Source organism: Caloenas nicobarica, chromosome 1 (genome assembly GCF_036013445.1).
Source record: "Caloenas nicobarica isolate bCalNic1 chromosome 1, bCalNic1.hap1, whole genome shotgun sequence".
In the NCBI taxonomy this organism is placed as follows: domain Eukaryota; kingdom Metazoa; phylum Chordata; class Aves; order Columbiformes; family Columbidae; genus Caloenas; species Caloenas nicobarica.
The window spans coordinates 148147765-148219137 of NC_088245.1; the positions used below are offsets into that span (position 1 = coordinate 148147765).

General features: G+C 40.5%; 2 protein-coding genes across 3 annotated transcripts; both read left to right on the forward strand.

Moving 5' to 3' along the window:
* The first annotated feature begins 4414 nt into the window (after nt 1-4414).
* LOC135991521 (interleukin-1 receptor type 1-like) lies at nt 4415-29616 on the forward strand. 2 transcript variants are annotated; one of them, XM_065640217.1, is made up of 13 exons: nt 4415-4480; nt 5934-6015; nt 8646-8729; nt 9966-10109; nt 10768-10999; nt 13056-13245; nt 14278-14452; nt 15621-15686; nt 20152-20272; nt 23230-23375; nt 24962-25105; nt 26152-26316; nt 27140-29616. In XM_065640217.1, exons 4-13 carry the CDS (start codon nt 10019-10021, stop codon nt 27514-27516), a joined length of 1707 nt encoding a protein of 568 aa, XP_065496289.1. In that variant the 5' UTR covers nt 4415-4480; nt 5934-6015; nt 8646-8729; nt 9966-10018; the 3' UTR covers nt 27517-29616. The 2 variants fall into 2 exon arrangements, with proteins under 2 accessions (XP_065496289.1, XP_065496297.1); XM_065640225.1 differs by lacking the exons at nt 5934-6015; nt 8646-8729 and having other exon boundaries at nt 4436-4480.
* An 11909-nt stretch (nt 29617-41525) lies between these two features.
* Nucleotides 41526-57644, forward strand: LOC136000140 (interleukin-1 receptor type 1-like). Its single transcript, XM_065653858.1, has 11 exons — nt 41526-41573; nt 44292-44361; nt 47976-48219; nt 48540-48726; nt 49540-49702; nt 51668-51733; nt 52294-52399; nt 54516-54664; nt 54960-55103; nt 56593-56754; nt 57253-57644. Exons 1-11 carry the CDS (start codon nt 41526-41528, stop codon nt 57642-57644), a joined length of 1731 nt encoding a protein of 576 aa, XP_065509930.1.
* The last annotated feature ends 13729 nt before the right edge of the window (nt 57645-71373 follow it).

Genomic DNA, 71373 nt, shown 5'->3' on the forward strand with positions numbered 1-71373 from the left:
TCCTAAGGAGACCAACAATAGCCTTGAAGCCATTCCGGGATCTGCCTTGAAAACTGCTTCAGTTCAAACCAGAACTATTCAGGAATGTCAGTAATAGAAGCATGGCTGATTTACTTAAAAAATAATGTGGTAAAGCCAAAAAAAGCTGGGTTTTGGACCTGCTTAGTCACACTGGAAATGAACAAGGCTATAGAGCTTCTGTGTGCTGAAGACAAAAAGGAAAAACCCCCAACAGCAATTCTCTCAGGAGGCATGGAAAAGAGTCACAGAAATGATAGAAGAGGAGCATCCTGTAAAGAAATCCATAGCGATTCTGGATGGACAGGAGGTGGAAGGCGCTCCCAGAATGCATTCCTGGTTAAGTGCTGCAGTGGCAGTCATGTAACTGCAGAGACCTCCTCCACCTAAGCAGCAGTTGCACATGGAAACATGTAGAACTAGTGAAAGGTCTTCTAGCTTTTTTAAAAAGAAAAATTGGATAGGTATTTTTATTTTAAATGAGATTCCAATTATGAAAGCTGTCTTTTGAGATAACTGATATGTTCAGGTTTTTCACTTACTTAAAGTATCAATTTAAGATCAGTTGCCCTATCCAGCATAAATTTGCTTTAAGTGCAGATGGATATACCTGATCAAATATGAACTCACTCTCTCTTGTGGGGAAACGTCAGACTGTGTGACTGAATGAGCTTATTTTATACATTAAAGCATGTTTCAGGTTACTGCCATGTGTACAAAAATTTTGAAGGAGTGCCACTAAAACCACTATTATGAGTGCAATGTGATATCTGTGGCTTTGTGTTTCAGTTGCATTAAGGGAAAGGATCTAGTAGGATATATAGCTACTCATTTTTGGTTTGGACTTTGGACTTGGCTGACCAGAAAATCGACCACCCCCAGATTTAAGGTATTTTGGAATGAGGATCTTGGTGGGCACAAGCTCTCTTTTTGTGCTAAAACAGGTGTGTTCAGGCTGTAGGAGACTCAGAACTGGCTTGTGTTTTCAAAGATCTACAGCTTCTGGTGCTGCAGCAAGCTGTAGCAAGATTTAACTCAGTATAAATAGGCTCTCTGGCATAAATTTGTGTTTCTTTCCACATTAATCTGTATTAAACTACAAGTCCAATGAGCCCTGTGGAGAGCTCCAGTGAAATTACCAGACTGCCTTTGAATGAACTAGTGTGACATAGTCATCACTTCCAATATCAGTGATAGACGTGCCAAGAGCCGCTGGTACCTTTCAGGGCCAACTAGAACAACTTACCGTGTTGCTCTGAAGTTCACCCTGGCCAGTTACTCCAGGCTACTGAAGGACACAAACCTCTGTCTGACTTGTCAGTGCTGACTGATTTCTGAACAATGCAGTCTCGCTAGCAGCAGCCTGGCATCGGCCCAGAGGTCTGAGCCCTGAAACATGCCCCAGAGCCCTTCAGTCGGAAGCAATGACAGGTTTTTCCCAATTACGTGTGAACTCAGTGGCTAGGTACACTCACACAGTTGACTGTGTGATTGAGGTAACAGGTTGGGTTGCAAATCTCACTTGGGAAAACAGCTCTTCAGTGGAACAAGAACCAAACTTCACAAAATTACTCTTCTCTAACTGGAGTCTTACTAGATGTTTCACGGTCAATTCATTCACAACAGTCTTAGGAAACTCTAGGAAACATCCTCTGCTCTGAGAAAAGTGCATACTTTGCTCCTGAATCACAATTTGGCAGTGCTGACACTTGCGTGCGTTCTGTTGGAAGTGTACTTTTGGTTTGGAGTGATTAGTTTCTCTAAAATGAGTGCCAGAGAGTACTTTGGGTTTTTACTTTAAAAGTGTGGTCACGACGGATATGGGATATCAGAATTGTGGAAATAGTGATGTGTGCCAGATTCTATGAATGACCAGTTTATCTTCAACAGCTACCAAGTTTTATATACATCCAATATGTAAGTGTTACTCTTCCATGAAAGTGCTGGGTTTCTGGCATGCTCCCTGTTCTCTTGCTAGTTGGTGGAGAGCTTCCTGGTCACTGCTAGTGGGAGACACTTGTCTTTCTCTGAACCCCCTGTATCACCAATTTTCAAACTTTGTGCAGCTTAATTGGAAGCATTGCTTTTATCCTTTGGATATTGTGCAACAAATATTGGGCAGATAAACACTTAGAGCACTCTGATATCTTTCTTCTTAAGATTGCTACAGCAAATGTAGCTCCCCCAATTTAGCCAGTCACCTTAACACCACCCTTGACTCAAAAACAGTGAAGGCAAAAGCAGATAAAAGTAGTTAGCACAGCTAAAATAGATGTGAGAGCTTGCAAAGGCTTAGAAGCACACACAGCAACAGGAATAGAAATGCACCCATCCAGCTCATAAATGGGCTTCTCCCCCTCTATATGATTGGATAAGCTGGTAAACATTTCACAGCTTTCCTCTCGAGAGCTCCATGGCTCAGTCCAGCTCTCCATCCTGACATTGTCAACATGGAAGAAGCCCAGTATGAGAATCCCTCCTTTCTTCTAATTAGTGTTAATGAAACCAAGAGGGAAGAAAACTAGCCCTTCTACCCCAAAATCCCAAGCTTCCTACTTGGGAAGCAGTAATTGTTCTGAGTCAGGAACAGAGGATCTCCTCTACTGTTCAATAAGTTTCAACACATCTTCCCTCATTTTTCCAAACCCTTAACAAGTTGACAGTCTCTTCACATTGGTTTGGGAATTGTTCAACCCCCAAGGCAAAGCTCCTTCTTACATTACATTTGTATAATTCATATGTACATGGATATTTACCTCAACTGGAACACAGGTAAAGTTAATTCATGTGGATCTTGAATAAAAACAGAGGTGGGGATAAGCAATCACTCTGAGTACCCTACAGTCATATCTCTGAGGAGTGACTAAAAGTAAGCTTATGGGAACGAAAACGAAGGAGGTGAAGGCAAACTCAAGAGGGAGAAGACACTGAATTGAAAACTATGGACAAGGAAACAATTCCAGAGAAACTTCTCCCTGTCTGGAAAAATTTGCATTTTTATGTTTAAACATGTTTAATTTCAGTATTAAACTAAAGAATGCGAACTATATAGAGATACTAACCAAACCCTGAAGGAATAAACTATTGTTTGAACTGAAAAAGTGATACCCTGGCACAGTGGAAGGGACAGCTGACCAAACCAGATCAAAGGTAAACACTTACATGATGGAAAGCAAACAAAACTCTGCTCCAAATAGAGAGGTTGAGCAACTCCAGGTGATGGAATATGGGAATGGTGGTGCTGGGCACTCACATGTCTGTCCTGGAAAATGCCAGACAGAAGTGAGGGTCTCTATACTCATTTCACAAGTGGGGTGGTGGATTCGCCAAGGACTGGTTTCACCTCCACTACACAGGTCCCCAGGCCATGTGCAGTTATGTCCAGCATGTCCGGGATGCACCATGGTGCATGGACAGGATCTGGTTATTTGGAGACTTGAAATGTCTCCATCAAGCTGTCAAATGGGCTTTATTCCTCACCATGGCAATGCTGGCACACTGAGCTGGCCACAGGGCTCTTGTGCCTTCCAAGACCAGCCTGGTCAGGGCTTGCCGTGAGTGCTGAGGACAGCCCGAGGGAAAACTGCTGTCCACACTGCACTGAAGTCATAGTATCATTTTGTTTAGAAAAGACCTTTAAGATCACAGAGTCTAGCACTGTTAAGGCCATCTCTACACCATGTCCCTGAGCACTGCATCTACGTATCTTTTAAACACCCCAGGGATGGTGACTCAACCACTTCACTAAGCAGCCTGTTTCCAATGCCTGATAGCCCTTTCTGTGAAGAAATTTTCCTAATATCCAATCTGGACCTCCCCTGGCACAACTTGAGACCGTTTCCTCTTGTCCTATCATTTGTTACTTGGAAGAGACCAACCTCCTCCATGCTACAACCTCCTTTCAGGTGGTGGCAGACAGCGATCAGGTCTCCCCTCAGCCTCCTTTTCTCCAGGCTGAACAGCCCCAGCTCCCTCAGCCGCTCCTCATCAGACTTGTGCTCCAGACCCCTCACCAGCTTCACTGCCCTTCTCTGAACTCGCTCCAGCACCTCAGTGTCTTTCAAAGTCAACTCGCCGCCCCGGGATCACAGCCCGAAGGGGAACTAAGCCCAGGCGTGGTGGCTAAAGCAAGTGGGTGGATGCCAGAGAAAGCAGGGTTAGCTCAAACTTCGGGGAGGTGCCGCACAGGAGGCCGCCACGAGGGCCAGCTCGGCTGCGCAGGGCGCACAGGCGCCCTCGGGGGTCGGTGAGCGCCGGCCGGTTCTCCAGGCTCCCCGCAGCCTTTCGTGCTGTCCCGAAACAGGCGGCCGAGCCGCGCCGGGCCGGCCCCCGGGCGGGGCGGGCGTTGGGAGGGGAGAGGCGGTGGCTGCGGACGCGGTTCCCCGGGCGAGGCGGGGCCTCCTGCCCGCCCGCTATGTGGCACGGGCCGGGGCGGCCGGCGGGGCATGGAGAGCGGACGGAGGTGAGGCCGGGCGGCGGGCGGTGCGCGGGCAGCCGCCCCGCTCCCTCCCGGGGCGCGGCTCGGCTTGGCTTCCAGCGCCGCCGGCGCGGCGGGGAGGGCAGCGGCGGCAGCAGCGGGGTGTCCGGGGCCGGCTGGGCTTTTCCTCCCCCGCCGCTCCGTGATCCGTTTGCCCGCGTTTGGCGGCGTGGGGAGCGGACAGTGGCGGGGGAGCTCCCCCGGCCCGGCGTCCCCTGGCCGGTCGGGATGTTCCGCGGGTTGCGGCAGGGCTGGGGTCAACTGGCAGGCAGACTGCAGTGCTGATGGTTTCCAAAAAAAAAACCAACCCCCCCCCCCCCCCCCCAACTCGGTTTCTGATAACGTTAGCTGTGTTTTGAGGCTGTTTTGATGCGCGCTGTGTTTGCGCAGTCCTGCTACCTCTTCGTGCGGCTGCCGGTTTTCCTGCTCTTGGGGCACCAAACGGCTTCTTTGGAATTAGTTTTTAATTTTGCGATTGTGTCTGCTTCCTCATTCTGTATGGTGTTATACAAACCCAGGTGGGAAATACGGTATAGAAGTGAAAACTGTCGGAGTCCTGAACGCTGTCACATTTTTTACAGTACTTGCAACAGGAAGCAGGATAAAGGTTGGCATAAATCTTCTTGACTCAGTAAAACACTGCAGAAAGTATTTACTGCATAACTCTGATCAAACCAGGGATCCTTTTTAACCGTTTCTATGATGACAAGAGCAAGGCTTTGGGTGAAAGAGGTGCCTGCAGAAGTATCGGTATCAAACTTAGTGAGGAGCTGCTCTGACAGTGCAGGACTCAGCTAGTCACAACCCAGACGGTTGGCAGCAGCCTATGGAGCCACAGCTTGGTAGGAGTCGTGAAGAACTACTGAGCTGAATCAGGTTCAGGTTTGTTTCCAGCAGCAGCTCTTAAGTTTGGAGAGTTTTCATCAGGGACTCAAGCAAAATGCTGGATGTGTTTTTTCTTCCTTGTAAATTCAGCAGCTGGATGCTTGTTTGACTTGGGCCACTCGCATATGCTTAGATTCTCAGAAAAAAATTTGGAGTTGCTAAATGAACATGCTTGCCTGTCAGATAGATTGCAAAATTGGATTGCTGGAAAAGCTGAGAAATTGACATGAAACTCTTGCACAAAAATGGTTTTATAACACAGAATACTTAATTCAGATATTTTTGATTCATCCTTATATGAGAAATACCTGTTACTTTTTTAAAATAAAACAATATTACTTATTTCTCCTCCCGCCCTGAGTAATACATTAATTTTTTAATACTTTGCATCACTGTATTTTTGATACATATAGTTTTATCCTCATGAGCCCTTCTGGTCCTTTTAAATGCCTCTTAACTGTACTTTGAAAATATTAGTAGAAAAATGGTAGCTTACTTTGGACTTAAATGAGAAATATTCCCCATTAAAGTCTGCATTACTTTATATTGACAGGCATCAGGAGTTGAAATGACATAGAAAAGTCCTCCAAGCACTGACTGCAAAATGAACTCCCTCTGCTTGATGCTGAAAGGAGGTACTGTTTTCAATTGATCTGAATACTGATAAGACCACTCCTTTCAAGGTTGTTCGGATGCTCTCTTTGCCTCCAGTTTGATGTGAGGTGGAAGTGGCTGTATAGGTAACTCTTCACCTTGCTGGAATCAACCAGTGACAAGTTATGAAGAGCTACAGAAATACTTTTATTTTTTCCTTGCCTCTTGTGCTTTGGCAAAGGATGATGGAGTACCTGTAACAAATATTTTCTTCAGATTCTAGATTTAGAGCAGCTAATACTTTGTCTCAAAGTTGAACTGGAATTGAGCTTATAAAGATTTAACCATTGCAGTCCTCTCGATGGGTATTACTCTTTTATTTCTGTGAGTTCATTTTGATGTAGCTTCAACAGAATGTCTTGGATAACAGGTTTTCCTTACAGGTATGAGTTTTCTGTAGTGCTGGATCTTGCAGGATTGTCTGGAAAGGAGTCATTTAAAAACCAAAGTTTGTGGTTATCACTTCAGCGTCAGAATACCACTGTGGATAATGAGATCCACTTCTGGAAGGTGCTTGTGCAGAATTTTGTGTGAGTCAGTGTTCATGCATGCCCCTGTAAAATGATCAGCTGCATTTTGTTGATATATTGAGCACATTAGACAGGGAAGTTGGGACCTCAGGAAAGTGGTAAGCTGGAAACAAGGCTCAGCCTGTTAGAAATATTATCTTGCTTTGCTATCGTGGTTTAACCCTGGTAGGCAGTTTAAAGAAGCCTATTGATAGGAGTAAGCACAGCAAGGAACAAGGTGTGAGCTTCATGAATTGTTGTGGTGGGTTGAATCTCGTCTTGGTGGTTGTACTTTGGAGCAAGTCGCCATACATGGTTTTGATTCTCCACCCTTGCCCCCCATTTCAATTAAACTGTATTAAAGTTTTACTTAAATTGATGCAGTTCTTTCATACAGGTATGCCACTAAGTTGGGACACTTTACACCTCTATCTATTATGTTGTTTGCAGAGATGATAACTAATTGCCCTGAGTCACAATTTCTGTGTTGTTCTTTGTGGCTTAAAGGCTAAGGATCTGTTGGTCACTTTTGATGGGCCCCTGTAGATAGTGATCAATATTGAAAGCCACATAAATTAACAGCGATGTGCTGAGGTACAGTTGAGGGGCTTAGATGCTTTCTATGCTGCTGTCTTGAGCATTTTTTTATTGTGTTGGGCTTTGAAGGGATCTGTCATGTCCATGTATTTATAAACTATTTTCAAGTAAAATATTTTAAAAATCAGAGACAGCAAATTTGGAAAACAAAGATACAGTTATGTGTTTTGCCCAACTTCCTGAAGGACAAGTTTGCTAATTACACTGCATGTGGACCTAGACACCCAATATGTCTTTAAAACCTGTTCTTACAGCATTTAAAGCTGGCAGTGTGCCTAAGGTAAGTCAAAGGGCATGTTCTGCCAAGACAGACATCCTGCAAAGAGCAAAATGTCAATATCATAAATTAGGTCCACGTTTTCTATTTCTGTTTTCAAGATGGTAATTTTAGAATTTTGAAGGAGAAGTAAGTTATAATTTAAGTATGGGAAGATAAATATTAGGCAAGTAACTTGGAAATCAAAACTTTTTTAGTAGCTCGAACCACAAATTGGTTGTTGGTGTGGGGTTTTGTTTGTTTGTTTGTTGATGTTTTTTCTTTTTTTTTTTCTTATCTCTTAAAAGACTTCACATACATTTTTCCTTCGAGCCCAGCAAGCTTTAAGCTGAAACATTTTTCTGAACTAAGTATGTAGGCAGTGTCATCAGTGAAATTGCCATTCTTTCCACATGAGTGAGACTTTGAACTTCTATTGTTGTATCACAGGGGGATTTCATATTGCTGAGACTAGGATAGAAGCCACTACAAGACTAAAGTTGTTAAGTACCTGAGCAAACATCTGCTTTTTAAACCAAGTTAGCTGTTTCACACTTACGGATTTTGGATAATATTTCTCTGTATATTCTGCTTAAGAAAGAATGTAAAAATCTTGTGTGGTCACTTGATGCTATACTGACGAGAACAGAAAAGCTCAGGTATTGCAGCTGAAAAAGCTAGAGGCTTCTTTCGTTCCAACTGGAGATTTTAAGCTTTACCTCTGCAATATTTGAAGGGAGATGGTAGGGTGTATGCATTTTGAAAGAACAGAACTTTAAAAATATTTAGCTTTAGCCTACAATATTAGAAAGACATCCACCCTTGGTACTGGAGACCAGTAATGGGTGCAAAATGTAAAGCTTAACCTGTTGGATTGCTTAGTTATTCCTATCTTGCTCTAAATTTAAGTATTCTTTTTTTTCCTTTTAGTGGTTATATCTGTCTTATAAAGTGGCTTCTTAGGTTGGGTTTTATTGCTTGCTGACACATATGTAACAGTATCTTGTGTTTGACAGGAACTTCATTTTCCAAAGTTCTTTGCTAGAATTCTGGTAATTCTTTACTGCAAGTTTTGTTGTTGCTCTTTTGTTTTAACCAATCTCTCTAGTGTAGGCAGAGATATGCTCTTGCATTTATATTTAAGATGTCTGTAGAAAATCTGTTTTTGTATGTGTGTGCTGCTGTCCAAATGATGTGGTTTATAAAATCATTTTTCTCTTTCTCTGCTCCCCTTCTCCACTCCTTATAGGTAAACTGAAACTTCAAGCATGATGATCAGCTCATTGGCAAGTTACAGGGAAACCACATACAAGGCAACTAAATAAAGACTATGGTATGAGTGCTTTGTCAGATAAACTGTCCAAGAGATGTAAATATTTGGAGGCCGTTACATTAATATAAATGTTGAACTCTGCTCTGTGTGTCCCTCTCTACTACCCCAACACTTCCGTGTATGGATTGTTTTAAAAGAAGGAGCTGATATGGCTTATTTGTCACTGAAGTGAACTACACTGGTTATAAAAGTCAAGGCCATGTGTGTTTTTCAGAGAATGCCACCTCTTCTTCCAGCCATTTCTAGCTGGGTAGAAGGCAAATATTAACTAGGACCTGTGCAGTTTTGCAATGGAGTGCTGCATGGGAAACCAGACTGCTTTAGAGTGAGAGGGAGCAGCATGCAGAATAGTCAGGAACTGAGCAAAGAAAAAATGGCTAAATGCAGATCTTAACCTACAAGCTGTAAGAAGGGTCAGTGGTTAAGTGGTTACCAGCTGTCTGACAGTAGATGGCTTGGGAAGAACTCTGATGACATCTTGCTGAGACAGAGCTGCCACATCTGAGAGGGGAGCAGGACTTGGTTAAGATTCAGAGGTTTTGTGGAAGCCCCTTGTGGGCCATGAGGACAGCGGGTGTCTGTTCAGTCACGTCTTAGTTGGAGAAAGCTGCAAAGAAGACCTGAAGTGTGAAGTGAAACTACAATTCTTGAACACTTTGTTTTGTGTCTGGCCACAGCAATTCATATTAGCTGTGGTTTCCACACACGTTTGACTTCAGTAGCAAATTGAAGTGCCTGCTGGATTACCCTGGAGTTGCATTGTGCCTGTCCTCCTGCAAAGAACTGCAAGCTCATCTGTTCTTAAAAGCTGTGCTGCCTCAACTGTACAAGCACAGTTCAAAGAACAAAACCTCATCCATCTCTGCAACTGTGTCTCTTCTAAGCATGTGGAAAGGGGAATAGCTTAATCAAGCTTGATATTTAAATTATATGGTATAGATTAAATCACTGTATGCTCTGTATGCTAGCATAACTTGTCTGTGCTAGAGGGTTTGCCTTTTTTTTCTTTTTTGGCTTAGCTAGACTGGCAAAAGAAAGTTATACTTTATGCAAAAGTTATTTCAGTAGAAATTTGGAAAAATTCCAGGTGAAAGCTGAAAACTGAGCAGCCTTCTGTGAAGGCCAACAGTTGCTGTAGTTGAAGTCTTCAAAGCCTGGGGCTAAGTTACCAAACCCATTTTTCCCTCCCCAAGATGACTAATGCTTCTCCTGATTTTTTTTTTTTTTTTTCTTAAGGAGTAATGCAGAGGACGGAGGATAGTGCAACTTGAACAACTCTTACCACATTGATGGAAAAAAATTCTTCTTTGCAGCAAAAGATGACATCTATATTTTTGCTCATTGGTCATCTCATTCCACTGATACCTCTCTTCAGTGCTGGTAAGTTAAATACATTGTTGAAATTACTATTCGGAAAAAAAGAAAAAGAAATACCTGAAGGAGACTAGTTGTGTGTATTTAGTACAAAAGAGTTACTGAGAGCAAATAGTGGACTTGTGGGTTGTTTTTGCTTCAGCTTATTGAAGATATGCTGAATGCCTCTTTTTGGATTGAAATTAAACTGGGGATGAAATGGGCAAACTGACATAAATATTTTTAAATCTAGGCACATAAATTTAGAGTACTGAGGCTTTGATTAGCCTCTCCCTGATTCCTCTGAAGAAAGTCCAAAGAGATTGGCTTCCTTGACTTAAAGTTAGCTGTTGAATGCTTTCCAGCTTCTGTTGCCTGCTGAACCCCTGTATCTTCTTATACCCTGGTTTGCACTGAGGCTATTGGACTCACATGTGCTTGTCGCTGACTGCCTTCATTGAGGGAAGTTGTGGCTTTAAGCTTTGTAAAATGTGTGGTTTAGATCCTCAATCAGAAGGTGCTAAACAAACAAAAAATTGTAGCCTTGCAATATTTTAATGGTAAATTCTTACAGACAGTTTATTTTCTAATTCTTTGTAACTTGGAATGGATGTTAATACTTCTACAACATAAAAGTATACAGATTAAAAGCCTTAACTTTTTTTCTCTTTTATTTTTTTAATAGAAGAATGTGTTATTTGTAATTACTTTGTGCTTGTTGGAGAGCCTACAGCTATTACTTGCCCAATAATTACATTGCCGATGCTTCCGTCTGACTACAATCTGACATGGTATAAAAATGGTAGTGCTACACCAGTAACCACAGAGAGATATGCCAGGATCCATCAGCGAGAGGGTTTGCTTTGGTTTATCCCTGCAATGCTGGAAGATTCTGGACTTTATGAATGTGATGTAAGGTAAGGAAGGGAGGAGGGAAACAACTGGATTGCTGATGCTTACAGGTGTGATAATATATTCTTGGAACTTGAGTGTACAGAATTTTTTGGTTTAGGTAGAGAGCTTAGATCAGTTAAAAGCACTGGTTTGACTATGCTCTTTGTTTCTGCCTGCTGCCTTTTTAAACTTTTTCTTCCACATATGTAGCATTACGGAAGTGGTTCATTCAGAAGACTATTTATGTTAAAGCATGATAATATTAACAATGGTCTGTGTGGGTTGTTTGTTTGTTTTGGATGAAGTGTAAGGTCACAGGGAAAAGTCTTAACTGCTTCAGCTTTTCCTGTGTTCAAATTGCTGTCTGATACTGACAGATCAGAGGAGCACTTTGGTTTCTTCATTGGATGTGGTTAAATGGAAGAAGGATCTAAGAGAAGCAGACTCTACAAGTTCTGCAGTATCACCACATACAGACTTTCCAGAGAGCTTAGCAACTCTTTGGGAATCCTTTTAGCAATTTATGAATTAAAAGTCATAAAAACATTCTTATGTCTTATTTTAAAACATTATCAAATATTACTGGTCAAAAAGGAGAGTGCTTGTGAAGAGTAAACAATGTGGTAGACAGCTTTAGAGACAGTGAAAAGTAACGAGTCCCTGGTACTGCTCAAAAGATCTCAGTGCATGGAGAAGTAGAAAAAAATAAATAGATTATTTTCACCTCTTTGGTTCTTTAAAGCTCTTGCTGTATTTAAAGGTCAGATTAGCGCACTGGACTTTACAACTTCAGGTGGTCAAATCTTATTTGTAGTAGCTGAAATTGCTGAGCAGGAAGTTAATTTTGAGCATGAGCACAGAAGTTTTTCTTGTGGTCTCACCAAAGCACACTGAGAAGAGCCAATGCAGGATTTTTGGGTAACCCAAAATTTGTTTTAGTAGTGTGTAATTCTGTTTACTGGTGTGCACACAGTACACCGGTTATGCTGAAGGGGCTTGGGTTGTGAATGTAGTAACAGTGGTCAGCAAAAACTTCCAGTGTAGGCAGAGTCTCAGGCCTTTGGACCTTCCTTCTCCATAGTTGATAATGAAGCTATAATTGGAAGTCAGAAGAAATGTAATTCCTTCAGAGCTACCCAGTTACGTAATAAACATAATTTTAATTTAGTCTTTCCTGCTCTGTTTCTATTTACTCCAGCTGCGAGATGTGTTCCTGTGGGCATCTCACATCCTTGGCTTGCCTAATGTCAGCAGGACAAAAAACTTGCTAAAGTTCAGTTGTGTTAACTGTAGGCTACATTTTGTACATCAGTCCCTTAAACCTTAATTACACAGCTTGTCAAGGTGCAGTATATAGAAGCTGAACCCAGGATTGTTAAAACATGCAGTTCAGTCTTCTGGAAACTTCTCCATTAGCATAGCATTGAGAAATTAAGAGTTGAGCAAATAGAGAGTATTCCTTTACTTCTGGCTTAGGCTTCTGGTTGCTGGTGCCATCTCTCCTCTGCAGAGCTGCTGTACCACAGGCTCTTGTGAGCTCTTGGTCTGAAGTGATTTACCACTGATATTGCACAAAGGTGTATATGTTATTCGGAAGCTCTGTCTCTATTCTGCTAAGATTTACAGCCTGTTTTTCTTGATATGTCCCTCCAAGGACCACTGAGATGAACCTGTCTTCTCCTGTTCATTTGGCACTGAGAGTGTCCCGGTGCAGATATGTTTTGGGTTACCCTGCGCTACCGTATGTTGGCAAACGTAGTGCTGACAATGGCAAGGCTGGGTTGGTGCTGTGGACTCCATAGAGCATCAGCTCTGAGAAGTCCTGACTTCTCCTCTGGTGCTTCCAGAGCAGACCCCACTTCTGCTCACAACACAAAATCAGAAATTATTCCCATCTCTTGGTCTTGAACAGGGGTTGAGAAGCTGAGAGGGCTGGTTAAGAACTACGGGGGCTGTAGCAGGGGTGTTAGAGGCAAGACTGGTGGAGATGCTGAAGTCCATCTCTGTAAACTCCCTGACTTGCAGGAAACAAGGAACCTGATTGTTAATGACCTGTTTTGCCTGCTCTTCTCTTCACAGGAACCTTAACCAATCCAACACAAAAACTATAAATTTAACAGTTTTTCAGAATGATAATGGTTTGTGTTTTAATGGAAAAATGAAGTTTGAACAAAAAGTGGTGACCACAAATACTGGAAAGATTATATGCCCTGACCTAGAACATTTTAAAGATGAAGACAATAATCAGCCCGAAATACACTGGTATAAGGTATTGTGCATAGGAAATATTCTATTTAAAATGTGTTATGAAGTAACTGTGAAAAACAGCTTTTGGAAGGGAAGGTTTATTTTCTCTACAGTTTGAATAAGGCATCTGTCTTGCTACACTATTGGGAAGATGTAAGGAGGTATGGGAGGCAGATTTTAAAAAAACAATTGTCCATGTGTGGATTGCAAGTTTTTCCAGAGTCAAAAACATGTCTTTTGATTTATGAAAATCTAGTTTATCCTTTGATTATTTTATGCAGATAATCAGTTTAAAAACTTTTGTTTCTTTAAATACAAGAATCTGCATAGTTATTTCATTTTCACAGAATATTAGGCTTGTCCTATCTGTTGATCATGGTGTGGTATTCTTATGCTTCTTGCTCTGATTCTGCCAAAACATTGTGTAGACTATGCAAGCTTAGAAACATGTATTTTGCCTGTGGTAAGGTAAAATTCTAAAGTAGTTCAACTCTTAATTCTGATGGTGGTATTCAAGTAGCTACATGGGCCTGTACATGTAAAATAACCTTGGTGCTGCACTTATACATCTTCCTTTGAGATGAAGAGGTTCTAAACTGCTTATAGGTCAGCGAAGAGCAGGAAGTTGCTCACTGTATTCACATTGCCACAGAAACGGTAGTGTATGCAACAGCATGAGGCACTGCTACTGGAGCTCTTGTTCATCTCAGTGAAACAGGAATGCAGACACATATTCTCATAAACTCTGCTATATGTGTAATAATTTTTATTACACCTGAGATAGCTGTCAGGCTGTTAAATGAAGGCAATGAACTAAGGCACGGCATTTGGAAACTGAAAGGAGTGGCTGCAGTGATTTTTAAAAAGTGCAAAGGCAGCAAGACGTCATCAGGCTTCATGTTAGAGTGTCGTGATGCTTGGATAAGAACCCACATTCTGGCTTTCAAAAAAATCAGTAGTTGATGGATATTTTAATAATCAGTAGAGTTCAGTAACTTCTTTAATTTTCAGATTATTAGCTCCCTTAAATCACAAGTATTTTTGATATGTTTAGGAGTGTAAACCTGGATTTCTTGAAGACAAGCGACTTATTTTGTCAGAAGTTGATAATGCTGTCTTGATTTACAACCCAACTGTACAAGACAGAGGAAACTACACATGCCGCATGGTATACACTTATATGGGAAAACAATACAATGTTTCACGAACCATAAGTCTAGAGGTTAAAGGTGAGAGCATTGAGGTTATTCGCTTCTCTTTTTGGCTCTGCTGTAAATATTTGCACGCAGGCATAAGCTATTTGGCATGTTACTTTTCAGCTCAGTGAAATTAGAGTTGCAAATCTAAAATTATTCTTTTCCCCAAATGCTAAAATTAAAATACAATAATGCATGTTGGTACCCTTGAGCATTGCTTCTGAAGAAGAATTGTCATGGGGAGATGAGAAATGCAGGGTTAGGAATGAAAATTAGAAGGAAGCAGTGGTTACTGGGGGGGGGAGGGGTTGTTTTTTGCCAAAACAGATAGTGCACCATTAAATAATTTTTTTTTAAAAAGGCATTTTCGCTGAGATCATCACAGCAAAACACCTGCTTGTGGCTCTCTTGGTGAACTCGCCTACAAATTGACTAGAATCTCAGTTGATGGGAAAGGAGATGGGACAAGCTGTATAAGTACTATAAAGTTAATAAATCTTCCTCTGGAAAAGTCTGGCTTACTGTTGGCACTGGCTTGTGCTTTTCTACATCTAACAGGATGCGGAACTGACTGTCACACTCTCCTAGTACTGTCACTTATTGCTGTGATCATTGTAATTGCATCTTCGTAGGCAATGTTGCTGATGGCCTGACCAGTACCATGATAGTAGTCCTATCAGAAAAGCTGGTTGGACGTAGAGTGTCCATCTTTTTAGATTAAATTGAAATTCTGACTTTAGGTGATACAAGAACAGTGGGTTGTTAGCAGTGGGTCTATGTATTGTGCAGAATGGTGCAGTTCCAGCCCAATTTAAGTGTGTGCCTGTTTACTCTTTTACTTAAATCCTAGGAGGTATTTCTCGTCTTTATCCATCTCTCTGACAAAGTTAATCACATTTTTTGGTTTTGTTTCTGGTTTTTTATTGCTTTTATATCAACCTCCAGTAAATTCAAGATTTTCTGGAAGTATTTTCAATATGAACTAAAGTCTTCAGTCAACTTGGAAGCTAAAATAGCATAATTTGGATAGAGTACAACAAATCTCATGAGATATTTTCTGTTGTAAATTTGAAACTGGTAGTAACTATGGTGCTACAATAGTACCAAACAATAAAACAAAGCCATTGTAAAACTGTTTAATGAAGTAAGTTGTAGAACTCTTCTTGCCTGAAGATTTTATTTTTCTTTTTGTTTCTGTTAGAACGACCACCACAGTTGAAACCAGAGTTTATTTATCCAAATAACAACACAATTGAAGTAGAACTTGGTAAGTAGTGACTATTTAAGAAGTCATTAACATTCAGTAAAACAAATAAGATGCTGATCTTTCTGAAATAACATGCGAACAGTTCCACTGACTTGAGCAAGATTGGGAGATAGGCAGGTGGATTGAGGATATCTGGAAGACAGATGACAGAACATGATTCCTGCAAGCAGTTTGCAGGTAGAGTAACTGTATGGCTGAGATTGGAGTCTCTTGATCAGCAGTGTCACCTCGTATGCATTTTTTTTTTTTTATTATTGCTGTCTGTCCTTTGTACCGCTTCTCAGTGTCTACGCCTTGACATATCCTCAGTATCTGTGGAAATATGGTTACGTATATGTAACATGTTAGGGTAGTTACCAGTTGACCAGTTCAGTGGTTTTTCCTCCTCCTGTGTGTTTCCTGTCTCCCTTCCCTCTCCACAGCCTGTTTTTTATTCCTTGTTCTAAGGTATTAAAAGGTTTCAGATACTGATCTTTTGTGAAACAGTGAGCTGCTAGTTGATGGATATCCTAGGTATTGTTCATCTTAGAAATTTCTTAAACAAGAGATTCTGGATATAAGGAATAAGTTTTTCCCAGTGAGGGCAGCCAGGCAGTGCAGCAGGCTGCCCAGAGAAGTTGTCAGTCTCCGTCCTTGGAAGTTTCAAAACCTGACCGGGTAAAACTCTGACCTCACAGCTGACCCTCCTCTGAGCAGGAGATTTGACTAAGGACCTCCCAAAGTCCCTTCCAAACCTCAATTACTCTGTGATTCTATGGGTTGAGTATATGTTTTGCAAGTCTTTTCCTAAGCAAACCTATACATGTTTAGATCGCACCGTGTAGTGGACAGAGTTGTGTCCTACTAATGTAGTCCAGAAAAATGAGTTTTGGAGCTGCTTGAACTGTAACTTTTTTCTTGTTTTGCACCAAGGAGAACTGCTTCAAACAAAGTATTTTATGAAAACCAGCATTAACTGATTTTAGAGAAGTGTGATTTGCCAGAATTTCCTAGTACAGGATCTAAGCTGTTTTGTAATCTTTTGAGGAATGAATTTTACTAGTTAGTTCATTAGAGAAGCTGTGAGGGAAGGTTGTGTTTGGGCTCTGGCACCGCATGGGAGCTGAGGCCAGAGCATTGTGGATTATTCTTATGTATTGCACACTGATGCTAGTCCCACATAACACGGCTACTTTTGCTGCTGCTTTTTCTGATGTTCAGCCTGTAAACACTTTGTATATCAGGTGTTCTTTTCTCATGTTGAGGCTTCATGTTTCTTTTTACATCATGGGAAGCATTTTGTCTGGCCCAAATTCTAACTTTTAGCATATGGTATTAAACTGAAGTGAACAGCACTGAAATACTGATGAGTTTTGTGGTTTTGTTTGTTTGGGATTGGCTTTTGTTGCAGTCATTTGGAGGTGGTTTGTTTGCTTGTTTTTTGACCTCAAGAGCTTGTCAAAGATCTCTCATTCTGAAGTTGCCAGGTTTTGGTGAGGATCAGTAGATTTTGACCAGAATAATGAATGAGCTTTAATAGAAATTATGTTCTTCTGAAGTCCAGAAGGCTTTGTTTTAAATGGGGAGTATTCAGGATCTGATACAAACAGTATTGCTTTGTCAATTTGTAGTCCAGTACTCTTCATATGGTTACTTAATTCTGTTGGAAATACTCTGAAATGGCTCAGCGGCCACTTCTTTTCTGGTAATTACATATTCTCTGGCTTCATTATGCTTACATACCTGTAAAGCTTTATTTGTGCTCTTAATAAGGGAACTTGTTTACCAGATCTTAGACTGAAATAAGGAGACTTTCCATGATCATTTATTTTACCTCACACAACCCTAATTCTTATGCCTGAAAACTTTCTTTTTCCTTTTTAATTGTAACTGTGGAAGAAACGTAGTATGGTGAGGCTTCCCTGTACTGCATCTCTTATCCATTAAAAAATAATGTAAATCTCATTTGTGTTTCTGACTGGTAATTAGTTATGACTTCCCATTTAATTCAGAAAAACTCTTACCAATGCAGCCTCTACTCAGAAGGAGTCTGATCTGCATAGGCCTTTAAAAGGCTCTTTAATTTAATGAAGACATTCTTTCGGATTTTCTTAATCTTTGGTAGTACTTGCTTAGAATATGGAGAATTGAGCAATTATTAGTCCAGGGGATGCCTATGACTCTCCACCTATGTTAAGATGTGTTATGTGACAACTTGTTTAGACTCCTTATTTTAGAACAGCATTTGGCCCACATGTGTCGTGGCTTAGACACTGCGTTAATTAAAAGTTGCTGATTAGATGCCTTAGACCAGCTAAGATGAACAAGCATGGCTTTGGTTGCCTTACAGACACTGGGAGAACAGTCACACATGAAACTAAAAAGAGACACAAAGCCTTTACCCACTGAACAAGTGGCTGCCAAACAGCTACAAATGATTCTCTACTACAGGGAGACCCTTTAAAGGAAGTTGGTGAAGTGTTTGTGTTTTGTTGTTGGTGGTTTTGTTTGTTTGTTTTGTTTCGTTTTGGTTTTTTTTACAAACGCCACTGCCATACAATAGTAATATTTTCTGTCTAGTACCTTTAATGGCATGCTGGAAAAAAGTCTTTGCTCCTGTTAAATGCCTGTGGGAGAGAACCTGGAAAATTCTGTATGAACCTGGAAACACCTGTATTTTTGAATGAGAAATGGCAGGAGAAGGTTGTGCAGAACCTTAACAGCACATTCACGAATGTATAGATATCAAAGGCATGGAACAGTTAAGAGACTTTCTCCCTTTTTAAGAGCTGTGCAATGCACTAAACCACATCTTTAGAAAAAAAATCATTGGTATGGTGAAAGGACATAAGGGAAGAGGTTGGGAAGCATCTCTGATTTCTATGTGAACTCTTGTTCAAGTGACTGCTTTGCATGTGAGCTAAAGGTTTATACCATACTTTTGATAGAGACTACCCCTTGGTGGAAGCATTCAGATCTGATGTGGTTCTAGGAAACAACACTGAGATCTTTACATAGGTGAACTAAGAGCCCACCTTCTCCTGTGAAATCGTAAATTCCATGTGCAAAATACAGAAGGAAAGGACTCCAAGAAAGCTGCTTACTTTCCCGTAAAAGGAGTTCTCTGAGGTATATTGGCAATTAATATATACTGCAGCTTGGCTTGCTTGCTTAATACTGAGGCATTCTGTAGGATCTGGACTGTTGGTGGCAAAGGAGCTGAGCGACAGATGAGCTTGCTTTGGGAGCAGAGTGTGAAGGTGTTCAGAAACCATCCCAGTAGACAGTGTTGGCCAAAAGACTCTGATGTGGACTAGAGATATGTGTGGTCACTAAGAATGGGATTCAGTTCCAGAGTATAGTTGTCTCCACATAGAATCATAGAATCATCTTGATCATCTTGGTGGCCTCCTCTGGCCCCTCTCCAACAGGTCCATGTCTTTCCTGTACTGAGGGCTCTAGAGCTGGACACAGTACTCACCAGAGCGGAATAGATGGGCAGAATCACCTGTCTTGACCTGCTGGCCACGATCCTTTTGATGCAGCTCAAGATATGATTGGCCTTCTGGGCTGCAAGTGCACATTGCTGGCTCATGTCCAGTCTTTCATCCCACAGTGCCCCCAAGTCCTTCTCAGCAGGGCTGCTCTCAACCAGCACATCCCTCAGCCTGTATTGATACCGGGTTGCCCCGACCCAGGTGCAGGACCTTGCACTTGGCATGTTGAACCTCATGAGGTTCACATGGGCCCACTTCTTGAGCTTGTCCAGGTCCCTCTGGATGGCATCGCATCCCTTGGATGTGTCAACTGCACCACTCATCTTGGTGTCATCTGCAAACTTGCTGAGGGTGCACTTGATCATGTCTGTGTCATTGATGAAGATATTAAACAGTGCTGGTCCCATTACAGACCCCTGAGAGACATGGGTATCTGGATATGAGCTATGAGCCTTAATTCCTACTATTATTAATAGGGGCTCAATTGAGTTGCTTGCACATAGATGTCTAGTGTGGTTTTGGGTGGTCTGGCTACTTTAGCAGTGCAGGTTTCTTGAAGATGTGGAGTCTTACCTGCCAGCTCCATACAGACACCTTGGGTGCTGGAGAGCATCTCGAATGTCTCCATACTGTGCACCTCCAACTGATTTGAGCCCTGAGATCTTTCAGTGGACTCTGGAGAGACATTCGGTTGATAAGGTCCAGGTGTCTAATATGAGTGGACTCCAGCAGAGCTGAACTCTGTTACTAGCTTAGACATCTAGCTCACATGTGGACACAAATGTTTAGACGCCTACATTTAGGGTGGAATTTGTATCCAGATAGGAGGCACTCAAGTGTGGGTTGGAAATGGATGAATTTTAAGGACTCTGCTTTTCATAAGGTAAGTGGGTTGTTTGATATCACTCCTTTTCCCAGGCGTTCCTTAATCACTTTATGCTGTTTCTGTTACAAGACATTCAATTGCCATATTTAAATGTTTTTTGTAGGTTCTCATGTAGTTATGGAATGTAATGTATCAAGTGGCATAAATGGCTTGATTCCATTCTGGCAAGTTAATGATGAGGATGTTGATAGCTTTGATAGCACCTACAGGGAACAGTTTTATGAGTAAGTATCCTTATACATTGAATCGTAAGTATGTTTCTAGGTGAAGTAATCTGCAATGATTTGCAGTGAATTCACCATAAAGTTCACTACTCGTCAAATGTTAGTAGTCATTGAAAGACCGATTAGATATATCTGATACAAATGTAACAAAGCAATCATATGTAGGTTTTTATAATGCTGTTGTGAAACATGTAATTTTGTAAGGCTTATTTATGCATTTGTTCTTATGCAATCTTTTTTGCTAATAGATTAAAGCCTGCTCTCTATCATTAGTATGGGAAGGACAGATTGTTCCAAGGCAAAAAATCACCCCACTTACTCTTATTTGTGAAGTTGATCCTTTTCAAAGTAGAGAGACAGCTGCTAATCCTCAAGAACAGAAAGCAGAAGCTCTTGTTGCGGGACATATAGGGTTTGTTAATGTTCAAGAAAATTAAACACGCTAGACTGATAAAACCAGCAATTTCTTTTGAGAGAGCAGGACTTCTGTTACTGAGTGACTGCTCTATTCCATAGCAGAGTTGTGGATGTACTGTTTGCTTCTTCATTGTACCAATCACTGCTGTTAAACGTAATCATTAAAATGTAGTGCAAAGAAGAAAGGAAAAAAAAAAGCATCTCAGCTGTTCAGTTCACACTCATGCAGAAGCATTGCTGTCTCCACAAAGTGCCATCATCAGTGCAAAATATGGCTGGAGATTTGGGTTGCAGGCTACTTTTAAAATGATCTTTTTCGTTCATATGTATTTGGCCGCAAGGAAGAATCTTAATTCTAGTTTGTGCCCAGGTTCCTTTAGGGGAAACTATTGCTTTCATTATAGATTTGTATACTTGGTTGTTTGCCTGTAAGTATTAGGGCCCCAGCATATGGTCTCTAAGGCAGAACAAAGTCCATTATTCTTTAGGGCACGAAGTTTCTCAGCTTCACCATTTAAGACACACGTGCAGCTCTGTGTAGCTACGTTTCAAGTTACTATAACTCTATAACCACAGCTTCTTCTGAAACCAACTTAGTGCTGCTGATAAACACATCTTCCTGAAAAGCATTTAATATATTTAACTTGAGGCAGTTCTCTGTTAAGATTTTTGACTTGCTTGGAAGTGATCTCCGTTTCTCATTGCTACCTTGCCTGATAATTTTCCCATGCCAGAGCTGACAACGTGCAAAATACATCCTGTTCAAGTTCTAATTAGGATTAATAGTTCAAAATAAGTTATCTAGTATCAGAGAAATAAATCTAATTGCAATAATGTTTTATTTCAAAAAATAGTAGCAGTTTCTCAGCAATTAAATTTGCAGAGCATTTGCTAGTAGCAAAGCACACTGTAGGCATGGCCAATATTGTGGACTTGAGGGCTTATACCTAGGAGATAGTTCTTTCCTCTGCTGAGAGAAAAGTTAAAACTGACTTGAACAAATCTGAACATGTTGCAAAATGATGAGGTTTGTATTGGCATCCAATGACAGAAGTTGTTGGCAATTATATATGTAATAGAAACTGGTTCTTCAGGATGTTCTGCAAGATGAGGTTTCCTCCTTGAGTACATAAGGTCATGTCACTTTGGTATACAGGGTAGGATGCCAGTTTGTAGGTACCTTCCTATTGTGGCTCCTCCCACCCTATACTTGTAAATCTACCTTAGAGCAGGATAGCATTTAGCAGGGTAGCATATTATGTCTCCAAGCCTCTTGTGACACTAGATATCAGACTTAAAGGCATGTTTGTTGTCGTTTGACACCAGGGTCACCCTGCTTCTGTGAATTTTGTTCATCTTTATTTCTGAAGTTGTTTGGTGCAATCGATTGCGGACACTGTGGTCTTGGGGAATCTTTTAGTGTGCTTAGAAGGTTCCTGGTTCATCATCAGTATAAAGAATCCTGGGAGATGATGTTTCTCTTGGCACTTTTATTACTACTTATTACTGGTTTGAATAATCTTTTATTCACAGAATCATTTAGGTTGGAAGTGACCTCTTGAGATTGTCTAATCCAATCCTTCATGTTCAAGCAGGGTCAGATAGAGCAGGTTGCTCAGGGCTGTGTCCAGCTGGGTGTTGAATATCTCCACAGGTGGAGACTTCACAGCTTCTCTGGGCAACCTGTGCCAGTGTTTGACCACCCTGACAGTAAAAAGTGTTCAGGTGAAATTTCAGATGGGAAAGTGTTTCAATTTGTGTTCGTTGCCTCTTGTCCTGTCAGTGGGCACTACTGAAAGGAGCGTGGCTCCCTCTTCTCCACTCCCTCCCATCAGGTATTTACACACATTGACAAGTTCCACCCTATTTTCCCCACTCCATAGCCTCTCCTCCAGGCTGAACAATCCCTGCTCTTGCATATGACAGATGCTCCGCTCCCTTACTCATTTTCATGGCCCTGCCCTGGACTTGCTCCAGTAAATCCATACATCTCTTGTACTGGGAAGCCCAGAACTGGCTGCAGCTCTCCAGATATGGCCTCACCAGTGCTGAGCAGAGAGGAAGGATCACCTCCCTCAGCCTGCTGGCAGCACTCCTCCTAATGCAGTCCAGGATGTCTGGGGACTGGTTATTCCTCCTCAGATGCAGGATTTGCATTTCGCTTTGAACTATATGAGGTTACTGTCAGCCCATTTCTCTAGCCTGTCAAGGTTCCTCTGGATGGTAGCATGACCATGGTGTACCAGCCACCCCTTTGAGCAGTTGTGCAGATGATACAAAACTAAGGGTGCACTCTGTCCCACCCAGCAAAACAAAAACCTCAACAACCCAATATGTTTGGAAAATGCCAAGTCACCTCTGGTCATGAGGGTGCTTGTTGCGGGGATGATACTCACTGTGCCTCTCTGCCTTCTTAGGTTTATAGAAGTAAAAAAAAAAGAATGTTACTGTATTTGTAGACAGATGAATCTCTCCCATATTAAGCACTGATATTTCAGTTTCTCTACAGATGTTTCCTTTTTACCCTTTTTTAATGACAGAGAGAAGATGCCTCATGGAGTTGCTCTATCTGGAACAAAATTTAACATTTCAAAAGTGGAAGTAAAGGATTATGCTCATAAATTTTTCTGTCACGTCATATATGGTTCTCAACAATTTACAGCCTACATCAAATTGGAATACCCAAGTAAGAGATCTCATCTTGATAAAATATTGATCTATGATGCTTACTTCTCAGTTAGTTCACCCTACTTAGAGCTAGAGCTGCGTGATGTACTATTGTACAAAGTGGCCAATGCAGCTCAGTACCTTTCTTTCTGACTTTTTTTGGTCATATTCATAGCAAAATTAAAGAAAATGGGTATTTTAATTTGCTTCATCTTCCCATTCAGTGATTTAGAAAACAATAATGAAAGACTCCAATTTATTTGAAACAAGTATTAGACCTCAGTGAAATACTGTCCTTCATTTTACAAACTTAAAGAAGCATGTGGGTCAGAGGAGACTGTGTGTCTAGAAGAGCAGTGAAAATGGCCATTTCTCTAAAAAGCTCAGGAGAAGACATAACGAAGTATGGAATGGACTGTCAAAAAGACATGAATGTATATGTGGACCTGGTTGTCCTATCCTGCAGTAACAAATAACGGGCACAGATTGCCAGGAGAAAGAAGAAAAAAAATCTATGTATATAGTAGGGGAAACTCTAACAGTGATGATAGCGAAGGAATGCAATACATTGCATGGAAAGATTATGAACTTTCCATTACTGATGCGCGTGCTTTGTTATTACCTTCTAGGTAGGCTCATGGATGTTGTTTGGGAGCATCCTGCCACTGGGAGCATCCTGCCCCAGTCTTGCACTGAGAGACAATGATGTTTGATTTATTGCTAACTAGCATGAAGTTTTCTTTTTAGTAGATTAACTTAAAGGTAAAGTGAGTTTTAAAAGCTCAAATGCAAGGCTGAAGAAATTAATTCTTTTTATTTAAAAGCAGATGCACAGAAAAGCATACAACTAGATAAGTGCCCATTTTTAAAAAAAATTGGCAGCAGAAGACCCTCTGGTCTGTTGAGCTTGTATTGAGCGGGCTTTCTCAACTACGAGCCAATTCTTTGCCAAATGTTCTCAAACTTACCTTTAACTGGCCACATTGTGATCAAATAATTGACTGAAAGTGGATCTGAGCTCTCGCTTGTTATGTAAGTTATTTATAAAAGTTATCAGGCTAGGATTTAACCTCAGAAATCCTTTAATATGCATGAACTGAAAATGCGGTTTGTGAAAGGTGTTTTAAGGGCAACAAATCGGTAGGTTCAGTGACAGATCTTTGAAGAGGCTAAAAACAATGTAAAGCTGTTTGGTCTGGGGAAACAGCATTGTCAGGAAACCATTTCCCCACTTCTGACTTTTTTGCTTTCTGATGGGTAAAATTTTGTACAAGAATTCTCACTCTACTGCTGTGCTGGAATATGCATCAATATTTGGTGTTTCAGCTGAGGAGCAGCCTCATTTGTCACATTGCTAAGGTAACTTTTCTCTGAAACATAAAGGTAGACTGGTCAAATAACAGAATTTGCAGAAGGCGTATGTGGAAAAAAACCCCAAAACAACAAAAACAAATCTTTGTCCTACTCATTCATTCATTCTTTCTTTTTTTAAAAAAAAATATTTTACTGACTAAACAATTTCAAGCATCTCTTTTGTCTTTATCTGGTTTTAAGGTATAACTCTATTTTGTTTGTTTTTTCTCTTCTTATTCCACTCTACTACAGCTCGGAACATTCAGGGTTACTTAATTGGAGGAGGAGTTTCTTTGACATTTTTAGTATTTTTCACATTATTTATCTACAAGATCTTCAAAATTGATATTGTTCTTTGGTATCGGGACTCCTGCCATCCTTTCCTCGGTAAAAAAGGTACGTTTGTGTAACAGTGCTGTGTGTTGTCTTGAGCCTTCACCTTCCCTTGCAAAGCAATGAGTTAACCTCATGGAGTGTGATTTTTGAAAGGATAACATCTTTTTACGATGTTTAGAATTAGTTCGGATAACAAAAGCATCTACAGAGAAGAATCAGCAACTTCCCGGGAATCCAGTGCTACCATTCCTTTCCCTGAAGACCCACTTCAGTGGTTTGAGTGTTGTTCTGACAGCAGTTGTCCAGATTTCTTTTAATTACTGTTCTTACAGAAAGCAGTAATACAGTGGAGTTGTTGGGTGTTTTTTATTTTACATAGACAAACCAGGATAAATGTCACTTTCTTTTGTTTTCTATTTGAAGGCATTTCTGATTATTTTACTTGCTGTAAATTCCTGGCAGTCAGGAAAATGTTGATGGGGTGCTGTCTGAGAGTGTGCTCAAGTATGGGTCATTTCCAAACATCTGAGAGGAGGTACATGGCTAGAGAAACAGAAAATATCTTCTAGAGATATTGAGGTTCTGTTAGATTTCTTTGAAGTCTTTTAAATTTGGTCTTTCTGAAAAGTTTGTTCCAAGATATCTAACACAGTGCAGATCTTGACATTTGCCAAATACTTTGTTTTGGTTTTCCTGTCTAAATGGTTGCTGTGTTTTGAAACTCCAGGCTACAAAGATGACTGATGAGTTATAAGGCAACTGGAATTTTAAGTATTCAGTTGTACTACTGGAGGTGCTATTTTCCAGATAATTCGGTAATAACATTTTTTTATTTAGAGTTCAAAAAATAATATTCAAACCTACTTAATTTTGCAGATCTCTTTTGCCTATTCAGATACAGCATATGGAATTCTAGAAGGCCTGTTTCCACAAATATTTCAGTCTTGGTATAACTCTACATGCTTAGCTAATAGCAGGATTAAGACGTAAAACAATGATTTAAGTGGGGAAAAAATGGAGTTTAGAGATTTCCATTGTTTGTTTCCTTACTTGTTTTTGTGTCTTTAGAATCCACTTTTATGTAACTCCTTTTGCTCACTCTTCAGTTTCAGATGGGAAGCTCTATGATGCTTACATTCTGTATCCAAGGAACAGAGAGAGCTGTTTGTATTCATCAGATATTTTTGCTCTGAAGATACTGCCAGAGGTCTTAGAAAGACAGTGTGGATATAACCTCTTCATATTTGGGAGGGATGATTTACCAGGAGAAGGTAAGCTATCTGAAGACAAGTTACACTTGGGTTTTCTCACTGGCAGCTGCAAATACAACTCAGAAACAGACTGTAATTCTAAATATTTCCCACCATTGAACGAGCTATGATTTTGTTATTCTCTCTGATGGAGAATGAGAAATACAGCACTGGGTACTTCCATGGAGTGTATCTCAGCCTTTCCCTTGTCATTCTTTAGCTCTTCCAGTTTTTTTCAGTGCCTGGCTAGCCTAGATTTCTGGAAATGTAAAGATGTTGAGGGGAAGAAGAGTTGAAATTGCGGTTGTGGATGATGACTAAGGGTCAGGGTTCTTCTCAGGGTTAACTGATACGGTTTTTGTGTGGCATTTACCATATTTTGCTGTTTTAGAGTTAATTGTCTAAAATGCCATTGAGGGGAGTATTCTTTGCTTTCTCTTCTGCTTGCATGTAACAGAAAACAGTTAATCATATCAGTACAAGCTATTTAAAGGAAAAGGTTACAATTTTATCTAGGCCTGTGGTTTTTGAACTTGTTTTTTTGCAATTGCACCTATGATGCTAATAAAATGGCATTAGCAAGATTAGTAGCACTTCTTTGTTTATACAGAACAAGAATATAGACATGCAGCCTGATGAGGTTGGGTTGTGTTGCATTGGCCAAATCTGTATTTGTTGGCTAATCCAATGTAACTGCTTGCACACTCTTTACCTGTCCCTATTTGTGAGGTAAAGTGTGTTGGCTCAAATATCAGACAGTGCATGAAGCAGCTGCAAGATAACACACTGGTAACATAAAATAGAAACACAGAGCCTTAATTTTGCACAACCTTTTTCTCTACAGCTGTGATCAGCGTTGCCGATGAAAAAATCCGTCAAAGTAGAAGAGTGATAATTGTTTTAGTACCAGAACCCTCCTGTTACAGTGTTATTGAAAATGTGTCTGAAAAGCAGCTAGCCCTATATAATGCTCTTATCCAAGAAGGCATTAAAGTAATTCTCATAGAACTAGAAAAAATCCAAGATTATGCGGACATGCCAGAAGCCATCAAATATATTAAGGAAAAGCATGGGGCTATCCGATGGAAAGGGGACTTCTCAGAAAGGTCTCACTCAGCAAATACCAGATTCTGGAAGAAAGTGCGTTACCACATGCCATCCAGAAAAAATGCATCTTCATCAGGATTGCATTTGTTACCAAAAGACTTTAATTCTCCCTAAATAACAACAGAAGAATGACACTTATTGACCAATCCAGTTCACATGGTTGGTGATGGATGGATTGAAGGTCACATATATCTGTGTTGCATAGACAATTTCATGTGAATTTTCTGGATTGAAGGTACTACAGCTTCGTCTACAGATGTGAATCATCCTTTCTTCTGGACAGATCAACAGAACACCTTGTAATGTTGTCAGTAGCACAGTGGTGACATAGAAACCATGTGGGAAGTACATGAAGCCTTTTCCAAGAACTGCACTGTGGAATTCTTTTGGTATTAAAAATGGAAGGGGAAAAAAAAACTATCAAAAACCCAGAAAACTTGTTTTTCTGCAATTAATGGTCGAATATGAAGGGAACTATATTAATTATAATTGTGATATTGTGTAATGGGTGTGGCTGATGCCAGTAAATGTTTTTGTTTCATTTTTTTTAAATGAAATGACATAAAACCTTTATTTGTTACAAGTTTTTTATTTGCTGTCCTATTCAGTTTGCTCAGAGAGAAATCCCTCTGTGTTACTGTATCAGTGTGTTATTGTCCAAGAGAAAAGCTAAGAACAATCCCAGCCCCCTAAAAGTGCTATTGGACCTGACAAAGTATAAATACTCTTCCTTCACCTTTTTTTACATTTTAAAGAACTGTGCCATTTTTAGTGAATTGTCCCATGCAGACATTGTAAAAATTCCATTGTAATGCTGTACTGACTCAAAAATTAATCTCCAGAGGATTTTTTTTCTAGTTGAGTGGTTTAATATATTTGTCCTTATTACCCAAGTGGAACAATTAGCTGATGACACAGGCTGTCTCATGGGAAGTACAGGATGGTTGGCTTCATCTACCTCAACCTTAAGGACCAGATCAAGGGTCTTCAGTGCATCCACTTCTCATGGGTCGTTGTTGCTGAAGAAGAGCAAGTCTTTCTTCTTCTTCCCAGCCAGGGTGTTCACTCTTGGCATTTGTCAGCTCTGAAACCTGAACCTGAGTGAACAGACTTACGTGTCAGAAGTTGTTATTTTCCTGAGAATAATTTTCTCCTAGACTAGTGAGGTTATCTGGTTCCCAGAGAGTTCAGAGTGCAATGGGAGAAGAAAAGCAGTAGCCAGGCCATGCTTTTTGGCTCCAGGTATGTTTAGAAAACAGAGCTAAAATAGGATTGTTGCCCCATACTCCTTAAAGTGAGAGATGCCCCAGGTTACCCCCTGCAGCTTCTTGCTTTTCTCCTTTCGCCTGATGATGTAAGGAATTTGAGGTGACTGTCTACCTGATTTGGTTGGGGCTAGATGAATTGAGGCTGCAGTTGCAGCTTCCATACAGCTGTTTGGGAGAGAAAGTTGTTAAAAGCTACTGTGCATGTTTAATCTTTCCTCTCTCTCCCTGTTTTTTTGGGGTGTTTTTTTTGTGTTTTTTTTTTTTTTTACCCAATGTTTTCTATGACACAATTTTGTTAATTCTGAAGTTACGTTTGACTTGTGAGTTAGCAGTGGTGTAGTTTATAATGCTAAATTATTTTTGGGGGGGAGAGAATAGTCAAGACACAAGTGTCAAGAGAGGGACAGTTTGGTCTGTGAAGTGCCACATTCACTGAGCTGTTGCACACAATCAGCTTTTAAATGCACTGTGTGTTTGGTAACAGCCTGTTGTAACATAAAAGAGCCTTGAGATCCATCCGAAGTTACTGACTCCCGTCTGAGCAAGGCTAACTGTTATGATTCACATCGACAGAAGAACTTAGTGGGACAAAAGCTGTACGGTTTGGTCACAGAACTCTTCTGTAAGAAGAACCCTATATCAAATGTGAAGACTAGACACTGGCAGTGTGGCATTTGTACTCTGATGACTAGGGTACAATACTGACTTTGCACTTGCGGTGTGCAGGCCAGTCAAGAGAGTTCCAGCAACCCTCGGCCTCCTGAGTTATTTTTTTGCTGACTGGAATAGATTGTATGAAAAACTGCTACTTGTTATCCCTACCTTTGGTGGAAAGTTATTTTACTGAGCCAAAATACTGTTTATAAAAAATATGTGTTCCTTTTGATATATTTATACAACTGATGCTAAAGTTTTCATGTGTTTTATGTAAAGACACTTTGAAGAAAGGTCCATTTTTAAAATTCAATAAAGCACTACAGTTTTTTTCTTACTGCGCTGCTTTTTTGTGTGTGTTATTTTTGTTGTTGTTGTTTTTGGTTGGTTGGTTGGTTTTTGTTTGTTTGTTTGTTTCCCTCCATTCCTCCACTACAGCATGCTGAGAATGAACAACTGCAAGCAGCAGTCTTGACTCAAAGGGTCTTAAACAAGACTGCTGCATTAGATCTGCGTTCAGGTTCCTGAGTGTGTCTGGGGGAAAGGTCTCATTAACCATTGTGTTAATCTGGTCTTGGCACATCAGCACTAACCACCTCACCCTGCCTGGGCAAGTGGCAGCTGTGAGCTTGGCTCTGCTCTGTCCTGTCCTCTCCATGCAGTGGGGTGCAGGTAGAGCAACCCCAAGGCTCCTGCCTCACTTGCTGGGACCAGCACAGTCCCCAGCAGTGCCCAACCGAGCAACCTTCTGCTGCAGCTGCTCAAGAGCTGGGAGAAATGCAGGAGACCTCAAATAGAAGAGATGTGAAAGGCTTCTCAGCAGTAATGGGGAGGCAGCGTGCTCTGCATAGCTCTTTGGGCAAGTCCTGACTTCCTAATACGCTCCAAGAAAGCCAGAGCTTGTCAGCACATCATCAACAAACTCAGCAGTTATCTATGGTATGTCAAGTGGAAAACAAAGTTTTCAGAGATGTCTTAATGGGAAAGGAATGATATTGTGACCAGCATTCTGCATTCTTGAGAAGGGATTTTATAGGTTTTGAATTAAGTTATTTATTTGTATTATCTGTTCATGTTTTTACAATTTTTACTGCATTTAGGAATATAATCTGCTTAAGAAAAAAGGTCCTTCTTAGATTGACAGAGGATCTTGTACTAACTGATATTACTGTAAAAGGAATGGAGGGAATTACTTATGCAAAATAACATTATTACGTGGAAGAACAATGTAACTTTTATGTAAAAGTTATTAGTCTACTTTTTAGTCTTTTGTGTAATGAAGTAATGCAATTCTATGGCTTTTCTGTTTTTTCTTTATCTAAATCCAGAACTTTGATGTGATGATTCTATGTATTCATAAGTAATGTTAAATTGAAACAGCCAAAAAATGTTTTTCTTCAATTATAGTAATGCTTTCTAAAATATGAATTTATAATAGAATTACTAACAATCTGTTAATAGTGTTGTGTGCTTAGAAGCATATTAATTTTTAAATTCGGAGCACAGGAGTCCAGCCATTACCCAGTTACCCTTTACTTGGTGCTCTTGTCAGCAGCTATTCTTTCCTAGTCAAATGATTTGGCTATGAGTGAAGAGTGAAAATCAGAGGTGGAAATCACCAGCTGGGAAGTTTTATATCTTGACACTTGCAATTTCTTGGAAGGCAAGTGTGCTGAGGAACAGGCAGGTCACCATTAGTGGCAGTTCATCAGGCTATGGAGCATGAACGTGGATGGTTTGGGCACCTTCCTAGCATGACATAACACCTTCATTGCTTTGGGAATGGAAGACGTGCAAGTCCAGGCAGGTAAGTCTTCTGGGAACATGCAGAAGGGCAAATAAAACCTTTAAGAGATCTCCATGGCAATAGCCGTATTTACAGGGCGTGTTAGTTCTTCAGTGCTGTTGAGTCAAGGTATGCACCACAACCGTATCCTGACCCCATACCGGGATGTAATGTGGATTCAAACCAGCTCTGTGGCTTTCCCTGGAAGAAAAGGCAGTCTGCAGCTATTATAGAAGGGAGTGATGAGCACATTCTGCCCAGGCTTCCAACAGAGCCCCAGCACATATCCTGGTGATGAACTATCAGTACTTAGAAAGGCTCAAATATTGTGAGAAGTTCCACTGCAAACACTTGATTAACATTGAGTTAAAGTTGCCAGGCCCAATTTCCTGCTGACCCCAAAGCAATAAGCAGCAAAGACCCATTCTGTCAGCTACCAGTGCTTCATTTTTCAGTCCCTCTTTTCAGAATCAACTATTGCTTTATTCACCCAGGAGCCCTGGATGTTCCTTCCCTGAGCAATCTCTATTCTGCCTAGGCTACCAGCATAAATATAAATACAGTTGCAGTTCCAGTGTTGCGAATTTTTTTCAACAAGCTACTCCTATGACTACAAACTTTGAACAATTACTAACATAAAACAGCTGTTTGCACAAGTCTCTTTTTAATGTTACAGAAAGCACTCGTGTTTTCAGTAGGATTATTTACATGCATCTGAAAAAGGCAACAGGGAGTTACAGAAGCTGTTTCAGGACCACACGGGTCCCAAAACCAGATGATTGTTCAAACAGTAAAGGATGATGGTAAAGGTATTTGTTTCTGGTTTAAAAAGGAAATAATGGAAAGGCAGGAACTCGGCTGAGATGATGAACTGATGAGCAGATGAGGTCCTATCCAGCCAAAAGGCTATTTTTTAGTTTTTTTGGTTGATTGGTTGGTTGGGGTTTTTTAGATTATCTGAATAATTTGAATATTTGTCTGCTACACAGGATAGGTATTGCACAAGAAAGCTTTATTTTTTTCTAAAATAATATAGTTCAGGTGTTTCTAGTAACATAACAATACTTTCTCCTCTTCTCCCCTAGTCCATAATATTTTTGTTAGGTTTCTTGGGAATTTTTTTGTTCAATGCTACGTTCAAACACAGCAGCCCAAACCAGTAGAAAAATACTAAAAAAAAAAAAAAAAAAAGGTTATACCAGGTGCAATGGACAAGAATTCAGGTGCAGACCTGCTTTTTTGCAGTTCATCAGTGAAATCGAATGCTGCTTTACCAGCTGCTCGTGATATTTCTAGGCTAGCACTACTCCGTTTGTTTTGTAGATATTTTTAGGCTAGTGCTTTTGTCAGATAGAATTTTGTATTTGCGGCTAGTTCTTTTGGTTTATTCATAGAAACACTCTTCTCATACCTTTGGGAAGAAAATGAGCTGTGTTTTTTTTCCCCTCAAAAAACCCATATGATATTGAAATTAAACTTAGTAAGTAATTAACTTATCATTTCCACCAGCAGATCATAGTAAGTTAAATTTATATATTTCAGTGATGCACTTGATGCATTTATGGTGGTTGTTCAGACTTGTTAATATTAGAAAATGCTTTTCCCCAAATTCTTAGATTCCTCTTTGCCTTCACAGATAAAAAAGGTTTCTTTGATTTTGTATCTTGAGATACACATAAAAAGACAAGGGATTTGTGTAGGCCTCTTGCACAGCAGAAGTAACTTATAAGTTCTGCCTCAGTGGAATACTAGCAAACTTGCAGTGAGGAGCATAAAGGGGAAATCATAGAATCTCAGAATAATTTGGGTTGGAAAACACCTTTAAGATCATCAGGCCCAACCATTAATCTAACACTGCCAAGTTCACCTCCAAGCCATGTGCCAGAGAAGAGACATCTCTGATGGGGAACATGCAAATTAACTTAAACCTTCCTGAAAGGTAAACTTCTCATTTTCTGTTGTATACTAGTAGTCCTCATCCCATGAGAAGCCTCTTCAAATCTGTTAATGTGTTGATGAGGACAATGCACAACTTTTCAGCCAAAGGTGGGCCAGTACCCTGAACAGTGCTGTCAGGGTCCTAAGCAGAAGACATGTGTGCATGGAGGAACTAGCAATCCATGTGAGAACCAATACACATAGGCATAGGCCTGAGCTGTTCTGCACGTATCATGTGGCTGTAGGACAACCTGAGCCATCTCACCCCAAAAGAGAAGCCTGGAGGCAACTCCCACTTGGCACCTGGCAATGACTCCACTTGCATGTCTCATCTTACCTTGAAGAGAAACAGTCTATTTTCACACAACGTTCTTTGCTTGACAGCAGAGATGATAAGTAGAGTTGTCTTCTTCTAAGGGCACCTCATGAAACCTCTAAAGACTTTGACATTGGAATTGGGTGCACCCTCAGCAAGTTCACAGATGACACCAAGCTGAGTGGTGCAATTGACACACCTGAAGGACGGAATGCCATCCAGAGGGACCTGGACAAGCTCAAGAAGTGGGCCCATGTGAACCTCATGAGGTTCAACAAGGCCAAGTACAAGGTCCTGCACCTGGGTCAGGACAATCCCCGCTACCAATACAAGCCGAGGGATGAAGGGATTGAGAGCAGCCCTGCTGAGAAGGACTTGGGGGTACTGTGGGGTGAAAAGCTGGACATGAGCTGGCAATTTGTGCTTGTTGATTGGAAGGCCAATTGTATCCTGGGCTGCATCAAAAGGATCGTGGCCAGCAGGTAAAGGGAGGTGATTCTGCCCCTCTGCTCTGCTCTGGTGAAGCCCCACCTGGAGTCCCGCATCCAATTCTGGGGTCCTCAGTACAGGAAAGACATGGACATGTTAGAGAGGGTCCAGAGGAGGCCACAGAAATTATCATAGGTCTATAACACCTCTCCGATGAGGACAGGCTGAGAGAGTTGGGCTTGTTCAGCCTGGAGAAGAGAAGGTTCTGGGGACACCTTATTGCAGCATTTTAGTACTTTAAAGGGGTCTATAAGAAAGATGGGCACAGACTTAGAAAGGCCTGTTATGACAGGACAAGGGGTAATAGTTTTAAAGTAGAAGAGGAGAGATTCAGGCGAGAAATGAGGAATAAATTTTTTACAATGGGAGTGGTGAAACACTGGCCCAGGTTGCCCAGAGAGGTGGTCGATGTCCCATCCCTGGAGACATTCCAGGCCAGGCTGGACGGGGCTCTGAGCAACCTGATCTGGTTGCAGATGTCCCTGCTCATTGCAGGGCATTGGACTAGATGACCTTTGAAGGTCCCTTCCAACCCAAACTATTCTATGATTCTGTGCTGTCAAATCTCTCCACAGATGGGATTTGCATGGCATGCCATGGCTCCAGCACCTGTAAAAACATACACTGTCTGTGCTATCTCTTTTTACCTTCTTAGGTTATCTCCAATAACCTGAATTTTATTTAATATCCCATGAAGTCTGAGCACCTTTTTTACTGGGATCTATAATGAACATTTGCATCAGTGCATTACAGGTGCCTTAGGTACTTCTCTAACTTTATGGGCAGTAGTTCACCTGATTTAAGACAGTACTTGCTATTTTTTTTTTAATAGATATACTGGTAAGTCATGGGGATCTTGATACCAAATTCTTCTCCTTAGTCTGTGATTTGGGATGGCAAGCTGTTATTTTTGTGCAAAAATATTTGAAAAATAATGGTGTAATTTCTGAGTGCACAAGTAGCACAAGTAAACTTTGTAGTGAGCCAGGCCTCCAGGTCACATACTTCTCTTCCAACTATTGTGCCATTGGTAAATTATATAAAAACTTAATTTTGTTTGTGCTGACAGCACTGATGAAAACATCAATATGAAGGCAATGACTGATCCCCTGTCGAGTTCCCTCCATGACTGTAATTACTGCCACACCTTGGCTCTTCCCTTTTCAAGCATCTGCTATCATGTTTCACTAGTTGGCTTCCCAGTCAGCCTTGTAATTCTGGTTTTGCAATGTAACTCAGCTTTCTCTGCTCTACCATGATAATCAGCTTCCAAGCTGAAGGCAATAAGGATGTTGAAACAAACCAACAGACTAATGTGATGTAACTGAATGCTACAACACTACTTTTTTGCATTTTCCATTTCCAATTTTCCACTCCTATTTTAACGTTTCTGAATCAAAAGTTTTGCACATCCTGCAGTTGACTGTTTTTGAATATTTCTTCCTCAATAGAATTTTTTTCTGTCCTCCGATTGTATAATATATATGTTTTAAAAAATACGGTAGAATGTTTTTCCTGCAGAAAAGTTTGTCTGTTCCTCCACCTATTTAAGATGGCCTAGAAGAAGATATCACATCTGGCAGCAGCTCTTGCCATGCTTCAAGATTACTGGGGGCCTGCAACTTCATACACCAGTTACTCTGGAATTTAGAATAGAAACTGCTTGGACTCCCTTAGTGAAATATGCAGAAAACTAAAGAACTTTGCTTTATTCTCAGTTATTGTAATTTCCTGGATCATATCTTTACTTCTGTTAGTCTTGCTGCCTTCCCCTCCCATAGTTGCCATTACCTTTCTCAAAAGAAATGAGATGTTTAATGTGGTTTTGTGGCCACGTGTAATTCTTTTGCTTATTCGGATTGCACTGAATTCCTATTTCATTGCTCAATTTTATAGCTAAAGAATATTTTATTAAATATTTTAATTTACCTTGTGAAACTAAACTCTATCTCACTTTTTCCAGTGCTCATGGCTATGACCTTTAAACCAGATCTTTCTTTACCAGTCAGTCCCATGTCCCATTTCTCTTATGTTTTTTGCCAAAGCAGATTCCCCCAGCTGAGTTTTAAGCCTTCCTGCAGATAAAGTAGGAGAAAGTTAATTTGTTGGAAGCATGAAAACCAATAAATCATTTTCTTTGGGGAAAAAAGGATAAATTTTGCCATAAAAACTGTGCCTGGCTTTTCTACTAGAAACCTGCTAAAAGTAAAAATTATTTCCTATGCTCTACTGGTGAATAATTTATAACTGCAAGATCTTTGATTACCACACTTACAAGTAAAATCCTTGTAAGACAGATGTCTGCAAGATGTAAATGCTAAGCTAGTTGCTCAGTGTTAAAACCAAAATCGGATTGCTCAGTAAAACGGAATTACATGTTCTCAGCACTGCAAGCACATTTAGCCTCGACATTCCTAGTATTCCCATTTGGGATGACAGGTATCAAAATAGACTGCTTTATGAAGCTTTAACTGTGCCTAAATAATTACCTGCAATTACATTTCTTGATATTTTTTCTTGTAGCTTTAAAATTTTTTACAGACAATATTCTTAATGTCTTCATCAAAGTTATCTTGCGCAACAAAGCTTAAAGTAGAAATGGCAGAAAAAGTAAATATAAAGGGCTTTAAAATTCTGTTATGTTTTTATTTGCCATTTTCAGTTTCAGAGAAAAAAATATATGTGATGAATATGTATTGCAGTCAAAACCAAAACATAAGATTGTGGCTACAAACCACATGGTTCTGGCCTAAATATATGTCTGGTTGTCTTAGAGACACGGTGTGACTACAGTCTCTTTTCACGTAGAAGGGATGATTTACCAGGAGCAGGTAACACAGAAGATTACTGAATTCTATAATTTCCTTTACAAAAGCAGCAATTATGCTTGCCTGTCATTGTCACTTGCCCTAAAAAAACATCAGAGCAAGTGTCGCCCTGATTTTTGCAGGGTAAACCAGTTGGTGTGCCAGACCTGTTGTCCACAGAACACATGTTTCAAGAGACTTTATTTCAGACTAACTGCTGTCAGGCACTGCTGATAGCATACTCAAGCAGCTGGAGCTTGTCGTCAAGATTTGCATCATCTGAAAGGATCCATGGGCTTCAACATTATTTGGTGGTACAAAGTGTTTGGGGTGGGGTTGAGAGGGAGATGCTAATGCAACCACATGCATATGTCTGAAGGAGATTTATATATGTGAAAAGGGAAAGCTGTCAATATTATAAATCAGGGAAGACAACTGATTTTGAAAGCTGGAACAAAACTACAGCAGGATGCAGAAAAACAAGAGGTTTGTGGTAATGAAAGGCAATGGTCTAAATTCATCCCAGGCAACTTCCATCCCATCCCTACCTAAGTGCATGCTCTCACTCTGATTTCCTTCCATGAATAACTCAAAAGGATTGAATTATTTACTGTAGGTAACATTCTCCCTTCATTGGTTATGTAATGTTTATCAAATAAATAAAGCAGATGCATGTCACCATCTGATGAAAAACCACTGCACAGATCTGATCAGGGGGTTGTTTGGATAATTCTTTGCTTAGCATCACGCTCTTTGCTGGAGCTGGTGGTTCCTGGTCTGCTTTAAAGTGTTCCTGGTGACCACATCAAATGTTCATGCAGACTGGTGTCAGCGTCCACTTTCCTTGGACAATGCACTTCTCTGCTCTTCCCTGCAATCTTTGTCTCGTGACTTCCATGTTCTGAATATTTTTCTGTCTCATGAAATCCAGCCATTCAGCTTTACTATAATGTATTTCTTCTAAATTCTGCTTCATATCAACCACTGAATATTTGAATGATTGAATAGTTCTCATTTTACCTATTCATTTTGGTACTGTTTTAACAACACCTTTTATACCAAACACATTTTTACTGGAATACTACTATTAGTAGTATTATAATGAAGACAGGAAAAAAAAACCAAACAGGCAAAACCAAACAACAAACAACTACATACAGCAGAACCTCTGGCATGTATGTCTCAGAAAAAATGCTTCAAAAATGAATGCTTTTTTTAAAATCAATGCTTCTAGAAAAATGTAGTCGAGCAGATTATGAACAACTCACTCGTGTTTGTGGTAATTAGATTTATTGCAACTCATAGATGTTTGTTGGTGGTGCAAAATCATACAGAAACTAGAAATCTTGCATAAAAATTATGACCTAAGGCAGTGAGTTCATAAAAAAGGTTTCCAGAATGAAATATGGATATAATTGCTGACTGACGAGAGGCTAACTGACTGCACAAATCCTGCTGTCTTTGCTGAGACAGGAATAAATCCATTGTCTGTGTTCCTCCCAACAGGCTAATGCCTGGAGCTGCTGCAAGGTGCCTCCAGCCAGCACTGTGTACCTTGAATTGATGGAGGACAATATATGCAGGCATAGCAGAGAGTAATCTCTCATCTTTGCTTATCTGTGGCTACCACTTGTTGGGCAGGATGGTTGAACATGTTTCTGTTTGGTGAATACAATAGTACCAGAAAGTGGAATGAAAGAAGTACCAGAAGTAGAATGAAAAACCAGGGTGAAAGGAGCAGGACACGTCTGTATCATTCTCCACAGTTTTTGCAATTTGCTTAGCAAATGCGTTTCTGATGTATTTTTAACAATAATGAGAATATCTACCTTGATAGTTCTAAAAGGTCCATGACTTCTGCCTACTTTGGGAGAAAGCTATGGAACAGCTTTCCTCTGCCTTACTGTCTGTTTTAGTAGTTAGTCAACAAGTGACAATGCAGCCTCAAATGCCTGTATCTGATTCTGTGTTTGCCACACCACATTTGAAGAATGTCTGCTTTGAAGAACTCTGACTCCAGCCATGGCGTGCAAGTAAAACAGAGAACTAAGAAACACCAGCATATAGGGAACATAATGTTCCCAGAACAGCCACAAGCTACGTAACCTCTGCAAAGTGTCAGGGCTCCTTAGAAGCTGTTAAGTTTGCCAGCAAAAACTTAGCAGCTAAATGGAACTAAACTTCTATGTTCAAGCTTCAGGGAAAATATCTCAGTGACACAGTTTCAGACTAAATGAGGGCAGATTCAGGCTAGAAACGAGTAAGACATTTTTTACGATGAAGGTGGTGAAACACCGGCCCAGGTTGCCCAGAGAGGTGGTCGATGCTCCATCCCTGGAAACATTCAAGGTCAGACTGGACGGGGCTCTGAGCAACCTGATCTAGTTGAAGATGTCCCTGATCATTGCAGTGGGGTCAGACTAGATGACCTTTGAAGGTCCCTCCCAACCCCAACTATTCTGTGATTCAGTGTGGCCGTCTGGGGAATTTAGACCAAGCTGTCAAAGCAGCCTGTTGAAGAAGCAAAGTAAAACTGTTGATGTCCCTGAGATGCTCCTGCCAACAGGCTCTGTAGCCCTGAGGGGACCCTTCTCTTCCAGTGTAACGTGATCTCTTCAGCTAGAGAAGTCTGCAGCTGCCTGTATTACAAAGCAAAGCAAAGCAAAGCAAAGCAAAACAGAAAAGAAGAAAGTTAGTCACCCCAAATCTTGCAATCTTTGGAGGATTTCCTGCCGGCTCCCCCCGCGCCTGCCCTGGGGCTGATGCCGAGCCCCGGCCGCGGCAGCACAGGGCGGGGGACACGGCAGGTCAGGCGGTGGTTGAAGCGAGGCGGCCGCCTCACCTGGCTCCAGCGCCTGCCTTTTTCAACAGAAAGTGGCTCTTGCCGAAAAACTGTATTTTTTCGCAGCCCGGGTTTAACCAGCACCTCCTGCCAGCGCCGGGACACCTGCCGCCCTGCGCTGGGGCGGGGCGGGGAGGCGGCCCGGACCTGACGCGGGGCCACCTCACCGCCGCGGAGGAGCTCAGGTCCGCAAGCGGCAGCCGGAGAGGGCGAGGTCTCGCCGGCAGGGACAGCAGCGGCGTCGCGCTTCACGGGCTGCCAGAGCTTTCTAGGAGACGGCAGCGGGGGCTCCCCCCACCTCGCCCCACCCTCACCCGGCCGGGCCGGGCCGGCAGCCGCGCAGCAGGTAGGCAGCCGCGGGGATTCCCCTGGGCGCTGGACCGGCCCGAAGGAACCCGCTTGCTCTCAGCGCCGGCCGCCTGCCAGTGATGTGGGTGGCGGGGGTTCCGCGGAGGGGGCAGCCGGCGAGGGTGGGGGCGATGGCCATGGCAAGGCCGGCCGGGCGAGGGGGCGGTATTGGGTTGAGGGCGGTGGGGAATTGTCGATGGTAGCGGGGAGCGCTTTCCTCCGTCAGTCGCGTAACAGGGCGCTTGTCGTGAGCCAGTTTGGGATAATCTGGGGGGAAAATCCGCAGAGATGCACCCACAGTCGTACTTTGATCTGCTGTCCCATTTTTGAGGCTGTGAGGTGGCTCAGCCCGAGGTGGTGTCTCTTGGGGGAACTAAGGGCCGGAGACGGTTTAGGAGCGGGAGTGAAATCTGTTTTCAAAGCTCAGCGTTTTCCTCTGCAAGCCGTGCGTGCGACGTGTCCGGGTTTCCGAGAGGAAACGTGAGAGCACCTTTTCTTTGAAGTTATTAATAAATCTCAGCCCCCGGTTCTGTTGGGTCCCCAGGGAGCGCACAGGCACTGGCGCACCTCGCCCCTGCCATGGGCACCTCAGCAGTGACTGGGAGCACGGTTGCTACACTTAAGGGAGCTACAGTCCCTTTCCGATCAGTGCTTCCAGGAATACGTAAGAATTTAAATAAAGAATATGAAAAAAAAATTCTGGCATATCTGCTGAGGGATGTCAGCGATTCACAGAAAAATGACGATTGAGATAGTCTCAGTGCTGTAACCACATACTGACAAGGGAGCTAAACCAGCTCTTCAGCACTGGTTAGATATGCCTCAACACCGAAGGAATATGTGTTTTTGTGGTAATCTTTCTTCCTAGATCATACAGAATCACAGAACACAGAATCACAGAATGTTAGGGATCGTAAGGGACCTCAAAAGATCATCTAGTCCAATCCCCCTGCCAGAGCAGGAACACCCAGATGAGGTTACACAGGAAGGCGTCCAGGCGGGTTTTGTAGCTCTCCAGAGAAGAAGATCAAAAGTGGGACACTTGATAAAGTTCTTTTGAAGAGGCATGGCATACCTTGCAGTTAAAAGAAGTGTTTAAGCTAATATGACTATATATTTTTTCTGATTTAAAATGTTTGTGGGCTGATGTAAAAGAAATGGTGTGATACTCTGTCTTTGTGTCAGTTCCCTCAATTCTGAGAACAGGACTGTTGCATGTTTTGATTTATCCATGTTTTGGATAAGACACTGAAAGAAAAGGTGCCACGAATGTGCAAAAATTAGTGAAAGCCACGATTCTTCAAAGTTCTGATGGGAATTTTTTTTTGGGGTAGATCAACTTTTAAAGGACTAGAGAGCAGAGAAGAAGGTGCCTGTATAAATTCAATGACAGATTTTAATGAGAATTATGCTTTACTCTGTGCTATTATGGATGCTGTAATTGTAATTCAGGTGCGTGTATCATTGGAGATCTCTTTCAGACACTTGGTTTGTTTTTTTTTTTAATCTGAAATTGACACAAATATTTCCTTTCAGGGTGGAACTTTACGGACATGGACTCAGATACATGGAATTTTTTCCGCTCTGGAAAATTTGGACAAAGATAACTCCAGCTGAATTTTGTCCTGAGTAGTGAAGCTCCACAGGTCGATTGCAGGCTCAAGATGTGGACAAAATGGCTGCGAAAAGGGAGAAATGTAGCTGTTTATCATGGTGGAATGTGGTAGGAAAAACATTTGCACTTGACTCTGCAGACATATGTTTGCTATTTTTGTCATGAATTATGTGAATACTTGCACAGAGCAGAGCCTAATTTTGCTGTTGAGTATACCTTCCACAAAAATCTAGCTTTTATCATCATGAAAAGTCAGAGACAAGAAGGAGTCTCCTGAGAGCAGTTCATATGTATAATTTTACAGAGAGCTATAGATATTTGCAGGTCTTTCATGTTGACAAAAAGGCAACTGTTAAATTTCAATAGATAGAAAGAACATTTAATTTATAGAGAAGCAGGGTACTGGAAGATTTTATTTCAGAACATAGTGAAATACTTCTGCTGCATCTACTGAATCTACTGATAGGGGCAAAAAACTGTCTGAGAGAGCATATGTGAGACAGAAAAGTACAGTAAGGTTATGTTGTAATGGAACAGAGCTTATGAAAAAACAGTGATTCGGAGTCATAAAAAGTCATAAAAAATCCCCTGGTCATAAGTGGAGTCTATTCAGTCCCATTTTCTCTTAAAATTATTTCCATTATAATATTTTCATGTTCTTTAAAATTGAAAACTAGAGATTTTAAGAGTTACTGTTCCATCACAGTTAATGAAGGAAGTTGGAGGTTTTGTACAAACACACATAAACCCCCTTCAGTGATTTTAAAGTTTTGTGTATTTCTTTTTATGCTCAGCATTCTTGCAGGGCTTGTTCCTTCTTGCAGCTAGGCAAGAAAAGACCTGCCTGGTAATTTGAGCGGAAATTTGCAATGAGGGAGGAGGGAAGAGAAGGGGAAGAAGGAAGAAAGCAGGCACTGCAAGAGGCAGTGTGGATGACTCAATGTATGGCACGCTTCTGAGTCGGTTTGGTGACGTAAAACAGAGCAGCAGGAAGTGTCATCTTCGACTATTGTAGAAATTGGTTATCAGCTAAAGATTCGTCACAACACGATGAGGTTCTCCTACTCATCATTCAATTTGAATAATTGCATTTGTCCTTTCAGAGTGCTCTAAAAGCTCTGGTAGGCTGAATAGAAAAAGAGCGGTAAGGAAGGCCAACTTAAGGAACAACTTGCCAGAGGCATGCAACTAATAGATCCTTCTCCAAACATATTAGGGATGAGAAGCTTACCAAAGACTCCTGAGAGCCAGTTGGTCATTCAGGTATAACAAAACCCCTATGGGATGGGCTATGGAAAGATATGAACATAGCAAGGGGAAAAAACATTTTTTTTTGCATTTGTGTTCATCTTGGTAGAGCATAGTGCTAGTACATTTTCTTATGGATAATCTTCCATGGAAGGATCTGTCTCAGATTGAAAAGTCAGTAAACGGCAGTTATAGAAATAAATGATCCATAGCAAAGCACCATGACTGACTGATACTCGCTCTTGTGTTCTCTTGTTGTAAATGTCTCATTTAAGGCAGGTTTGGGACCAAAAGATCAGAAAGTGATAAACTTAGTTTTATCCTCCTCAAGTGATCAAAAGAGAGCCAGGAAAGTAGAGCCTCGTGAGCCTGGTGTGTGCAGCAGGCAGCTGAGTAGAAACTGCTTGAAATAATAGGACCAGTGGAAATGACGATAAATTATGTAGGGAAGGAGTCAACAGTGACTTTTGTAAAGGGAAGTCATGGCTCTCAAATAGTACAAGTGTGTTGGAATTGTACACATGTATGTGAACACATTGCATATAGGAGACATGGTTGATACCATCTGCCTTAATTTCCAAAAGGCATTCAGCAGAGGCTGTCAATGAAGACAGACCGCCATAATATATTTATTCTCACATGTATAAAAAAGTAGGTAAAAGATAAATGCTCAGTTTTTCAGGTGGAGGAAGATTACTACTGAAGTCTCAAACAACTCTCTTCTGCTCAACATATATGTTTAATAATCTGGACAGAGGGAAACTGTTGCAGTGGCAGAATTTGCAAACAATACAAAACTTCAGGCTAGAACACGGAGGTGTTAATTGCAAAGAGTAGGAGAAGAATGTCATGATAGTGAATGACTAAGTAATAGTAGTAGAAAAAAATTGTTTTACATAAATATAAAGAAAATTTTAGATGAAAACATATGAGCAAAATCCTAACATCATGTGCTCAGCGGCTGGCTGAGTTTACCTGATTTTTAACACTCAATGGAGAGATCTTGGCATTTGACTACATATGCCCATGGAAATATCAGGTCAATACTCAGTAGTACTCGAAGAACAAATAGATTGTTAGAAATTATTGGGAAAAACAAAACAAACAGAAAAAAAAATTGTTTAAAAATCTGTAGTGCACCTAGATTTTGAAGACTGTATCCAAGTTCTCTTCTCTGCTCCCCACCTCAGACAGGCTGTAGCATAACTGAAGATGATACAGAAGAGGGTGACAAACATGCTCAGAAATGTGAAATTGGATTAGACAGAGTAAGACTACAGCTTAGGAAAGCAAGAACTGGAGAGGAGAGTGCTAGAGATGCAAAAAATCCTGAGTGCTTGACAAGCCGAATAGGAAATGTTCATTATTTTTTTTTTCTTCTGGTATAATAATTAGGAGCTGTCAGGTAAAATAAACAGGCAACAGGCTCAAAATAAGCCAAAGAAAATTCCTATATTTCCTGTGTCCTGTATTAACTGTGTAAATCCTGTACTAACTCTGTAATGCAAAAGTTGACTTTAAATTGTGGAAGTTTATACTGGAAACCACTAATTGAAGGTTTTCTTTCAATTTCTGCAGGGAAACGTGACAGCAAAAACGTTGTTTTCATGTAATATCACAACAGCATTTCTGTCTTTAATTATTGCAGGTAAGTTTATTAGTGGCTATGGAAGGTCTTGTTCTGAAACTTACTTTTTCACACAAGTAATACTAATTTTGTGTGAAAATTACTGTAAAAGTCAAATTTATGTGCATGCCGATGAGTTCTTTTAAGCAGTTCTAAAAGCAGGAACCTATAAAACTTATAATATGTGATATTTTGTGTACTATCTTATCACAGAACCATTGGTTGGAAGGTAACTCTTGAGATCATCTAGTCCAACCTCCCTAACCCTCCAGGGTCAGCTACAGCAGTTTGTCCAGTACCGTGTCCACTTGGATTTTGACGGTCTCCACAAATGGAGACTCCACGACCTCTCTGAGCAACTTAGAATCATAGAATAGTTTTGGTTGGAAGGCACCTTCAAAGGTCATCTAGTCCAACCCCCTGCAATGATCAGGGACATCTGCAACTAGATCAGGTTGCTCAGAGCCCCGTCCAGCCTGGCCTGGAATGTCTCCAGGGATGGGGCATCGACCACCTCTCTGGGCAACCTGGACCAGTGTTTCACCACCCTCAGTGTAAAAAATTTCTTTCTTCTGTCTAGTCTGAATGTACCCTTTTTCAGCTTAAAACTGTTACCTCTTGTCCCATTGCAACAGGCCCTCCTAAACTTGTTCCAGTGTTTGATCACCCTCACAGTAAAAAAGTGTTTTCTTGTGTTCAGGTGGATTTTTTTTTGGTGTGTTTCAATTTGTGCTCATTTCCTCTTGTCCTGTCAGTGGGCAACACTGGCAAAAGTCTGACTTTTTGTTCTTCGTTGCCTCCCATCAGGTGTTTACACACATTGATATGATCCACCTACACACTCCTGAAGTCTTCGCTTCTCTAGTCTGAACAGTCCCTGCTTTTTCACCCTCTCCTCATGTGAGAGATGCTTCACTCCCTTAATCATCTTTGTGGCCCCATGCTGGACTTTCTTCAGTAAATCCATGTATCTCTTGTACTGGGGAGCCCAGAACTGGCTGCAGCACTCTAGATGTGGTCTCACCAGTGCTGAGTAGATGGGAAGGATCGCATTCCTTTACCTGCTAGCAAGTCCTAATGCAGCCCGGGACACCATTAGCCTTCTTTGCCATGAGGGCACATTGACGGCTTATGGTCAGTTCATTGTCAAGCAGGACCCCAATGTTCTTTTCTGCAGAGCTGCTTTCCAGCTGAATGTTCTCCAGCATGTGCTGGTGCCCATGGTCATTCCTTACCAGACACAGAACTTCACATTTCCTTTTGTTAGACTATGTCAGACTTCTCCAGCCCATTGAGGTCCATCTGGATGGCAGTGCAATCCTCTGGTGTATAAAATGATGAAATTAATTGTAGTTTTAACTTTAGAGAATGTGTCCTTAGGATTTTTTCATATTGGAAAATATAGCCATTTGACAACAATAGCACATCTAGATTTTTGTAAAATTGCTCGGCTACTCATTGCAACTGCTTGTTTCTGCCCTTCAGCTACCAACCAACAATCCAGCTTATGTTTAAAACATTTGAAATGGTTCCAGTGAGTTGCTGTCATAATCTTGTCATTCTACCTGGAATCTTGCAGCAGTGCCAGACTGTTAAAAGAAAAACTTCAGGAATTTCTGTTTCTTGAATTTCTAGCAAGCTATTTGGTTGGAAAAGATCTGGTTTTGGTTTGGGTTTTTTTTGTCCATGAATGGACAAGCTGCAAGGTTCACTAATCCATTGGATAATCTTTTTTTTGGCTAACTAAATAGTCGTATGGAAAGGTGATTATTTGGCTGCCCTCCCTCCAATAACAGAGGGTTCTGGTTTTGGCTTAATTATGTATGTTACCTTATAAATCTTTCCTGCTCCATGGAAACAGTGGAGGGTGTTGCGGGATGGGAGCTTCAGAGAAACTGAGGCAAGAAGTGTGTAAAATAAAAAGTCATTATTTCAGAGTATTAGCATTTAGTGGCAGACAAAGGTTATCAGTTCCTGAGGCCATAACATTTCATAACCATCAGGGTTCTTATGGGGCATTCAATAAATCTATCTGAGCAGCTCAGTGTTTTGAGAAGTAATTTGGAAAAGATTTACAGTGAAGTGGTGAGAACTGTGTATGATATGAAATTACCTCTGGTAGTTAAAAATAATGTTGTCTATGAAGAGGATATCTGGATATTGAATGGTTTAGTGATAGAATGTCAATAAGTAAAATCAAATGGATATGTAGGGGCATGGAAGGGTCATAACACATATAGCCGAAACGAGCATACTGTGTGTGTGTGGTGTGAACATTAAGTTAATTAATAACCACTTTGGAAAAATGCTACTTTGACATCTCTGGATGCTCTCTGGAAACATTAACTCTGTCATCAGTGGTGGTCAGAAAAACAGAATTTTTGGGAAGGGAGTAGAGCAGAAAACAGAAAGCTTCATTGTGCTACTCTGTAACACTATAGTAAATGTGAATCAGTTGAACTCTGTGGTTTTGGTCATTCCATCTCAGAAAGACTACATAAAAAAGGTAGAGAGATGAGTGACAGTGTTGTCAGTTATAGGATGGCTTCCATATGAGAAGTCATTAAATGAATGAGGTAAGAAAAAGAGATGACTGAGGCAAGATGTGATGGAGGTCTATAAAATAATGAGTATCATAGAGTGGGCAGACGAGGAAATGTTTATTTTGGCATTTCTTATTGCAAGAAGTACGTGATACCCAAAGAAATTATAAAAGCCAATGAATGCAGAATGCTTCATGCAGAACATTAGAGAAAAGAAAGGGGCTGAAAGCAAAACATTATTGTACTTGCTCTGTCTTTCTCTCTTACACATTTTCCACTGGCTGATATCAGAGGCAAGGTTTTGGGCTAGACAGACACTTGGATGACTCTGTGTGGCTGTTCTTATATTCTAATGAAACAAGGAATTTTAGATAAATAGAGTACTGACTCTGGATACCAGGGTCACATGCCTGAGCTTGTGCCATTTTTGTCATACTGACAAAAAAAAGTATCTCATGGTGTTGCCTTTTCTCATGTGAATCTCCTTGGATCTAGGGGCAAGAAAATGAGCTCACTGGTAAGTGCTTGTAATAATTCCTCTCTAAATGCTCATAAAATCAAAGAGTGAGTTGAGATTTCCATAGCAAACTTAATATTTGTGCAACAGTAACTTTAAATTCGGTGTCCTCTTAGGATGTTTGGGTACTGAAAGCATCCTCTGTCTTGAAGACTTACTTTTACTACAGCTAAGTGAAGTTAACAAATAAAGTCCTTAAAAGTGAAATTTGTGTGTGTGCATGTGTGTGTTTCTGTGTATGCATGTGAAGCAGACTGGAGAAATACGAGTACTCTAGTAATTTGCATCTGAACTAAAAGATACACATGCAAACTGCTCCAAATGAAGAGATTCTGTTCAGTGTGAAGTTTGCATTCAAAAAACAGCATTTCATTTCAGTGTCATAATGATAGCTTTATATCACTGAGTAGTACTTTCAGTTCTAAAGATAAGAGATTATAATTGTATTTTTAGTAGATGACTTAAGAATGGAGGTGGAAATTCTAATGAACTTTTCAAATGTAAACAAGAAATCAATTCAGTATAACCTTTTACAGTGTTTGAGGTTTTCTTTAATATTTATCTCTTTCCTTTAGAGAAATGTGACGCCTATGATGTCATGTTGAGGGAGAGTCTCGTGCCTGATGGGCAGCCTCTTGCTATTAAGTGTTCACTGGAAATGAGCTTGAAAAGTGGAGACTACAGCTTAACATGGTATAAAGTGCGTAACCAGACAGCTGTGCCTAGAGACAAACTTTCTAGAATTCATCAGCAGAAGAATTTTATTTGGTTTCTCCCTGCAATGTTAGAAGACTCTGGAGATTATGAATGTGTCATAAGGTAAAAGTGAAAAAACTGCTACAGAAATAAGTTGCAAAGGGAATAACTTTTAGGAAACAAGTAGAATTTGGGGGGGTAAGAGAAATACTAATGAAGAAGGGAGAGTGCATTCACAAAAACCAACTTTAGGTTGGGGAAAGTAAGTAGTGGTTTTTGGTTTTTTGTTTTTGTTTTTGTTTTTTCCCAGTAGACAAAGGTAAATCTGTTAGAGAAACTGTAAACTTCTCATCCTCTCTTTCTTCTCCAAAAAGAATATCATATATTTTCGAGTTGGAAACTATGCCAAAGAGGTTAATTTAATTATGTTATATTAATTGCAGGAATTCAACAAGCCACAGGAAAATGCGTACAAAAGTAACAGTTTTTGAGAGGATTGATGGTTTATGCTTAAATGAAAAATTTGCTGTAGAGGAGGTGATATTCACAGTATCATCTGCAAAGGTTGTGTGTCCACACTTGGATTATTTCAGGAATGAGAAAAATATTCAGCCTGTTCGTTGGTATAAGGTGAGAATGCCGTGTTTTGTTCTGTCTTCTAACTGTCCATTATTTGAAATAAGAATCACTGATATTTATGAATTGGAGGAGGAAAACTAAAGATTTATGGTAAATAGGAGAAAAATGCTTTAAAACCAATTGGGAGAGGATTAAGCATTTTTATTTTTGTCTTTTAAAGGTGTATACAGTTTTTTTTATTTAAGGGGTAGAAATTCAGCTTAGATGTAGGAGCCGTTGACCCACGTATCCACCAGGTGGCATCTTCGTACCTGCTACTGAAGCACAGTAGGGAATTTCATTTGTGTGGAAATGGATTCAGTATGTCTTTTGTGAGAGATGGCATATCCGTTATGTGCTCAACATTGTTCCATTAAATAAATGCCATTTCGTGTTGCTTATGCTCATTTAAAGGCTCTTTCTGTTAGAATGTAGTGCCTTCTGCAGCATCCCTGCCTCATGCCTGTGCAGTCCATGTGGTATGAAGAGTATTTAAATACTTCAAAAAATTAAGTCTAATTGTTAAGCAGTTCTTCATTGATGAATATTTTACAAATCTTAACACTTGCATTTCACATCCTTATTTCTCTAAAACTGAAAGTTGTTTTCTATAGGAAACAATCTGTAGTGTCTTTGAATTAAAAACTGAGAGTCAAAATGAAGCATGTTTTGCTTGTTATTCCACTCCCCTCACTCTTCCTCAGCCTCTGCAAGGCACCCATCCTTATGCTGCGGTCCACTGAAAGTTCCAATTGCATTAAATAGAGACAAACCCTGCAAAGAGGTAGCGGAATGAATTAACAAGAATTCTCTACACACGTTTAGGACTGCCAGCTGCTGGAAGGGAAAAGATTTGCTTTCTCAAACAGTGATCTTATCATTTGCAATGTGACTCTACAAGATCAAGGAAACTATACATGTGAAACAATGTATACCTACAATGGAAAACAATATAACATTTCAAGAGACATCAGACTGACTGTAGAAGGTAGGTAAATAATTTCACTGTGTGCTCATAATGAGGACTTCAAATTTTTGTCCAAGTTTCTAAAGACTAAAGCTAAACAACCCAATTGTGTATAGGCATGCTTAGGGCTATTAGTTTTCACCTAAATATGAGGAAAAGAAATGCTGACAGAGAGGTTACATATTTTTGTCTGTTGCCACTGTGTGGAAGATGCGTTGCCCCGTTCAAAGTTGTGGTTTGTCAAAGCTTTGCTGCTCAGATCAGCTGCTAGTGTCCCTAAACAGGTGTCCTGTAAGGCTTGGTAGGCACAATACTTTCTGCTGTAGCTGCACCCTCTATCCTGCCCATCTTCCTTCTCTGTCTTTTACATTATCCTCTTGCTGCAAGAACAACGAGGTAAACCAGCCCAAATTGCAGCAGTATCTTGACTCTATATGTCCTATCTGTTTCATTCAAACTCTTGTCTCTTCTGGTTTTGGTTTTAAGCTCCCCAGCCCAAGAACTGCTGATCTCTGATATCATATGTCTAGCTCAGTAGACCCTGATTTATGTCAGAGGGCCACTAGCATGACAAAAAAATATAGAAGAAGGCGTAACTGTAAAACACTAACTCCTTGCTAGCACAACATTATGAGACTGAAAAGGCTGTGCTATATCAAGGTATGAAATGCCAGTACTGTTATTACATTCCAGCTGATGAAAGACATTTTCAGGTTTACTAATAGAATTTATTACTATTTAATGGTCTGGTTTTGTGCTAGTCTGTTTTGTCTGTGTGTGTATATATGCATAGATATTTATATATGTGTGTATGTATATATATATGATATGAATATGTACCATATTCATATCATGTCATATGTATATGATGTGGATAAACAAAATATGAGGAACATAACATCAGATCAGCTGAAATAACAATTCTAGTCTTAAAATCTGTCCATTGAACCTTTTCCTTAGTATAATTTCAGCTCCCACTATTCAGTAGAAGCAAAATAATATCGATCCTTTGCCATAAATGAATAAAGGCAGCTCAGTTGTTTTTAAAGTCTCCAGCTGAACAAGTTTACATTAAAATGTGTGATTTGGGGTCCAAACAGTGCTGCAGGCCCAGTTTTCAGAAAGGAAAGGGAATGATATATCTGGGGAATCCTGTGTGCTTCGCTACGAGGCTCGATGCTTTATGATTTCTTTTTGTTAATTTGAGCCCTTGGAGCACCTTCCTTGAATATCTGTTAGGAAACATTCTAAAATTTCCTGCAGCTGCCTGAGACAGCTGGAAATGGTATGTGTGTTCAGTGAGGGACCCTCCAAGTTGGGATTCATTTAGCCATACTGAGATATTTCTAATGTAGATGTCTAGGTCTCCACCTGTTGATTACTCTCCCTTTGTAGCCTGTAGAGAGAAATAAGCTTTCCAGAGTGTCATATAATCTAGTTCTAATGTAAACATCTAAAAGGGGCCACTGGTGTTGTGCTTCCTTATGGATGGCACTGTGGGAGGAATTGTAAGGCATTTAACTAGAGTATAGAAATGAAATTTCTCCTCTATGGTAGTAAAAGTCTAAAATAGATGAATTGCACTCCTAGGTGTTTGGGTCCAGTTTGTATCTGAGGGCTGCTGGCTGACAGGCTATCCAGACTGTAGGGGCATAATCCAGTAGATATTTACCCATACCCTTCTCTGCGCCTGTGAGTGCAATATTACATGAATTTTATGCCATGGAACAGCCAGATCACTGTGAGTGTGTGGAGATTTGTGGCACTACATTTGGGAAGAAGCGGAGCAAAGAATAGCATAGCTTCTTCAGAAGTGATAACTACCTGAGATACGGTACTTTCAGTATTGAGTGATGCCTGTTATAAAATTGCTGACCACCTTGTCCATAGGACAGGGGTTTTTTAGGTCATACTTGAGTTATGGAGCATAGAACAGACTGCAACTGCCCCAGGTTTTCTGAAAAGCACTTTCTTTCTTTTGATTAGTGAGCCCACCAAAAAAGCCTCCAGAAATATCTTATCCAAGAAACAACTCTATCGAAGTGGAACTTGGTAAGTAGTTTTCTCGATAAGAAAATATGATTTTGTATACTGGTGAAAATTTATACTCAAGGAATACCATATTCTGTGTTTTCTTGTTTTTGTTTTTTGACAAAAACTAGTTCAGGGACCAGCCCAGTTTCTGTATGTTGATCTCCTAAAAGAGGAGTGTTTGGGGTTAAGAGGGAAAGAGACAAGGCGTGTTGCTTACAAAGCCTGGGGCAATTTCTCACATGCAAACAAAATTGTAGGGAACCCAAGTGATTCTCGGTCACATTTGTTTCTTTCCATCACTCTGGGAGAGATCCTAAGAACAGAACTGTCTTTGAATCTGCAGGGAAAATGGTGCCCCAGAGAGAGGCACCTTTTTCCTTGATTTAGTCTCTTAAATCTTACCAGTCTCTTTCGACACCTGGAGATGACTGAGTATATAGGCCCTCTGTTAGAGCAACTTTTCTGAAAGGGTGTGGGACCATCCTTAGCTGGTCTGTGTGGGACTCTGTGAACAGAATTGTATGGACTTTAATAGGATTATGAAAATTAACCTTTCACTTTGTAACACAATTTTATAGGCTCACAGGTTACAGTGGATTGCAATACAACAGGTGCTGATGGGTATGATGTGTATTGGACAGGTGTATATATTGATGTGAGCAGAATTTTTGCAAGTCACTATGAGTAAGTATATTTTCAGGTTAGAAAATACCATGTTGGCAACCAAAGTGGAACTTTCTCCCTTTGACATTAATATATTTAGCAACATTTTTCACTTGCTTAAATAGCTTTCTTTTCAAAGGCTCTAATGCTTGCCTCCACCAATTCACTTTCTGCTCTGAAGTAGAAACTTGAAACATAGTAGGCACATGGACTTCACATGTGATTGTGCTCTTTTTGGTCATTGTAAAATCTCTCTTAATTTCCAACCTTGGAAAAAGGTGTTTTGTAGACTTACAGTCTCATAACTGTCATACAGTTTCTATTAAGCAGGCTCTGGCCTGGCAGAGTTCTCTTTCAGTTGGATCAAGCATGTCCAGCCACACGATCTTCAGACTGTCTCTTTCTTCTGCATTCTCCTTTCTCTTCACATCTGCCTCCCTGAAAGGTTGCAAGAGATCAAATCTGTGCTTCATGGGAGAAACTGAGACTTCCACGTTTAACAACCTTGAGCTAAAGAAGCGTAACAGAGATCAGCTGAAGAGTTAATGGAAGATTCTGTTGAGGACATTTGTATTGAGGCTTAGTGGGGTGAGAGGAGAAAAGGGAGATTTCCAGTCTTGACTTCAGGTCTGGGAGGAAAATAGACTTGAACTGAGTAAAGCATGAGAAGGGCAACTGGGAAATAAGGTGAGAGTGAAAAGCAGGTTGAATGGAGTTAGGGTAGAAGAAATTAGACCTGACTTGAAAAAGCAACTAAAATGGGAGCAGAAGGCAATCTGAAAGCTTTTTAGGTATGATAGGTTGGGAACTAAAAACAGCAGTTTTTTTGTCAGCCTTCATCTCATGGTGGTGCTATGAAGAAAAAAATGTCATCATTTTTGTAAATTCTCAAGCACTACCTATGGAGGAGAAACTGATGAAGAAATGAGAATGATATCTTCAAAGTAAGAATATTGTTGTGAGAAATAAGTGCTCATCATAAAACAAAGGGGTAAATAAAATGCTGAATTCTTTAAGCTCTCAGCAAGAGAATACTCTATACAAAAGTAATATATTGTGCTGTCATAAAGAATGTAATGTCATAAACTATTGGGCCATAATGCAGAGGTATGTGATCACTGAATTAATATCATAAAAGCAATGTTATTTTTTGTGCTTCCTAGCACTTAGATGGTCATCTTTGCAACCATTAGTCATTTGCATTAGTGATGTTGATTCATTTATTCCTTGTTACAGTGTTCAAATTACTGTAACCTTTTGCTTAGAAAGTGATTCATCTGGTCCAAAAGATGCCCTTTATGACGTATTTCAAGCTTTTGTTTTGCATTTTAAATGGTAACTAGAGTATGTTTTCAGGAAAGAATACTGCTTGCCTAAGTAGACTAGATAGTTAATTTTGTATTTGAGATCTATTGTTAACAACGTAGTGGTGTCCCTCATTTTGCTGGTGGTTAAAAAGTTGTTTAGTTCACACATCAGTCACACATCACGGTACACATGACTAACTGAATGTGCATCATAATCAGCATTTTTGTGTCCTTGTACAAGGTATGGGGGATAATCTGTGTCTTTTAATGACGCAGCCTGATGCTTTAGCTGTTGCAAGTCTGTTCTGATCCATGGGGTGAAGCAGCAGTTTAGACTCCACGTCTTGCAGCTGGATTCACACTGTGAGTTGGTGTTATCTGCTGCGGGTCACCACCTTTGATGTCGCCCCATCCCAGAGCTGCTCACTGCAAGATGACGCCCTTGTGTCGGGGCCTCTTTCTGTGTCATATCACATTATGGAATTTCTCTCCACCTGCTCTTACAGGGGCTGGGAAGCTTGTAACAAGGGTTTGCTTAGGTTTGTAAGGTATATTTCTGTCCTTCAACTTATGGAAACCTCATATTCCTTTTGGGAAACACAGGTCCTGCTAAGACAATGTTTTGATGTTTTCCGACATCTATGCTAAATGTCAGGAAGAGGCCGGACTGTTGTTTGGGTTTCCTTCATATACTGTAGTTGCTCATCTGTTCTGAAGTGTGGTTGACATTTGCAGAAGGAAACATCCATTGTTGTGCTGCAGCTGTCAGTGATGAAGCCACTCCAGAAAGGGCTGGGGTTTTATGGCTCTCTTTGTCACCTTTTGGATAGGGAGGAAATTTCTCACGATGGACGTCCTGTGTATTCTGTGAAGCTAATAATTTCGGAAGTGAATAGCGAAGATTATGAACAGCCATTTGTCTGTCAAGCTTCAAATGCCTTTGGGCAGGCTGCATCCTATATTATATTAAAACACAGAGGTAAGAAATACTGTTCTTTTTGAGGCCTGTGTTTGTCTTGGATTCCCCAGAAGGGATTTTGATACCAAATGGCCATATAATGTTGATAGAAGACAGATGGATTACAGTTTGCACTATGTATGCATATACCTGTGCATAGGGAAGGAGTCACTGTAGTAGTGTATTTATCATTATTTTTAAAAAGGGTAGATGGAAGTGAAAAATACAGTGATCAAATTTGTGTTATATTTGTGTGAAAGATCAAATTTGGAGAAATTCAACATTTAAAAACCAGTCTTCTTATGTTTTTGTGCAGTTCCTGATATACGAAGATGGCTGGCTGGAGGGCTTGTCTCTTTGTTGATTTTAACATTTATTACTTTAATAATCTACAAGATTTTCAAGATTGACTTGGTGCTTTGGTACCGTAATTCTGTCTGTGCCTTTGCAAATAAGGAAGGTATGTAAGTGTGACCAGGTGTGTTAGTGTAACTAGCATATTGAGTTTTTTCATTTGCTATTACTTCTAAGCAATAATTTGATTATTTAGTAGAATGTATGTGGAATTTCCTTGAGGAATTTTCAGATACACACAAAGACATTTTGGGGGGGATTTTTTCAGTCATATGGGCAAAATATGTAATCATACTTGAGGTAATAAACACTGCACCATATTGAAGGCAGTCATGGTGAGATAGATCAAAAAGAACTCCAGCTATTCCCAAATTAACATGTTGCTCTTTGCTTTTTTGTAAAGTAGTTTGTTTACATGTAGATTTATGGTCACTCTGATGATGATCAATAGGTGTCATCAGAGCTACATCCTGTAAACCAGCTGTTTAAATACGTGCATTAAATATTTATAGTGAAAACCAGACTCACATTTTCTCAGAGATTAATTTTGTTGATTTCCTTTTTTTTTTCTTTTTTGCAACTTCTCTCTTTCTCTCTTTTACCCAACACTTTCCTTCTAAATCCTGTCAATTATGATGTTTACATGCCATACCAAAAGGAAAAAAACGCTACTAGTTCTTTATTCTGTGATTCTCATGTGTTTTAATTGCTGTGGTGTACACAAATACATTGGACAGGTGTGAAAAATAGGAATAAGTGAAACATTCTAGATATTTTGTGTGGCAGCACTCAGAATTAGACCATCTGAAGTTCCTCATAGCTTGAAAGTAAACAGATTATGTGTATTGGATTGTTAACGTTTACTCATGGCTGTTCTAAATGTTTTCAAAGAAAAGTAATTTCAGTTCCTGGTTAAAAGATCACTCTTCCCAGAACACTTTAATAGAGTTCTAATGAAAAAAAATTATCGAACAAACTATGTTTTCTAGCTTGCTGAACTAAAGCTAACTTGTTGAGTTAAATCTGATTTGGGTTTGGTTTCTTCAAGCCTGTTTATTACACAAATTAAACTCTCAAAACCTTAGCTGCATTTTGGCCTTTTCTTCTGTAATATCTGCCTTTCCTGCACAGAATTTTTACAAGAAAGAATTGCTGTTTTCCAGCCTTTCTTGTGATTAGTCAGAAGTGGAGATAACTACTGTTGAATTTATTTCAGGAGAGGTGGTGAAGAAAGTCCTGCAAGAGGATGCTTTCTTCATGTCCTGCCCCCTCTGCGGTTGGGGGCTCCTTCCTGCAGGTGCCAGGTCCTGCATCCAGCTGGTTTGCTGGCCCATCCATCCCTGTGATGGGAAAAGAAGTCAGGTTCCGAGGCTGATCATCTTTCTTTTGATTTGTAGAGCATTTTAGTGCTTTGACATTATTCTGTCAGATAGCTGAATCAGCCCCTCATTACTATTTTTAGCAGTCCAAAATGAAACCTTGCAATAAAGGGATGTTGCTGATTTTATTTATTTATTTATTTATTTATTTATTTATTTATTTATTTATTTATTTATTTATTTATTTATTTATAGAAATATTTGTGTTTGTTTTAGATGGGAAAGTCTATGATGCGTATGTCCTGTACCCAAAAAGCAGTGGAGGCAGAAGTTTCTATCATCTGGAAACCTTTGTTAGTACAATACTCCCTGATGTTTTAGAACAACAATGTGGATATAATCTCTTTATATTAGGAAGAGATGATTTACCGGGAGAAGGTATGTTTTAGTTAATAGAGTTAATAGGTTGTCTTTTGACACATTGTTCTTGGGTTAGAATATTATATATGCAATTAAAAACCACACAATTTTGGAAAATGAAGTTGTGTTTGTCTACTTTTAATGGAACATTTGTCTGTTTTTCCAATGGACAATTTTTTAATGTTTAATTTTTTTTTTGCTTACCAAAAATTTCATTCTGATGTTATGAGATTCTGCACTTTCTTTTTAGTGATGAACAAATGAGGGTTCAGCAGAATTAATAATACTATCAAGTTTTTTGAACAATATTTGCTCCTGGGGACTAAAGAAAACAATTTTTATCAGTAATTTCATGCAATGGATCATGAATCACGAATGGCAATGTGGAAATCTTAAACCTAATGGTCCTCTGAGCTACCCACTGCTCCATATATATGCAATTTTAGAATCAAGAAATATTTTACATCAGTTGTAAAGTTTCTATGCAAACTTTGATTGTTTCTTCATTACTTACAGCTGTGATCAGTGCTGCCAATGAAACCCTTAAGCAAAGCAGAAGACTGATGATTATTTTGGGATCAGAAACATCTAGCAGCTGCCTGTCAGAAAACACTTCTGAACAACATCTAGCTATGTATAATGCTCTCATCCGTGATGGGATTCGAGTGATTCTTATAGAACTAGATGAAATACAAGACTACACAAGCATGCCGGAATCAATCAGATACATTAAACAAAAACATGGAGTTATCCAATGGAAAGGGGACTTCTCAGAGAAATCTCGTTCAGCAAATACAAGATTCTGGAAAAATGTACGCTATCAAATGCCATCCAGGAAGAAGGTATCTTATTCTGAACTGTATTTGTTTCCCCTAAGTCTGAACAATTCTGCAGCAAAGAGAAGTTGAGATGCACTTATTAAAATAATACTGAGAAGGTAATTCTGAAATGGTTTTTTTTGTACACAAATTCTTTTTATTACAAAGTAGATGTTTTCTTCAAGGAATAAAAACTACTTATCCCTTCCCCAAATTGCACCCTGAAAGAAAAATTCTGCGCAACTTTATTTCTGTTCTGGGTTTTGGACAGTGGCGCTATTTGTTGTGTTAGTCTCTCACGGATATGAGAAGTAAATGTTGCTGATGGTGATAGACTATTAAATAGTCGTAGTCCACACAAACGTAATAACCACTGAAGAAGCAGCTGTGGAGTCCGTTTTTAAAAATTGAAACTGCAGTTGCTTTGAAATCAAAAAATATGAATGACACTAGGATTTGCCGAACTACAGATAAGTACATTGTTTTGCATGCAGTTGTGCTGCTATTTTTTGTTTCTTCTGTGAATGTGCTGTTATGATTGCTGGCCACTTTTTCATAGTTCTTTTCAGAGGTTTGCTACAATATTCAAGAAAAGCATTTTCCCACAAAACGAAACTCCTAAAGACTCTTAAGACAGATAGATGATTGTGAGTCAGCATTTATCTACCTGATACTTTCCTTTAAACAACAACATTTAGTATGATTATGTAGGCACTTTAGTATTCTTGTGTGAAAATGAGCGTGGGAGAAAGGTTTCAGTTATCGTGGTTAATTGTTGGCTAACTGCTTGAATGTAGCACGACATGAAGTGGCTTATCCTTTTATCATGGGGCTTTATTTTGAAGCTGAATTTTTCCTGTGTTTTCTCCCCATGGAAATTTTTTTTTTTTTTTGCAAGTCACATAGGAAAACACACTATTTTTTGTGGTACAATAAAATAAATCCTTTAGAGACAGATGTGCTGATTGTTCTTTATTAAAACAAATATAATCCACAATGAGTTGGCTAGAACTCTGCTTCTGGAAACTTGGTAGCATCGGAAGGAAAAGGCAAATGCAATGTAACCTGTGAAAAAGTATTTATTCACCACAATATAGTAGATATATTTCCGTTTCTTGTCTATGCTGACAGAGAAAACAGTCTGAATGGTATGTGATGTAAGATACATCGAAAGCATTGCCTGCAACATTTTTTACTTTTCCACCATAACTATATGAAATTTCTCCTATTGGCTTGTTCCTGTCAATTTATTTGGTATTCCAGATTGCCCCTTCCCTTTTTTGCCTTGTGATTAACTTGGCTCAGATTTTCTGACTCCACTGTGTCTTTCCATCTGTACTGTGAGGCTAGTTTTTTTCTGGGAGACTTTTCTGCTTTCAAAATTTTCCTCCCATATCCCACTTTCTTATCCTTATGGCAGCTAGTGCTGAGATATGACTTGTTTCACATTTTGATGTACACATCTATGTCTCTCTTAATTCATGGACAGAGGCTTATGTGATGGGGAGGAGCATGTGCCCTGAGTCCAAACCCAGAAGAAGTTGTCACAACCTCGTGGAGTTGGGTGGCCGGAGGCGGAACAGCCCTGACTGACTTTTTCTGTTTTTTTTCCTTTTAATTTACATCTGTATTGCATCCTAGAAGGTAAAAGAGCATGAAGGCGACTTTATACTTCCCCTTTATCGTAGTGCCTTGAGCTTCTGCTAGTGGGGGAAGCCCATTCAGCCTTTTGTTCAGAGGTTATGGTAGTTTAACTGCTATATCTCCTTCCCTAGCTGCAGTTAGCTTGAAGATGAAGCAGGCAGAATACAGTTAATGTTTATAAAATCTGTGCTAAGGTGAAACATTTTTTTCCCTATAAATACTTAAGGATGTATTACATTGCAGAGCTTCAGAATACAGGTAATGAAAATTAGTGCCTAACAGCTTTACTCTGGAGTACTCCCAAGTACAGGCATTTTCATGTCTGTGGTTTAGTCATAGATGCTACAACACAGGAACACAGGAGCAACAGAGTTTCTTCCTCTCGTCCCTATGCTCATTATTTCTGAGAGTAAAGGCAAAGTACACCTCTTGACGTGTATGCTTGTTCTCTTTTGAGATGGGATAATATTAACCAGAGTTTCATGCATTTGTTGAGACACACTGAACATTAGTCACTAGAAGTGAGGTAGAGAGTAGTACAGACCTCTTGTGTCCTCAGCTTACTCCTAAGATTGCTTCCCATGTTGAAATCCATTGGAAAAAGCAGCCTCATGTCTGCTGGGCACCACGAGGCACAGCTAAAATGTGGAGCTCATGTGTGACTCCCTGTGAGAGAGCACCTGGGTCACTGTCGTATTACAGCTGGAGCTAGAGCTCTGCTTGGCGATGACAGTGACTATCAGGAATTGACATTTCACCCTGAAGAAAGGTAAAAGGTTCACCAAGTCATTAAGGTGAATTTTCTACTCCAGAAAGGTTAGTTTTGCATTGCTGCTCCAGATCAGGTGACTTAGGTGTATAAATTCTTTTTCTGATTCATTTCTGCCCTTAGCCACTCATTTGATCTTACTCTAAATTTTTTTTTGAGCACAGCAGTGGCTGTCGTAGAAGGGGAATTTTGAACACTGTCTCATCAGATTTTTTTTTTTCCCCACTAAGCAGTTTCCCTGAGGGGCTTCATTTCTGTTGACAATTATTAAAAATCTGTATTCTCTCTTTTGCTTGTATCACCAGCAATATGTACCAGGTGAGTGCTTCCTTTTCCTTCATTGTCCATGATAACACATCCCAGTGCTGCCTCATCTCTCCTCCAAGCTCTAATACTGATATTGATCCTTTGCACTGTCTTGCTCATTTTATATAGCATGAATATATACAAACTCCCTGAAAGGGAAGGGCCACATTCAAGTCCTTAAGGTATTTTTTTCTCTCTTTAAGCATGTTGTTTCTAATACCCATACTGTTTGGTTTTTTGTTTTCTGCTTTTCAAATATGCATAACTACCCATTTCTTCTGTGACTTGAACAAGCAGTAGGATTTAGGAAAAAATTGGGGCTCTTATCCTAGAAGTGCACCCACATTGTATCAGCTAGATCTGTAGTTCCCAGGTAAGGTGTGCCACAACCACACCATTTCAAATGGAGCATGGGAGAAATGACAGGACAAATGCATCTTTGTAGGAGTAAAAAAGTTACAGATAAGCAAATGAGATTATAAATTCTTCCATTTCTGAAATGGCAAATAAGCAGGATTTTTGGGAGTTCCAAAAAGTAAGGTTCATCTGTCCCTCTAAAACACACAAAAAAATTGGCAGTTAACTCCCTTACATATTGCCTACAGGAACAAATAGTGAAAAAGCTAAAGAGCTGTCTTGACAGGGACACTCACAGTGGGAAAGAACTTGTGTGCCATATGTCCCCCTACCATCTGTGTACGCTCTCTTCTGGGTCGTGACATCTGGTTCTGCTTGATATCTGGCTCCGATTCCTGTGTTTTTGGAGCAAACAGGACTTGATTCTCCTTAGAGACTGAAGAGAATAGAACACATGCTGACTTCTGCAAGAAAAGCCAAGTTTTTCATAAAAATATGTCTCCTCAGCCTAGATCTAATGGCTTGGTACACAGATGTATTTAAATGAGCCAAGGATGTGCCATCACCGTCTGCTGTCACTTCTTAAAACCTGCTAACTTTGGCATGTTTGACGTTTTTGAAGGGTTCGGCCATATAGTTAGTTGAGACCTAACTTAGGAGATGAGAGAGCTTAGTTTTGAGGAAAGGGTCACGTCCAAGAGAGCAGACAACTGAAGATGGGAAAAGATCCGGGTGCCAGGGTGTGAGGGCTGCTGCGGGAGTAGTAACATCTGCCATAGAAAGTAGCTGTGGGGATCCCAAAACCCTGGAGCAGTGAGCCACACCAGCCTTGTGCTGTGCAATGCCTCCACCTAGTGATGCCTGAGACTTGGGTAGAATGAAGCTTTCTCCTTTTAAAAAAAGCTGTTCTGTTTACATAAGATCATAACAAAGTTCTGTTGCTAATAATGCCACAACACAACACTAAAAAAACCCCCACACCACAAGGAAGTCAAAAGAAGAAGATATGCTGATTACTGCTGCTCCAAATTATACTGTTATTATTATTTTTAGGGCTTTCTCCATCCTTCGTAGGAACTAGCAGGCAGTTTAGTGGAAAATGAGATTTTTGGCCTTTGAGCCTGTACATCTGTTAATTCAGTGCCTCAGAATTAATTGGGAAATGGGCAGGAGTTGTCCTCTGTAGCACTGTGTTTCTTCATCAGCCTCCAGCATGTGTCAATGAGATCGGACTGCTTTATGTTGAGCAACACTTCCCATTGATTATTCCAAGAAAAAGACTATAAAAGGAGACAACTTCATCTGGGATTTGCATTCTGTGCATGATGGCTGGAGGACTGTTACCAACCGTGTGCTCCCCAGGCAACTGAGAGTCCCGCAGCTCACTTGACATGGTGAAGTATGGAGAATTTGTGCCTAATTTAGCTATCTAGCTCACTGAGCTGGGAACAAATGGATCCATTAGTCACATGGTGAGAAAATCTTGGAGTCTGGGATTCTGAAGTGTTTGTAGGACTTCAGTCTGCAGATGGGCAGGAGATGAAATGCAATAGTCTTGGAGTCCTTGATGAAGAATTGCCTCAGGGCTGCCATCAGAGAGGAGCGGTCAGGTGCATCATGAAGACCATCCAAAACTGAATGTCATAACGTTCCTCAGAGCAGGAAGCACTGGCCAGTTCTCCCTGACTCTGACGATTTGGGAGTCCAGTTTCATAGTCTCTGCTGCCTGAAGTGATCCTTGCCTTGGAAGGTGTGTCCAGACCCCAAGGGACCTTGCAAACCCTCTTTTCCTTGCTGGTATGTAGCATTTTTTTTTTAATTAAACTACAGCCATATGGCTTGTAAGTTGAAGAGAGTTTGCAAAATTGAAGTGATTGGGTGGTTTCAAAGCCTTTCTAGAACCTTTGCCAAAGTCTTTGTGGAGCAAAATTTTATACTTGGATTAAAGCCTGTATAATAATAATAATAATAACAACAACGAAAATATGCAAGCCATATCAAAAGATCCACCATGGTTCAGGCAAAATGTAGATTCTGAGTTCCAGAACTGATGGTGAAGATGAGACTTTGCAGAAAGTGATTAAAACTATCAGCACAGGATGGCTGTGGCAGTGATTGGTAATTCTATCATCAATTCAAGGAGCTCTCAACAGTAGCTGGATTTTGTAGTGAGTGCTCAGATGGAAATTCTTAAAGTGTTATTAGCAGTATATGCATTAGGATATGTGAAGGTCATCTAATGACTGAAGGATCTAAGAGCAGCCCCAGGCACGCCTTGTGTGGCCTTCAAGTGTACAGTGCTGCCAATGCTGAAATTTTCTGCTCTGGCTGTGGAGAAGCTACGAGCAGTCACTGGTGTATCCTGGGGGAGGCTGGCTGTTATGGGAGAGAGGGGCTCAGTGGGTTCGGTGGGGCTTCAGGAATCTGGGAGTCAGGCCATGCACTTGTTTCTCTTCTTCTTCAGTCTCTCTTCCTTGACATCCACCAGAAGCAGCTTCCTCTTGCTCACCTCATAGGCGCACAGCTGCTTCTCATAAAAAAAACCAACCACCTTGCTCATATGCCTGCACTTGTGAGTTACAACAGGTCCTAACTGGAGCTGGGCTAGAGTGCTTGAGAAGGGAATCACTACATATATTTCTCTCAAGAATGTTATTAATATAGGGTAGTGGCTATTTCCATATACAGAGTGGGGTCCTGGTGGATAATACGAGATACTCTCTCACAGGAAATAAAATGAGAATTCTTGGCCATATCATAATGGGGGTTAAATCAAAGTACATATTTTTCAAAAGAAAACATGCTGGTTTTAAAAATAACTGTATGACTTTTTATTTGGCAGCTAAACGCCATCTCTACTGAATAAGAGGCTAATTGCAATAAACATCCTTGTAATATTTTAAAAGTGTTTAGCCAATTTGACCTTGACCTGGCAGTCTTTGTGGCCTGGCTTGGGGGAGAAGCAGGGAGGAAGTGAGGAGGAATAAAGCCAGCAGCACCCTACAGAATTTCTGATTACGATCACGTGTAGCATTTTGGGCTACTTGTGGGACATGTGAAGCAGCAAAGTGCTGTTTTATCTTTGTATGTACCTCTCTCTAGCCACAAATGTACTTAGTGTGGGTATATTTCACTGCTCTTGGCTTTTCTCTTTGAAGATAACTCCAATCAATCTGGTCATCTTCTTTTGATTTCCTGAGTGAGGCCACCTCCTGGATCACCATGTTCCTCTCACAAGACCCAGTGCTGTGGAAATCCCCTTGCTTCAGACGCAGAACAGGTTTTTTCTTCCCCTAAAAGCTCGTGGCTTGTCCTCAGCAAAGTCTTTTCAAGCAGAGAGAACAGAGCACTTTGAGGGGAAGCAAAGATTTTACAGGCTGTGTAGGGATTCAGCAGTGGAAGCAACTATTTTTGACCTACACTGAAAACCTGCACCTGTATTTCATAACAGAGTGCAGGATGTACCCACTTGCAGGTGATCCTAAATGCCTCGGGTAGGAAAATGATGCTTTTGACATGCGATGAAGTTTGGTTACAAATGCTGCAAGTCTATGTGTTTCTCTGGCTAGGGGCTTGTAAAAGCTGGAGGAATATGTGCCGGCTGCAATAGCTCTAGCTGGCTTACTCCTTAGGCCAAGAGCTGTCTCACAGCCAAAGGACCCAGGTTACTCATGAGAACTGCTGGGAAAAAATAATAGGAATAACAAACACTGAAGAAGAGCAAGAGAAATATTCTGCAGAGTCAGGCCGGCAGCTGACTGAGCCAGGAGTTCTGTCTTCAACAGCAGTGAAAGGAGCTGCTAAAAACCTGACTGATGTCCCACTAGCTGCCCCAAGGCACTGGGTTGGCTCTCCAGTTGCTGAGGTAGGTCGCTGCTACCTTCTCCCCTCGCTGCCCAGCTTCAGTGAGCTCCAGCTTCTGGCAGGATGCTCTGTCATCAAAGGAAAAGGGACCTACGTAGACAGCCTCCCAAGGGTGCCAGCTCCAGCTGCATCTCTCATTGCTGTCAGCTCAAGCCAGCTTGACTCCTGTGCCATGGCTGCGTCACTTCTGCAGTGTCACCATCCTGTAGGCTGCTCATTCAATGTCTCAGGGCTGATTCTGGGCCTCTCATCCTTAGTGCTTTCCCATGCACTCCCTCAGGGCCAAGGAATACAGCCAAGAGCAGGCAGTCCCCTAAAAAGAGCCTTTTCTGTAGAGCAGAGATGTTCCCACATGAAGTCTCCTCTTGCTTGAGCTGGCCTCACCAAGCTGCAGCTCTGGTTGAAGAAACATCTTGTGGGTTTCGTCTCCATCAGATGTTAGCTAAGACTACCCAGAGTGTTTTAGTCTTGCAAGTTTCGGAACGCAGTGGTGGTTGAACTAAAGTGAGTGACATTGTCAGATAAGCACCCCTGGAAATCTTGGGGTGCTCTGAGCTCTCAGTGTGCTTTGACGTCCTGTCTGCCTATTTGCCTATGAATGTCAGCAGGCAGCTGTGCACATCTGCAGCTGCTGGGCCATGGCTAATTCAGACTACATGGATTTTATCCCCAGCGCTCAAGATATGAAATCTGAGCTCCACTGAAACCTTGGGATCAGGATAACATTCTAGTGTCCAAACCCTGAAGTTTCTTTAGTCTTTTGCTTTTGCCTCTATAGCAACAAACAAAAACCCACGTGAAACCTGCTGGCTTTTGTGTAGCTTGTTTGGCCTGCATTGCTCCAGTATTTCGAGACATTTTGCCACTGCCCGTAGCAATAGGTGTCAAATGAAGTTGTGTATTTAGAGTGAGATGCTTTTATCATGCTCAGTCATCAAATATTTAGACTCAGGCAAGCTGTCAACTTTCTCTCTTGAGAGTGAAAAAGTGGTTTTTGTGCTTCCTACAAAGTCTGTTGGGAGCTTATTTCCATTCAGATATAATAATGCTGAGCTGGTCTGTTGTTATTGCATAACACAATGAACCACATCCTCCCCCAGAAAAACAATAGAGCTGTCTTTCCTTATTAAGGTGACTTTAGACCCTGGGAGGCATTAAAAGAGTGAATCTCTTGAAGAAAACAACATTCTTTGTTGGCTCTTGGTTAGAAAATACTAATGCAACATGAAGTTACCAGAGTAGTATCTGCAGGCATTGTGCTGGTGCAGCCACCCAGTGCAGCTGGATATCAAGAGAGTGGTGACACTTTTTTTGTTATTCTTGTGGCATAATCTGACAGGTGCTTATTCCCTGTCCTTGCTCATTTGGACTGTCCTGCTCTCTCTGTCTGCTTATACCCAATCCAAGGCTGCCCTTTCTATTGTGCCAGCACAGCTGCCTGTCTGTGAAACCTGCTCAAGAACCAAACCTGCTGAAAAAAATCTGCTTTTGTTGTTCCACTCTCCCACTCATTTCTTAGGCAGACCTAGTTTTTGAACTATCTGCCATCCAGGAACAGAATATTTTTTTTTTGGCACAGGAGAGGCAGGGAAGGAAAGAGTGGATGATTAGGATGGTGTGAGAAGCACTGCTCCTAAAACACAGCATCTGTGACATGGTCTGTGTTCTTGTGGCTATACTGTTTCTAGCACTATGGTACTGTCCTTGGAGTTCCCTCTGCAGATTGCAGTACCATGCCAGGAACACATTAAGAAAATGTCTGTCTTCTCTGACCGCATGTTTGGATTTTAAAGGTTTTTTGCTATGCATTGCATCTGATGGACTTTCAGTTGCCCTGTTCAAGGGGTTGAGTGAAAAAGGTCATATCCTACAGTAAGCAGCATGGTCTGAGATACCAGTTTCTGACAAGCAGTATTTTCTGCAACCAACACAAATTTTCTCATGTTTTTACCAATTCCTTTATTGAGCTTCAGCACAATCTCAGTGCTGGACATCCAGCACCTTAAAGAGAAAAAGATGGTGGATCTTCAGGGGAGACATAGCAACCCTGTGCAACTCCTTGCCAGAGGACACCACAGAAGTAGGAAGCCCACATGGGTTTCTGGGGAGATCAGACCTGGAAGAGAAATCCAATAGGAGGTGAATAAACAGACGAAACATGATAGGCTTTGAAATTCCTGGTGTTGAGACAAATTGGATGCTAGGAGAGTATTGAGGTGGAGTTACGGTGTATGCTGGATATGATCTTACTCTTAATTTTTTTAAATAGTCCTTACTACAGAAGAAGTACTGAGCTGGATGGTCTGAACCAGCACAGCTGTCGTCATTTGTCTATGACTTAAACTATAAAAGCAATACAAGGATAGAGTTATTCCATCAAAGTTTGCTACCTATGCTGTTGACAAGCATTCTTTCATGTCTTTTTTTTTTTAACATGTCATTTATTGATGGTTTAGTTCCATAAATGGCAGCTCTTGGAAGGAATCATCTCATCTGAATTGCAGACTCTTCGAAGTTTGTCATTGTCTACTTCTTTTGTCTATCGTTGCCTGTTTGTCCATGTAAACAAAGTTTGTCATCATTGTCCATTACATTGCCTCAACAGGCTCTACAGTTGCTTTTTATCCTTCTGTGATTTTGCCCTGATTAGAGTAACCCCAACTATCTGTTTGTTGGTTCAGGATCTGGTATTTCCATTGTTTGTCACAGTAAACTTATTCTTTGTCTTTTCAAGCTTTAATGGACCATCTGAAGGGAACCTGTTGGTGAAAACCACCAGGAAACATTTTGCTAGAGGAGATTCTACTTCTTTTATCATCACTATTCCATTGTCTTAGTCTTTGGAACATAAATATTTATTTTGTCTTGATGCAGGTGATACTTTTACTGCTTCCTATTAGATATTACATTTTGACTGAAACTTCCGGGTGCTTCTTCCTTCTCATTAATTTACCCAGAATTTCAGTCATAAGAAGTTAGCTGCTTCTTTCCAGACACTGTTTGACTTCACTGACCAAACCAGAAAAAATAGGAGGTAGTAATAGAATACAAACGAGCACATTGACCTACAGTGAGTTCAGTTGACTCTGACTTATATAAAGAATGAAAGCGAAAAAAAAAGTACCTGTAAGTACTTCTCCTAGAGTAAATATGAGCTTCTGAATAGTTATGACAAATACTACTTATGACTTCCTTAAATTCCACCTTTTTAGCTATGATGGTAGATGGAATTGTCCATTACAATGAAATGCAGATGCTATTTAGTGGTATGATTTGCATTCTAGGCTTTCTATTCTCCAGCTCAAAAGAGCAACAACAACAAAAAGAAAGAAAAAAAAATAAAGAAAAAGATAATCAGAATTACTCAATTCTACTTTAGCTGGAACATAGGAAATATTTACTGGCAAGTGGAATTTCCCTTAAGGAGACAAAGCTGAAGTTGATGGAAAAAATGGTTACAGGGGGAAGCTGATTGATTGACTGAAAGGAAACATAACTGAAAGATATGCCCACTGAAGTGTACAGTCTGAGGGGTTTTTTTCCACATAATCTCACTCCTCTTCATGCTGGATGGAGGAGGTTATACTAACATTCGTTGAAATACCTATTAGTGCATTTGAAAGTTTCTTCTGAAATCTGCGGACCAGCGAGATGTCCCTGCTTTCCTCATGCTGTTTCTTGAAAATGTAGTTGAGGTGTGTGCTGCTATACTGGGTTGATATGCTAATCTTCTGCTGTGATTAATATACTGGAAAACATGCCACAATCTTGTTACTTTTCTATTTCTTTCGCTAAGTGTATGTAGTTTCCATCTAGATTTAAAGTGTTTACAGAGAATTTTTCTTTGATTTAGATTTTCTCATCTGACACAGTCTTGTAGTGTGATTCAGTATTTTCTGAAACTTCATAATAAACTACTCCAAAAAGACAACACAAACTGTACAAGATATTTTAAATAAGAATAATAATTCAAGGACTTTAGTATCTCCCAGCTATTTTCCAAAGAGTATATAATGTAGAAATTGCTTTACAGATATGTTTCCTTCATTGGCTTATCAGCTACAGAGTTGCTGTTCTACTTACGACTGCTTCAAAACTGTGTCTTTTCATCTTTAGCATATGAATTTATAGAAAAAGAGTGGCTTGTGATGTGGAGAGAGATTAAAGCCATTTTCTGTTTTTATTTTGTATGACAGACTGCCATTTCTGATGAGCTCTTAAAATTCAAACTTTGTGGCTATGCAAAGGTCAGATCTGACACCTGAGGTTTTGCTGGAGCAGAAAACCAACCTGACAGAAACTTTATGCTGACTTTAGAGTATCATCAAGCTTTGAGACAGCAGCAAGAGGAAAGTCAGTGGAAAGAGTTCTCCACACAAGCACTTCCAGTCAGAAAACTTCTGGTTGTCAGAGAAAATTAGGATAAATTAATTTGCATGAATGTAGTATCGCTTCTGTGATACGCTGCAGAGCTAGAAATGTCAGTGCCTATGGGCAATGTCTTTGCCCAAATCTAGACACACATACCTCCCAAAGGAGAAGAGATGGTCTAATCTGGTTACTGGCAGAAGGTGAGGACCTCAAAGACCATCAGAAGGGAGCTCTACTCCCTAAATTGGCTACTCTTGACCCTTGCTGTTGACAGTAGAGAGAACTAATAGGAAACGTTTACTTCCACCTCCAGTCATGATGTCAGTTGGTTGTCTTCTGAGAATAGATGTTAACAGAGCAGAAACAGCTCTGATGACACATAAAATCTGAATACATGGTGCACCTCCGCTCGGTTCTTTATTCTCATACTAGCCTTGTGGTTGGAGCAGTCAATAGGAAACTGGTGACTTCTCTTGCTCTGAAGGAGAATGTGCTCCCTCAACTCCTCCTGAGATGGTTTCTGCTCTTTCTGAGGTACCTGGGCCAATTTTTACCTGGTAGTGCAGTTTTACCTGTTAAAAAGAAAATGTGAAGGAGCCCAACCTACTTAAAAGGAGTCAGAGCCTCAGAATAAAAATTTCTTATTAATGTCCATTCACCACACATCTAGAGTCAAATTCACTCTTGGCTGTTCTCTGTCTTCCCCATGATTTATAAACCCCAACACGTAGCATCCGACTTTCAGTGGGCAGGGTGGAAGGTTCTTCCTGTGATGTAGAAGCCTCTAGAGACCTTAGAAGTTGGGTCTTCTGATTTCTGGGTAAGTGTTCTGACTGAAAGCCTTGTCTGGGCAATGTGGAGTATTCTTAGTCTGAGTTGTAAATGATTTTACGTTAGAGAGAAATACTTGTCCTCTCCAGAGAATGGGGTTCTGAGTGTGCAGAGTGCCTATTTTAAGCATATAAGAGACCTTGAATGAGTTCAGGCAGTGCTGGACATCAGATGTATGGGTTTTTTCCCTGAGGCATAGGTCAGTCCTCTTTTCTAAATCCCAATTCAGGCAACAATTAGCTAGAAATACATGACAGCTGGAGCCTGAATGATAGACAATTTGTGGCTATTTCTCTGGTGTGGGGGTTGAATGGCCTTTGGGAACAGCAAACTGTCTCTATCCTTCCTAATACACCAAAATAACCCTTTTCCTGGGTAATAGAAATGAATGCCGGGAGACAAGTCTCCTGCTAGTTTGCAACTTCTTTAAAGTAAGAAAATAGCAAATCTTATTGCTGTCTGGATGTGCAGTTTATGACCCAATCATCTCCATGTCACCCACCCGTCCTATCACACCACCAGCAGTGTGGCCGTGTCTGCACTGAGGCTGCTGAGGTGATCTGGAGTTGGCCAGGGAGCATCCTTGGCTCAGTGGCCTGGCCTGTGATTAGTGTGTTACATAGTGTGCACCTATGTAATGTCACCTGAGGATGTCAGACTATTTGTTTAAGACAAAAGAGCCTCAAGATCATTACTGAGCTAATCAGTAATCAAGGATGGGCTGTAGCACTCAATCACGTGCAATTATCCGAACGAACCACGTGGGGTGGCTGGAACTTGCTTGGGAGTCCAGTACATGGTGCATGCTGACTCTGTGAAATAACAGTACATGAGGGCTTACTTGCCAAGATTTGTCAGTCTTTGGAGGAGAGATGTTCACTGAACTCATATCCATTTTTAATATTTTTTTATAAATTTTATTCCTTAATTTTACTTCTGCATTAGGAATATTTATGTACCCCGAAAGATGCCGATGTGTACACATTAGGTAATAAAACCAAGCATCCTTGGATTTTCCTTCTTTTAGGTAGGCCTGTTTGTTTCAACTGCTATTTTGTAAAGATAAAGGAGGTGGAATATGGTTTATCTTTGACACTAAGGTGTAGCTGGGCCCTAGAAGTGCCCAAAGAAGCTGTTTTTGTATGCATGCTTTTTCCCACTTTCCCCACTTCAATGCAAATGGTGTCTGCAGTTGACCCTGTAAAGCTGTGCAATGTGTCTACAGTCTAGAACTTACCTCTGTGGAACAATGTTCACTTAATATTTCAATGGCAATTTGAACACCAGATAGGTTTTACTTCCTATTGCACACACATGGTGCTGACTCAACAGTTAAAAAAAAAAAAGAAAAAGGTGCAGTTATGGTCAGTAAGGCAATACCTATAATGGAAGAACATAGGCCCTAATATCTAGCACAAGTGAGGTTGCAACAGAACTCGGTCTTGTTGTACTTAAGAGGGTAGTAAGAACGACCAAAGAAGAGACTGTGCCAGAAAGTTTCCCAAAAGGGCTTTGACATGTCACTGAAACTGGGATTTGGAACAGGAAATGATCTCTCGGCATAAAAGGTTTCTTTGCCACCTTATATTTATTTTCAGTGCTCAAAATCCATCAGTTTCATTGGGTCTTCTCTGGAGTAGCATTTTTCCATATATCTGCAGATGTCTGTTTCTGAGA

What these genes read in the sequence shown, in the direction of transcription:
- LOC135991521 (XM_065640217.1), top strand. Translation starts at nt 10,019, where the DNA reads ATGGAAAAAAATTCTTCTTTGCAGCAAAAGATGACATCTATATTTTTG. An exon ending in TACAGGGAACAGTTTTATGA is followed by an intron (nt 20,273 to 23,229) that starts GTAAGTATCCTT and finishes TTTTAATGACAG; the next exon opens with AGAGAAGATGCCTCATGGAG. An exon ending in GGATGATTTACCAGGAGAAG is followed by an intron (nt 26,317 to 27,139) that starts GTAAGCTATCTG and finishes TTTTCTCTACAG; the next exon opens with CTGTGATCAGCGTTGCCGAT.
- LOC136000140 (XM_065653858.1), top strand. Translation starts at nt 41,526, where the DNA reads ATGGCTGCGAAAAGGGAGAAATGTAGCTGTTTATCATGGTGGAATGTG. An exon ending in TCTGTCTTTAATTATTGCAG is followed by an intron (nt 44,362 to 47,975) that starts GTAAGTTTATTA and finishes TCTTTCCTTTAG; the next exon opens with AGAAATGTGACGCCTATGAT. An exon ending in GATTATGAATGTGTCATAAG is followed by an intron (nt 48,220 to 48,539) that starts GTAAAAGTGAAA and finishes TATTAATTGCAG; the next exon opens with GAATTCAACAAGCCACAGGA.